Raw genomic sequence first — 72,089 nt, 5'->3', positions numbered from 1 at the left:
ATAAATTTTAAAAAAGCACATATTTTTTATCGAGTTTAAAGAACTTCATTAGACCATGTCAGTTTATTAGATCAAGCCGACAAAGAGGAGCAAAGGCAACGAATATTCACAATGTCTACCAAATGTTTATACTTATTTTCGCTTTTCACAAAGGCCCAAAAGCACAGAGGTACAAGTCTGATAGGAGAGAGAAATAAATGGCCCAAAAAAAAGGTATTTTGAAAAAGTTGCACAGCCTGCTTTTAGCATGCGAAATGGAATCGAAAACATGCAAAAACTAACGCAAACGGAATCCAAATAAACACTCCTGTATACGCATATGTGTTCGGTGTCCATTCATTAGACGCCATTCACTCGGGCGTCACATTTCGACAGCGCCAGAAACCATGACAAGCTCCTGTCGGCGCCTCTGTTGTCACTGTCATTGCATATTTTAAGGCGCACAGGAGCAACAATCCCAACACAAAGCAAAAGGCAAAGTCAACCAAATGTTAGCCACACCATACAATCACTTGCCATATAAACACATACACATGACTTCATTTATATGTTCCTATGGAATAAAACCACATATGGACCAAAAATCTCATTCGCCAAAAAAAAAAAAATCGAAAGTGTGATATGCTTAATCAAATATTTATTCAACAACGAAAAGACTAAAAATAAACAGGTGCAAGTTTTCATATGCGCCACGACAGCAGTTCTTTTCTTTTTAGCATACCCTTTTAAAAAGGTATTTCGGTTATTGCCAACAGCAGACTGAACCCATATGAAGTATGAGCATTTTTTGAAATCAAAAGAAATCAGTTTCATGTCCATTGAGAGACTTAAAAGCTCTAAAGTTGTTTTAGTTGTTACTCAAATTCTTCGTTTTATCAAAAAATAAAACATTTTGAATTGTAAAAATGATGCCTACTAGATAGAAGAGTATCTCTTTTATTCCCAAGCGACCAAAACACTGTTATATTCATTTAAATGAGTTAATGTAATGAATCGAATCACGTCTTACGATTTTCTTGTTATTTTTTTTAAATTATATTTTATTCCATTTCCAAATTATTTACCTTATTTGATGATGCAATATAATTTTTAAATTTATTTTTTGAAAGCGTACTATTTTTATGTAATGTTTATAATAAAAGAATTAAACGGGCAAAACTTTGAATAATTTTTTTCATTTTTCATTTTACTTTACTGTTATTTAAATAACTTCAATTAAACCTATAGCTAAATATAAATGCAACTTAAATGAGGAGCTTATTCTTATTACTGTGAATAATGAAAAGTGTAAGTTTGTCGAAGTGTACGTCAGAAAAGTAGAAAATGTATTTCGCGCACCATGATCATAAAGGAATCGAGTATTGTAGAGTATATAGCTTCGGCTCAGACGAAAATAACATTTTTGCTTCTTTTTTTTAAGCCATTCATGTACTCGTTTTTATTTAAATTGTATTGGCAGACAGCAGGCGCTTACTATTTAATATTTGAGCAGCTGTTTGTTGGCAGAAGACGATAAGCGTAAGCTCCGAACCTCTTCTTCTTTTGCTTCATTTCGGCCAAAAACCAAACTGCGTGAATAAAAACCACATTTGACTTCATTAGACGTGCGCTTAACTGATTGCTAAATAAGCATATATAGTATATTTAAAAATATACTTGTACTGAAACATGTGCGTGTCTATGGGCTAATAACTGTTTTGTTATTGTTTGTCGCTGCCGGCGCATTTAATTTAATAATTTCAATTTCTGTCTCATGAGTTTGTTTTATTATTTGGCTTTTTAGGCTATGCAAATTGAATTTTAGCCTTGGATGTTGAATTTATGCACGCTGGTCTCATAATTATGCATTTATTTAAAATTCAACAACAAATTAAGCATGATTGAATGATGCCCCAAATAATAAAGTTTCATTTTGCTTTTTTGGAGCCCCGGTAGTAAATGATAATTAAAATCATATATTTAGATTAATTTTTGTATGAAATAAGGAGGTAAGCAAATCTTTGAACTTATGTGCTAATGTGAATAATAATATGTAGTTAACAGCTTTATATAATCATTATTTTAAGCCTTAAAGCCGATATATATTTATTACATATGACTATATTTTGTAGAACAGGAATACTTTAAATTTTTGTATACACAAAATTTCTTAACGACGGAAATATTGATAATACTTTTAGCAATTGAAACTGAAACCGAAACAGATGATTTCCTTAGAAAGTCGTAGACTATTCGAGTAAGACAAAAAACCTTTCATATAAGTAATAAACATATTTCGTATTTAAATTAACATTTAATTATAAACGTGATTTCCCTTTTGTTTCTGCATTTACCAATCTGGAACAGTATTCAACTAAATAGTGATACAATTAAATGACGTTTATTTATTCATATGATAATTTTTGAATTGGCGTTATTGATTGTGATTTAATTTATTCTTGAATAGCTATAATGATGATTATATTAATTAGCGATCTGCCTTCAATTTGTATTTGCCTGAGCGGCTGTCTGAGACCTCAGCCGCCGGCCTTCGGACACCTTGTGTGGCTTATCCCATGACCGCGTACGGGCACTTACATGTTCTATCGAGTCAGAGGGGGATGGAAGGAACTCCATGGACTGGTCTTGAACATTCTCGATATTTGGGGTAAGCTCAGCTTTTAGAGTCTCAGGTTGAAAGGCAATGCAATGGGCAGAAGCAACGCCAGTAGCCACAAGATCTGAAAAAGAATTGGGGTAGATTTACAGGCAGAAAGAAAGGCTTCACTCACCTTCTGGTGTACTCTGTGCAGTCTTTGTGAAGTTTCCATGCAACGGAGCCTTGATATCAACAATTGATTGTGAGGTCAGAGAGTTGCTAGCAAGTTTAACTGGAAAATTACCATTGGATGGCAAAGGCTGTGTGGAAGCAAATAAAAATGATTCATCGTTTAACATTTTGTTGTTTCTACAAGAACTCACCTGAATAGTTTGAGGTTTAGAGTTCTCTGTAGAGTCTAAAAGGGTGCCTCTGTTCGCTTTTGATTCCTGACCGCTATTCTCTGCGCTTTTGTGAACATCCCCAGCAGCTCTCTCGCTATGAATGGATAATTTGATCTTCTTGCGCTCCGTACTAGAGAAGAGATGTGGCTGTGAGTGTTCAATGTTTTCAATGTAGCATCGGGCCAATATAATTACCCAATAGTCTCTTTTTGCTTCACTTCAGCACACAGGTTCGTTAACGTCGCTGCAGAGCGATCATCAGCCGATTCATTAATGGAAATAGTGCTTGAAGCAGTGCACTGCATTAGTATTCCAACGCGCTCCGCTAGAGATAATGCCTGCAGGGGCTCGAACTTGTCCACCTGTAAGGTCTTCATTTTGTTGTTAACTGCAAAGAACGCAAGTTAGTGACTACACAGCTAGTTCTAACACAACACTAACCAATATCAGTTATCTTCATATGTTCCCTAATGATCTCCTCTAGTTTGCCTTCGAGAAAATTGTGTATCTTCTGTCCCTGCTTCAAGGCATTGAATTCATCCTTAAGGTACGGCGAAGTCTCTATAAAAATTTCAGCAGCTCTATTGAGCCTCTCCTTTTCAAGATAACCTGAATATAATGAATAGAATATGGTAAGTATTTACTTACGAACATTTGTGCGCTCTTGTAATTGCATTCGCACTCAACTCACCCAACACCATACGCGCCAAATCATTCGGTCGCCTTATGTTATCCATATTCTAAATTGAATAGAAAAAACTGGTCTTATATTTCGCAAAAACTACTTCAATTCGGCGCACACTACGTGTCTAATACAGCTGCCAGGTTAGTAATATAATCGATAGTATTGTCAGATCCAGTGTTTAATAGTCTGTTTCAATTTCGTTTTCGTTTCATTCGTTTTTCAAAATTTTATTGTGGAATATGGGTTTTTGATTAAATTTTTCTCCCACTGTTATTACATATTAGAAACTGTCCGTTCACTCATAAACTTTAAAAACACAATATACTTGTATATTGATATGGTTTTATAACCTGTACTCTTTATTAATAACTAAGACTATAGATACAAACCAATTTATGAGCCAATTTTTGTTAATAAATGAAATGAAATGTAATATAATGGGGAATAGTGTCAATCAAATGAAGTAAATTTTTTTTAAACATTGCCATTTGTTTATAGACTTGTAATAAGTATGCCAATTGTGTCTATCGATTGCCTGAAAGTGTCATCTTTTTCTGGAAATATGTGCCACCTTTAGTTTTCTACAAAGCCACACTGCTGTTTTGAAATATTAACGCAACCAAAGTATCAACGAAATGCTAACTGAATACAAAAAAAGCAAGTTGGCATTAGTTTTGGAGAGCAGTTTTATTTATTATCTATAAGTACAAAAATATCCAAATACAGGTTCCTTTTAATTAAGTGACAAAGAAAAATGTATTTCATTAAATAAATGCGCTTAGACAGATCTAATTTTTTTGTTTTATTAAAAAGCCACTTGCCTTGGCAACTGTGCTGAAATTTATTTATTTATTAATTTATTTATATATTTTTTTGTTTTACCATTTTATAAAGTAAAATATATTTCATTTATGCTGAAAGTGCAAATCTCCAAAGCATACTTTTAAATTTAATAATAATTTCCCAATAATTTCAATATTTATGTTTTAGCTACATATTGATATTTAAATTTTAAAATGATGAGCATACCAAGAGGCTTCTTGATAGATTAATGGGAAGATTGGAGTATTAGTTGAATGTTTTAAAAGCATACCTGATGGGTGAAGTCTCTTTAGTTGTGATCTAAAGATGTATTGTCATATAGAAAACTTATGGCGTGGTTGTTTGGGTGACTTTTCCATGCTGAGCTGTGTTCTTTCGTCTATGATGTAATTATGTCCTTATTGCTCATGCAAATTGTCCTTAGTTCTATATTTTTTAAAATATCTATCCACATCTGACGCTATATATCCTGACTGGCTTGAGTATACTGTTCCTGTATCTTTTTAAGCTTATCGTTAAGTTGTTTGCTTAGCAACAATGTCAGGCTTTCATATGAGTCTTCTGTCAAATGTGTTTGTTAAAAGGACATGTTCAAGGAGAGGAATTTCTAAACAACAATTCGCATTTCCTAGCCATTAATAATATGGCTGCATTAAGAAATGCTATTTTTGCTGAAATGCCACTAATGTTGCAATGCCACTTTTAATCGCTGCCAATAAGTTCATCAGTTTTCAGAGAGTAAACGAATTAGGTTTTTCCTTGGTGAATAGAACTGTTTGGAAATTCCTGGCAACCACATTTGTTTCTTAGATATTGGGATATATAAGAGCTTAAAAAAGCTTTAATTATATGTAAAAAATATGCCTTTCCGACTGTAAACTACTCTTCTTTCTTTTCTTTGCCACTTTGTAACGAAATGGGTGTATTATTCGGTTACAAGAGACTTCAAAATTAAGCAGTTAAATAGAGATAAAATGTGAATCGATCATGTTAAGCTCTCACGCTAAGAGCAGCAATTTGAAATGCCTAAGGGCTTGCGAAAGATTTGGAAAAGCACTTGTCAAAATTGCATCAGTTGTCTATTTCTGGCAACTGTAGTTTGCAACAAATCCTGTAAAAGAAAAATGCACTCACACACACAAACATCGACTCACATTTCTGGTTAACCACACACAAACAACCGCAAAGCACGCACACATTTTAAATCATAAATTTTTATTTGTATGATGATGACTTAAGTTCTACGTGCGTTACACCTGAAGCACAGTTACACACACCTGACTGGCTTACAACACACACACACACACGCACACACACACAGCGACATCACACATAAACTTCATGTTGGCTTTAGTTAAGTGCATGATTATGCTTTTAGTGGCATGTTGAGGTTTTGTCAGTCAGTTGATGTTGGCTTTTCACTTGGTCACTCCCCCCCTGCCTTTCATTTTTGTTACAGCATTCAATACTCGTATGTTTGCATGTGCGTGTGTGTGCGATGGCAGGTGTAGGTGTCTGCGTGCGTTCAGTTGTGCATACGTGCGTTAATGGCACTCTCTTCTCTACTTTCAATATATTTTTTTTTCTTTCCTTCCTTTTATAAACTAAATCAAATAACTAAAGCATGGATGTAGTTGCACCTTTTCATTTTAATTTTGTTTTTTGTTTAAAAAGTTTCCAGCAGAGTTTGTGTTTGCTTTGAAAATATTTGCTCGTTTTGTTAAATTGCGTTCCAGATTTTGTGGCGTTGTGGCGTCAGAGAAGCTTTTAGGCAATGCTTTTTGCATGTCGCCGTGCAGTTTTAATTAGTTGATTTTCCACATACTGCTGCACCATTGGACATTAATGTTTGATTTTGCCTTTTAATGTTCCTTTTGAGCAAGCTGAATGGCATTAAAAGATTATGTATGGAGAGTAGAGAAAGATGTGTGTGAGTTTATTTTTCAAAAGGACTGTAAATCTTTGTAGGTATAATTTGTTTTAAATATCGAAATGATTGCGAGTATATAGTATTGTAGCAATGTCATAATTAGTAATACGAACACCCAGTAATCGATAGTGACTAATAACTTATAGTTAAGCCGTTATCAGTGGTTAACTAGCGACCAATAGCTGAGTAGTAACTAACCAGTAAACAACACCTGATTGTTACGCTGAACCGATAGCTCAGAATTAATTTTAATTTGATGAAATTCAAATTAGAATATTAACTGAACATATAAATAGTCAATCGTGTTTTATTTCACAATATCTTCAACTAAAGACTAAAGAAAACTTGTTTCAAATCTGTAAACATTCCTTCCAATTCTTAAAAGGCTGATAATGTATTGTTAACATTTTAGAATTTAAAAACAATGTTTTAGCCCGTTTAATTTGATTATATTAAAATTGTATGCTTAGGGTATGGAATAATATACCACTGAAGAGCAAAAGAGTAATTAAATAATAAGAAGGAAACATCACCTGATGCTTGATACAGTGCTGCCAGATTATGTGAAGGCTTTTTTGTAATATTTATTCATATATTTATTTCTAATAGTTTAAAACAAATATGCTACTCTTTTTTGTATAATTACATTTTACATAATTGAAATATTTCCTTGTACTTATTGTTCTTTTTTTTTTAGCAAAAATGATAAACGGCAGTAATTAATTAATTTATATATTCGAGCAGTAAAAATTTAGTTTTGTAAGCGTTGTTGATATAAAAAAAAAAACAAAATCGTTAGTCCTGCAGGCAATTGTTGGCCACCTGGCCGCATTCCACATAGTATAATTAATTAGACGCATTTTGTGTGTCCACATCCGCCCACTGCCACATCTCACTGTCACCTGCTGCCACCCATTAATGATCATTGCCCCGCCCCCTGTGCTGTCCTCTCCTCTTAATGCTCGCCATACCCTTCTCAGTGAAAGCCGATAACAAATGACGACAATAAATGCTGCGCCTGCTGGCGGTGGCAACAACAAAAACAAAAGCAAAAACAAAAAATATAAGAAGGAAAGGTTGCTTGCTCGGCCCCTGCAATTAGCATAACTAAAATGCTCAATTAAGCGCCTAAAATGCTGCTGCACAAACATTACTAAGTAGCCGGCACTCAACCGAGCAGCGCTCGCTGCTGCTCTGCTTCTGGTTAATGCAATTTTCACCTTTCCATTTGCCTTTTCCTTTTATTTCTTATACATTTATATACCCTAAGCGAAGGCATTTCAGGTTTGTGGCGATGGATGTCTGCAACTACTTATTGTATAGATGAAACGGTAAGTAAATTAAATGAAATACATACTAAAGAAAAAATTTAATAATATTTTGTTGTGTCTAGGGAGCATAAAAGAGTTGATCTTATTGATTAGAAGAGCAAGTTATGACTTTCTTTTGTTACTTATAAGAAAGAATCTAATGTTAGCTCTTTCTTTTTCCGTCAAAGTATTTGGCATTTTCGAATTTTCTTTCTCTGACAGTCGAAGATAAACTCTTATAATGGATACATGATTTATCAAATATACATTTATAGACGTTAAGACTAAGCTAACCTATAGAATCAAGAAAGAAAACTACACGAAGAATACTTTGCTTAAATTGATTTAGTAGTTCTGCAAGTTAATTTAAACTTTAGAAGTACCTACGAATTGCAATTCTTAGAGAAGATATTTTGGAAATAGAAAATTTCAAGTAAATATATTTTAGAAACCCCCAACTTGTGAAGCAATAAAAATCAGCTTAAAATAGATTTATTGGCAACAATTAACTGTACCAAAAATTGGAATTTTGCAAATAAATGCATATAAAAGACGAAGCAGTTGTAATGCACTGATGAAATTAATTATAAAACAAATAGCATACCCTTCAATTTTCAAAAGTGCGTTTTTTCTTTATTGGGGCAAGAGGGACATCACAGCCAATATTTAAAAAAAAAAAGCAAGCTTCTTTGATTGAAGAGAGACATTGTTTAAGGAAAAGTGAAGAATAACTATTAATCAATAATTGAAATCGACATATGGGGGCAGACTCCCGCGTAATATACAGAACCTTCCTGGCCATTAAGCCGAAATATGCTTTTCCAATAGTACCTACATATGAATGACTACTTCAAGCTAGTAGTTTCGATATGATTTGGGTTTAAGTTGATTTAACGACTTCACCAATTTCGTACAAATTAATTATTAATTATTAAAAATCATTCTCCTGTTACTTCAGGTGGCACAACACACGTGTCTTCGCGTAATTTGCAAAACACAACATATTAAAGGCAAAATAATTACCCCTACTCTAAGGGCTGTGAAAACCACGCATATTCGTTTTTATTACCATCCTTTATCAATTCTATTTGAGCTCAGGAGATTATGCAAATAAAAAAAAAGCAAATAAAATCCGCAACCAGCTTTTATAAATAAAAGTTGCAAATATTTGTTATACAGCTACCAAATAAAATATAATTTGTAAGAGTCGCAGAAAAATCAACCCATTATTATTAATAATAATATGTGGTTTGGGCATCCTTTTGCAGTTATTGCTAAAAAAAAAAAAGAAGTTATAATGCGTACTCCACAGTAATGTCTGTACCTTTTAGCGATTTTTTCTCACTCAGTCGTTGAAAATCCCATTCAGATTTGTTAGTGCTTTCAAGTCCGCATATCTAGTAAATTTTAAATATGTTTAAAAACAGAATTAGGTGTATACTTAAATTGCTCTTAATTACAGAGCAGGACACAAAAATGCTCAAGCTGAAAAACACTGGTTGAGGCTCTTTTTAAATACGACAATAACAATGTAAAGCAATTCATACGACTGCCAAACTATTAGAAATTTTATGAGATAAAAAAGTAGCTGCCTATCAACATCAGCAACAATAGCAATTATATTAAGCAGATAATCGAATATTTTTATCCAAAGTTGAAACACTATTTTGCACTCAAGCTAATTAACTTTTGTACCTTCCCAAATGAGGGTTGTTCCTAATTTGAAATCACGATTGAATGAATTGGAATCAGCGATTGTTTTGTATTTAATGAACCGTAAGTTAAGTTAGGTTAGGTTAGGTGCGTGCCAATGATTGATAACCTTTGTTTAGTAGAAGGGGAAGTCAATTAATTTATTACATTTTATTTGAAAAATATACACATTTTTACAAATAGAAATGATTGCTTTGTTAGAGCATCGCGCCTTCGTTGTGCTGCAGCAATTGAATTATTCGTGTGCTTTTTCTTTTCTATTTACCTGCTGTTGTCTCTTCACACATACTCTCTCGCACGGCGTGCAGCCGAAAAAAGTGGCATTGTCTCGTTGCGTATACGTAATGTTTATTTTTAATTATATTTTTTGCTTTGTCTTCTCTCCCATTTTGAAGACGCGCGTGTGTGTGTGTGTGTGTGTGTGTTTGGAGCTTTTTGCTTTCTGCTGTTGTGCTGTGTGGTGCTTCTGCTATGCATGTTGTGTGCGGTTTCATTGTCTGCGATTTGTGGGTGTAATAAACGTTAATGGCGGTTGACCACCAAAGAGAAGTTGCCGCACTTCGTTTTGGCCACGTTTGTGCAGGGCAGGTTTGTTTTTATTGTTTTGTTTCGTTTGTTTTTTTTTTCTGTGTTTTGCTTTTCTTTGCGCTATTGCTGTTGTTGTTGTTGTTGTCTTCTGCGAGCATTTTCTTTATTAGCGCCGTTTGTTTTTGCGCGGCAGGCATTAAATTTAATTGGGTTTATTTAATTGAAGATTTGTTATCAGCTGTTTAGTGCTTAATTATTTCTTTTTGCACCTCCCGCCATGCCCGCCATGGCCGCCGTGACCCGCCGCTCGCAAAACTTGAAACGAACTTGCTGCTGCTGCTGCTGCTGCTGTTAAGCTGCTGCTCATATTTTTCAATGGCTTGTAGCAAACAATTTTTGGCATTTCAAGCGTAACTTCTTAAGTTCTGGCAAAGCAGCTAAAAGCATTTAACAAATGCCAAACTTTTCTCCAGCGTGTTTTTTTTCTTTGTGTTACTTCTTTATTTTCGCTCACCAAAAAAACTTTCGAAGTTGTCTATGTGTTCGCAGGCAGCACTTACACAAGTAAAGCGGCTTTTAAATATTTGTCTCGAAAAAATAAGCAAAAAATATATATATGAGAAGAGGCAGTCAGAAAAGCCAGAGCAACTACTACTCAAGTAAAAAATAAATGTTCTGCAACTTGGCTTGGCTTTGCACTTAGCGACAAACTGGCTCAGGCGACAACAACGACAACAACAACAACTACATGAACAACGGCGACACATACAATAATGCGCATATTCATAATGCCGATTGTCACCAGCAGCTACATCTCTTCCTGCTGCCCAAAGTTGAGCGAAAGTCGAGGTTTGAAAATTTATTCAAAAGTCTGCAAGTGGCGACCGTCGTGGTCGTCGCTGCCAACTCAAAAACCAACTTCAAAAAGTAGCTCACCAACCAACCAACCAAGCCGCTTTTTGTTGAACGTAAATAAGTAGGGATATTTACTTGTACTTGTTGTTGTAGTTGTAGTTCCTCATCCCCTCCTGCTGTCACAATGTTGCGCATATTTACATACTAGGCTTCATTTAAGTAGCTGTCGCCACTGCCCCACTAAAAGCTCAAAACTCAACGTTATGCAAATTTATTACAATACGAGTGCTAGTGCACGAAAAAAAGTGAAAGTTGCTGTGTCAAAGCAACGCATAATTGAAAAGCAGCAGCTCAAGTAAAAGTTATGAATATTATATGGCGCTATATATTGTATTAGCAGCGTCCCGCACTCGAAGCGTTAATTGTGTGTGCACAAGAGCCACATTTTAATTTCATTTAATTCATGAATTACGGGTTCACTAAACAGTGATTGATGCAGGAAGTGGTAAAAAAATTTTTTTTTAATGCATAATTCTATTTCATCTGTATTGATTATTTAAGTTCATTTATTGCTGATCCTCCCTCAATCAAATAAAACAACATCCTAGCCTGAAACCGAGCCTGCATTGAAGCTTTTTACGCTTCTGTTATAAAAAAATCCGCGTATTTCTCCATTGTTCATTGTCCCGTCCAATCTTCATTCACTCTTCCTTTAGTTAGCCCTCTTTACTTATTTTGCATTTCCCAAAAACAAAATAATCAAGTGAAATTTAATTCCAGCACCTTTATAAGCACAGCCACGATTTTCACACAAAAGCTTGCTGCGTTTATAGAAGAAGAAAAAGAACAAAATGCAGCTCCAGTTTTGGAGTCATAGTCGAGTAATAAAATTGTTTAGCTTATGCCTTTTTTTTAGGACCGATTGGCTTAGATTATAACTAGAAATCTGCATATAAGCTGTGTGTGGCAAGCCTTTTTTATGAAGATTCAGAATAGTGAACAGAATCTAAAAAAGAATGAAAAAAATGACAGGCCAAAAATTATTATTTTAATATTGTAGAAAATAGTACGAGAATATTAAATAATATGTAGTTTCTGTAAACTAAATCTTGATTGTTTTCGATAGAATGATTTATGTTGAACAGTTTCTTTAAGCACATGAAACTAATTGCATAGAAACCCCTCTAAAATCATTTCCAAAAACCACATCGTTGTTATGCGATTAACTAAATTTAACAAAAGTAATTTTGTAATTTTAACTTCTTATTTTTTCTAATTTTTGTTTTTAACCATCAGTATCTTAGATATGGGATTCATGTTGAAGGGAGAATATTATCCACTGTAGGGGGGAAGTGTTCGTTAAGATTACAGTAAAAACCATAGCTGCGGAATTATATTTGTGGCTGAAACTATTACATATTCTTTATGCATTCATTCATATGAAACAGATACAGATAACTAGAATATAATATAGATATGATTATCATTTCTTTATATTAAAATTCGTGCATTAAAAATACGAGTTTTTGTATTGATTCGCAACAATAAGGTTTTAAACAGGAATTAATGCCTTGTATAAGTTCTGTGAAACCGAAATTAAAATTAAAGTATAGCATTAAGTTTGAACTCCTTTGAAAGTAAAATAGGTTTCCTTTTGAAAAGAATTTCAATGGCTGTTTTAGCTGCTTTTGGATTCATTCTTCAGCTTAAATGGAGCACAACAGAAATTAATTAATTTATAGCATAGTCGTTTTACCGTAAGCTCCTTTTGACAAATATGTAAACAAAAATCTGAATTTATTTATTTATTTATTTTATCTTTGTATCTTAGAATTTCTGCATTTATTTATTTATCAATGACAAATGAAAAAGGTTAGCTAAGGCGAGTGAATATGCAGTTTATTTTATATCTTGTATCCCCAAAAGGGTATGCTATTTAGTTTTTTCACTAATTAAAAGAAAAAGAAAGAAAAAAAGAGAGATTACGAAATCTTTTTTAACTAAGAAATTATAATAATAACTATAATATAATTAATTAATTAATTAATTAATATAGAAAAAAATTGACATTTCTTGAGTTAATCAATTTTATTTTTGAAGAAATATTTATTATTGCCAAATTATTTTCCACTATTTTATTATTTTCTCATTTTGTATAACTTACCATTTAAGCCTTGCCAATAAAAAAAAAGGTAGTTCGTTTTGCCTTTTCTTCGCTTTCTTTTATTTTGATTATCTACCGTAAATACTTAACGTACAATTCTCGTTTTCATATACTTATATACAATACATATATTCTTTCACATACACATAGGCATATAATTAGACTTACAGGCTATATGCTTTGTTTTCGCCTCCTGCCTCTACTACGGAAATTTATCTTTTACATTTAGGCATAATATCGTTATGTTTTTTGGTTTTTTTTGTTCTGGTTTTTTTTTATATGGTACATATACACTTCAATATCAATCATATATAATTTGTCATATATATGTGTATGTATGTATATAAATATTCTTTGATGTAAGTATGTCTTATTACATTTACATATAAACTTTGTTTAAGAACTAAATTGAGAAGCTTAGCACAACATTTTTGTTTATTTATCGTTACATGGAAATAAACTTTGATGCCAAGAGAAATTAATTATTTTGTAAATAATGAATCGCGCGCTGAACTCTAGACAATATTGCCATCAAATGCAATGCAATGCGATGCTTCCTCTGCCCATGCCTTTGCTTCTGTTTTCTATCATTTTAAATGCATTTTATTTTATACTTGAGCTAGCTGAAACATTAATATGTGTGTGTGTGTGTGTATAAGTGTGTGTGTTTGTGTGTGTGTGTCTGGGTGAGAGTGTGAATATCTTAGAGATGCATTTGCTGCCGTTGTTTCAGTTTCAGTTTCCGTTTGCATTTTCAATTTGTCTCGAGTTTGCTTTTTGTATTTCCTTTCTGCGCCCCCCTTTGTGTTTGTGAACAAAAGCACAAAAATGTTTTCTTTGCTTCAACAATTGGCAGCCCCGATAGCTGCATCCGTTGCTTCCGTTGCATCGTCCTTCTCCTCCTCCTCCTGCTCCTGCTCCTGCTCCTACTCCCTGAACTGTGGCACATGAGTTGCGTGACAATTAAATCATGTTAATTGCCTGCTGTTGCTGTCGGCCTCCACGCCTGCGCCCGCCCAACGGCCACTGCCCAGCATTCGTGGCGCCCGCATGCTTTGCGTCGCGCTGCTTTTCAGCACTAGACTTATATTTGTTGTTGCTGCTGTTGCTGCTGTTGTTGTAGCCTTTGAAACAGCTTTAGCCAGAGGCCTTTGCAGCCTCGACTGCTTCACTAATTGCCCGGCTAGCGTCCAGCTGAGCAAAGCCAGCAGCGTCCCGAGCAGCGCCACACTTCGCGCCTCTAACGCTCTGCTGTTGCTGCCACAGCCGCTGCCGCTGTGCGCCCCACGCCAGGCGGCGCCGCCATCTTCCGCACCAGCGCCATCATCTTCTTCGCCTGAGGGTACAAAAGGAAAGAACAGGTCTAGCGAGAAATAGAGAGCATACATTGTATGTCATATGAGTTTCTTTGCGTGTGTCTGTATGTGTGTGTGCGAGTATGCATGAGAGCTAATAGTTAACTACTTAGAGATGGGAGATGAATGCTGGGCGTCCCATAGGCTGTGCTTAATTCACTAAAATGTATCACTATTTCTTGAATAACTCACAACTAAATTGAAAAATAATTATATTAAATTTAAGAATAAGAACTTATCATAATAAAGTCTTGATACTTTAAATTCTAGCTTCAATAGCGTTTTTTTAAATGCATGCTAAAAGTAAATCTAAAAAATTTAGAAAGTAATAATTTAAGAAAAAAGGAGTTGCTTTCCTAAAAAGAAATAGGTTTAAAAAAATAATAGAGAGACATGCAAATAAAGCTCTTCCTAGACCCTGCAGCTATAAATAACTAGCAAGCCATTTAATAAATCAAATTAATTATTCTTACGAGGATTAAATAAAAGACACAACTATAAATTAAAACTACCAGAATTTTTTAATGACTCAAAACTATAAATAAAAACTAAGATACTTTTTATACATTTTTGGATAAAAATTTATCAAATGAGGCCGTTAGAGTTTTCTTCTCTACGTTTTGATAAATTCCAGCTTCAATAGGGTTTTTTTAAAGGAATTTTTTGAATGACTTAAAACTATAAATAACAAAAATGACTTTTTTTTTAATTTTTAGATAAAAATTTATCAATTAATGGGGCATAGAGTTTTCTTCTCAACATTTTAATAAATTCTAACTTTCGCTAAAAGCGAAACAGTAATATTTAAATAATTATAATTCAAGCAACAAAAAAGAGCGAGCTATCTTCGTAAATAGAAATGGGTTTAAATAATTATTAGAAACATGCTATTATAAGTCTTCCCAGACGCAGCAGCTATAATTAACTAAGAAGCTATTTAATAAATGAAATTAATTATACCTATGAGGATTAAATAAAAGACACAGAGTTGCAGCTTCTGCCCATATATCTATAAAAAAAATACCTTTTTCAATTTTTTGAAGAGAATTTATCAAAATAATGATGGGACTTAGAGTTTTCGTCTCAGCGTCTTGATGCAACTTTTAAATTCTAGCTGAAATAGTGTTTTTTTAAAAGGCATGCTAAAAGCGAAACAAAAAGGTTTAAAAATTAAATTAAAAAAATTACCTTTTTCAATTTTTTTAATAGGAATTTTTCAAAATAATGATGGAGTTAAGAGTTTTCTTCTCAACGTCTTGATGCAACTTTTAAATTCTAGCTGCAATAGTGTTTTTTAAAACGCATGCTAAAAGCGGAACAAAAACCTTTAAATAATTACAATTCAAGCAAAAAGCAGCCATTTTCATAACAAGAACTAGGCTTAAACAATTAATAGAAACATGCAAATAGAAGTCTTTCCAGACATAGCAGCTATAAATAACAAATAAGCCATCAAATAATTGAAATTAATAATGCTTATAAACCAGAAAGAGTTACACCCTCTGCCCATCTCTAGTTGTGCATGTTTTGTGCGAATAGTGCATAGTTCGAGACTGTTGGTGCAGAGCTAATTGGCAATGTAACTAACCCTGGAGCTGCGTCAGGTAGCTGTTCTTTTTATTGTGAAACTGCTCGTCCTCGTGCAGGGCATACTGGTCGTAGAGCTCGTCGTTGCCCACGCGATTCCCACCATATTTGGCAAACGGATCTGCCTCGAGTATGGTTTTCTCTGTGGTCTTCCAATATACATCATGCAGTTGTGCGCTGCAGCGTAACTAATAGCGCAATAGAAAAAAGAAAGCAAGAGAGAGAAAGTGAACAAAATGTTGAAAACTGGATCGTCCTTCCAAATAGCTTTATAATTATCCTGCGTTCTCTGGCACTTACCTTTAGTTTGCCGTTGTCGAAATGCTGATCGGAAACAACAAAGTGTATGCTCACAATAGAGGTCTCCATGTCTGTGCGGGTATCGCGTAAAATTTTGTGATGACGGACAAGCGAGGGATTCACCTGAAAGGATGGAGAGAAGAGACGAATAAAAGCTATTTGCTTTCTTTTATTTCTTATTCGTTATTTGTTTTCATTTTCTAATGCCATGCGATGGAATTTTTTAAATGAATCATTGGCATACTAGAGACATTCGAAGGACTTGTCACATTATTCCTTCTATTGGCATTGCCACACCACGCCCATACATACATACACACTCACACATACACACATATAGCCATGACCGAGCAACTCACTTGCCATAAAAACGTGTGCCCTGCATACCAAACAAAATTGCATTGCATTCGAACTGGCATCGCAAATACTCGGCGTATCGTTGAATAACAAAAGGCGTTGGCGTCGGTGATGGTGCCGGACAGTCTTAGAGAAAAAGTGAAATGAAATAGCAATGGCATGTGGGTTCTCACCAACACACACACACACACACACACACACTCATACATTCATACACTCATACACAAATGCATTTGAGCCGCAGTGAAAAACTGTCGAAGCGCTCAACAATTCGAGTTGTTTGAAGTTTTCTGTGCAGGTGCGCTCGCATTGGCATTTAAAATAAATGCCATGCCCCCGCACTTTGATTGACTTTATGGCAGAAAATTAATTTGCTTGTGGCATAACCGAGCACGCTGTTCGACTCTCTTGATATTTGGCATTGTTTTAAATACTCTTCAAAAGAAAGCAATGCCTTCAATGCAAGATAAGGCAAGTCAACAAAAATATTGATAAAAAAAATATTTATCTATTTCTAACAAACATTTTAAGACTTAAATATATGACTGATCAATGTTTTGTTATTAAGAAAACAATTTATCTTTGTTTTCACATTTTTAAACAAATAAAATTCAACCTAACAGAAATTAATAATTAATTAAGAATAATACTTAATTATTTAAATAAAATGCGAACGATGCGAAAAGAATTTTTTATATATTTAAAAACTACAATTATAATGGCGTAAAAAAATGTGACTTATAAAATATATGAATTAATTATTATTAATTATTTATTTTCTTAAACGATTTTATGCTGGCTTTCTTTTCTATATTTATGCCTCGTGGATGATGTTTATTTCACAAAAAAAGGACAACAATAATATCTAAATTATTATAAGAGAGTCCGTAATAGAAACAACAAATATTCGGAAAAAGGTATAAAATGCATAATCGATGCGTTTAATATAAATTATATAAATATAAACCCAAACATCAGGATCTGTAATTAATTTAAACTTTGCAATATTCTAAAATAGTAAGCGAAATATTTATTGCTGATCGAAGAGATCGCAATCTATAAAATACATGACTATAGTTTCCATATTTAAAAAGGGGATCCAATATCTATGAAAGATGTTATATTTTTAGCTTACAAGAAGTTAAAATATTCAAAGAATGTTCAGTGAACCACAAGCAAATGCTTTATGATTGAGATAGTGTAGGAAAAAGAAAAGAAAATTAAATAAATTGGTTTTTCTTACTCTGACCTCGAGCCGGCCAAACAATAAAAATAGATAGTGTAGGATGTGAAATGATTTTCCAAATAATACAATTTTTTAATGTATTCAATTTAATCAGCTAAAATGTATTCTTCCGATTGTCCGGGGTCTAAATAGGCCACTCTTTTCTATCTTAATGGTCTCGTTTTGGCAATGTGGATATAACTGTGGAATTATCTGTAAGCATTTGTTAATGCAAATAAAATCGATTTGCAAATAAAAGATATACTGGGGTGCCACAGAAATCTTGTTCTCCCAAATTTCGCCCGATCGATTAAAAACACTAACAAATGCATTTTTCCAAATATAAACCTTATAGTTTTTCTGAACTATCTGCATCAATAATGTGCACTATTTAGGATCTGGATCTAGATTTTTTTTAATATACACATACAATATACAAGTAACTAGAGCAATATAATTGAAGAGCATGCACGCTTCGACTTTCAATCGCGGAGACATCGCTTTTTATCTTCATTTTCCGATCCACTCTACTGCTGATTGTTTGTTGGCTTTGTTCCGTTGCTGTTGCTATTGCTTTTGCTATTGCTGTTGTTGGCTTATTGTTTAAGCGCATTTTGCGGGCACACGCACACACACACATATATATGCATAAGCACACATAAACAAGTTCGCAAGCCTCGCATTTCCAATCAAGCGGCCAACTGGCAACGAGGCAGTCAACCAACCAAGCCACCAACACCAACCAATCCGGGAATCAACCAACAAAACCAAACGAGGCCGTGTGCTTGTGCCTTTTCTGCCGCTCCTTGCTATGCGAATCTGCGGTTATACCTATATACCTACATACATATGTACATACATATGTATATAGTATGTTATATCTACAAACATATGTCTGGCTGTCTGTGCGAGTATGGAGCACTTTGTTTTGCAGCTTGCCGCGCGGTTTATCGTTGCATGAATGTCTGTATGTGTGTATCGCTATTATGCAGCATCAATAAGCATTGTTTGTGATTTGGAAATTTTAGCTATGTGTGCCACGTGTGTGTGTGTGTGCGGGTGTACGTAAACTAATTATTTAGCTGGCTGCTTTTATTATTTAATTCTCCCGTTTCTCGGCCCATGATGGCAGCTTATGCCAAATTAAACATTGAATGGGAATTATGCTTGACGCTCAAGGGATGGAAGAAAGGATCCATTTATATTTTTATGGTTCTCATTTGTTGGTGTTGTTAGACGAATAAATCACGCACAAGGGTGTACATGTGTGTGTGTGTGTGTGTGTGTGTATTGGCTTAATAAAACAGTTAGAAAAGGCTTTTGGGAACGCTCTTAAAACAAACAAATCATGTACGAAGTCGATGTAAACAGCACAAAGGTAATTGTGTGCCCTTTGTTTGGTTTTTCATACTCGTATTTCAAAAGTATTTTTTAAATTCATTTATTCTTGAGCATCAGAACTGGGGAATTATTAATGTTAGGTATGGGATGTAGATGACTAATATTTGTTTGAAGTATTGGAAAAAGGATTTTAACTTGACTTACTTAATTTTTTCAGAGAATTATGTGTTATTACTACTATATTAATGAACATCAATTAAAATATATAAACATAACTTTGGAGTTCGTTTTCTACTGTTCAAACAATTTTATAAGAACAAATTATTTGCCAATGACAATCTTCTAGAATAAAATAATAAATAATAAAATTTTGAATTCGAATTTTAATTAAAAGCGTGTGTTTCAATTATTTGTTGCATGTGCTTAAATAAATGTTTGAATCATTCAAATAAATGTTGGTTTATTTCCTTATTAGTGCTAATATTCAATACATTTTTAAACGAAGATATGCTTATTACTATAGTATTGGATATTTGCAGCCAATCTCTCTGCCGAAATAACTTTTACCAGAACCACCTCTTTAAAGATTTTCTCTAAAGAAACATACTTGAAAAAGCAGAAATTTGTTTAAAGGCAGACATACTTTTGTGTGTCACTGTATTTATAGCCTACAATTGCCACATTCTCCCGAACATTTTCTGCCCATGCTAAAGCGAATAGGTTCGAAACGTTTAGTTCAACAAATGAATGCTGCGAGGTGTCCAGCTTACTGCCTGGCACAGTCGATAAGGCAGTGTAGGGACATCGAAAATTTCCATTGCATACAAATAGGCGCGCATTGAAAATTAGTTGAATAAACCTCAGGCCGGTCGCGGGACGCTGTGTTCAAACAATTTGTGCAGACGTAGCGCCCTTTGGGACTCTTGCAAATTGACATGAGCTGCGTGAGATAGGATTGGGAGTGGGTTCTGGGAATGGGAATGGGGGCGTGGCACATGCAAAATGCAGACACATACTAATTGCAGTGATAGCTGCACTCAACCCTGGTAGCTGTCAAAGTGACTAGTCGACTTTTTATTGTGCGCTCCGTGAAAAATTGTAGTAAATTCCTCTTTTTCAATTATTTCGCGTATAGTGCGTTAAAAAAAAAAAAAAAAAAAAAAAAAAAATCACCCGGAAACCTAGTTTCACCTTGGCTTTTTGGCAATCGTTTAGTATCCTTATTTTCTTGGATTCCAATCAACAATTAATCTGCTGTATGGGGCTGCTCTGCTGACGTATACACGTCATCGAAGCAGAGACAGCCCAGAATTTTTCTTCTTTGCTTGTTTTTGCAAGTCATCTTATCTCACGTAAATGAATGCTGATGAAGACTCGGCCGCTCTCGGAGCAGCTGAGGAAGTAGTCAATAAGCTGCCGAAGTACGTGGAGATGAGAAAAATTTCTGGTAAATCACCTTCGGAGCTGAGAGCAAAAATAACCAAGGACTTGCATATGTCAATGGGAAAACCATACTTAAAGCCGTCAAGCTCAACCAGTAACTGGATTGCCTCAACCACTTGTACATCGACTACAAGTACCCTAACGTTCTCTGTGGTGAACTCTCAATCAATGTATACTACAGTAGCGACATCAAATGGCAGTTTGTGCTCCACACCCGCCGTTGTGAGTACACCGGCTTCAATCACAAACTTAGTTGCAAATCCAACTCTGGACAAATTTTGCTCGTTTCAAATGTCAGTACCCGGTATTAATAGGAAGCGGAAAGGAGCCGTCGAGTCACTAAAATCGGCTCAAAAAAATAAGCCAACTCCTGTCAATACAACCCAGGGACAACGAACTGCGTCCTCCTCTCCGGCAGCGCTTCAAAATAATAGATTTGCAGCCCTTTCGGAAGAAGCTGATTCCATTATGGAAATGGAAGAGCCAGATTCCGAAGATCCATCGAGCCAGCAAAATGAAGCCAGCCAGGGAAGTAGTATTCCTAAGCCTCCTGCTATATGTGTGCCACAAGTTAACAAATTGGATAAGCTGGAGGTGGCGCTCAATTCTGCTGTCTCCCCTGACGATTACGACATACGCACATCGAAATCTGGGATCTCGCGTATTTATACGAAGAATTCGAATGCGTTTCGTGCAATAATCAAATTATTGTCCAATCAAAATTGTCAATTCTGGCACCACCAGTTGAAGGAGAACAAACCCTGCAGATTGGTGCTCAGAGATATTCATCCCAATGTACCCAGGCAATTAATAGAGCGCACCTTTACCGACAAGGGCTTTACAGTTTTGAATATATATTGCCCCAGAAAACCGGACTGGCGTAACATTCAAATTAATGAGGAGGATGGTGAGGACATAAATAATGTCAAAACAAGACAAAATATGTTTTACGTTAACCTCCAGAACGCACCCAACGTTGCTGAGGCACTAAAAATAACTCAAATTGGTAGACACAGGGTTACAATATCAAAGGCCAAACAGAGTAAAGAGCTGGTACAATGCTTCAGATGCCAAGATTTCGGGCACACGAGGAACTATTGCCTTAAAAAGCCGGTTTGCGGTAAATGCTCGGGGGACCATGATACTGGCTCAAAATCATGTAACCTGAATGATAATGGGGAATTTATATGCGCTAATTGCGGCGAAGACCACATGTCGAGCTTCAGAGGCTGCAAGGTAAGAATTGATCTAGCCAAAAAACTTAAGCCAGCTGTGAGGTTGCCGAGAGATGGTCTAGTCATCGGTAGCAATAGGAGTTACCCAAACAACCAAGGCAATAAAGTACAGTTCATCTCAAGCTCTGCTGTTAAGAGTGGCTTCTCTTACGCTGATGCAGCAAGGCCAATTGAAGGAAAGCGTACCATCGCGCCAACAAACCAAAACTCGCCCCGGGCACACATTTCCGCTGAAGATTGGCATCTAAACAATAAATTTAGTATGCTGGAAAAGGCGATTTTTGATCTAAACGCAAGAATGGATCAAATGTATAAGCTCATTCAGGAAAATATGGATTCCAATAGAGCCTTCCGTGACTTGGTACAAAAACTAATATCCAAATGTTAAATCCGCTGTTAAAAATCGGATTATGGAACGCACGGGGCCTGGTCAAAAACAATGATGAACTCAGGCTTTTCCTAAGTTCAAACTTGATCGATATCATGTTAATAACCGAAACGCATATGCGTCCTGGCTTGAACGCATATTTGCCAGGATACGACCAGTACTACGCTAATCATCCCAGTGGCACCGCTAAAAGTGGTTCTGCAGTCATCATTAGATCAAGTATCGCTCATTCACAGAATGAGCCAATTCTAAAAACAAGCGTCCAAGCGGCCAGCGTAACTATACCGACGAATGGTGGAAGCATCAAAGTCTCCTCCCTATATCTTCCTCCCAATGAAGCTTGGTGCAGGGCCGACTTTGATCTATTGCTTGCAACCTTAGGAGATAAGTTTATTGTAGGCGGTGATTTTAATGCAAAACACCAATGGTGGGGTAATTCCAGATCTTGCAGGCGAGGAAGGTGTTTGCAAGAGGCCATAGCTAGTACTACTTGCCAAGTTCTTGCTACTGGAGAGCCAACTTTCTACTCTTACAACACACGGCTTAACCCCTCTGCACTAGACTTCTTTATTGTCAACAGGATTGCCCTAAACAGACTCACCGTTGAAACAAAATATGAGCTCGCATCGGACCACCTTCCAGTAGTAGCGACGCTACATCATGCACCGCAATATAATCCCAAGAGGGAATATATTCTACCACCTGGCTCCCGTATTGATGTTTTTAAAGCCGATCTCGAAAGAAGAATTAACCTGAACGTCGAAATTAACAGCCCAGAGGATATCGAAGACGCGATATCAATCCTCATGAAGAACATTTCACTGGCTGCGTCTTCTGCTGCACCGAAAACTTTACGCTTGCCAACCCAACATAGTCAAGCTAGTCTACCACCAACGGCTGCTGCGCTCTTAAGCCTGAAAAGAAGAGTCAGGAAAGAATATGCAAGAACTGGAGATACTCGCATTCATCAAATCTACAAAAGACTGTCCAATCGACTGCAAAAAGAGCTTGCTAAAATCAGACAAGGCAGAATTGATGACATATTGGAAAGTGCTGGTCCAGATGCATCATTTAATTACTCGCTCTGGAAGCTTACGAGGCGATTCAAGAGGCTGATCATCCCTAAGACTCCAATTAAGGATCCTTCAGGTGGATGGAGCTATTCCAGTCAGCAGAAAGCTGAAATCTTTGCAAACAGCCTAGAGGAAAGATTTAAGCCTTTTGACTTTACAACAGCAGATAGGCGAAGGGTAGTCGAGCTTAGGCTGGAGATGCCATTCCAAATGGCCTTGCCTGCAAGCCCAGTTACACTGCAAGAAGTGGTACAGCAGATAAAAAATCTAAAGGTCAAAAAAGCGCCTGGAGAAGACCTTTTAGACAACAGGACGCTGAAACTGCTCCCCACAAGGGCTCTGCTGTATATTGTTTTGCTCATGAATAACATACTCAGGCTGAGGCACTTTCCAAACTGCTGGAAAATGGCGCTAATTACGATGATTCCAAAGCCAGAGAAACAGCATACTGAAGTAGATGGATATAGGCCGATTAGTCTGCTACCTGCCCTCGGGAAGATGATGGAACGCGTGATTCTGGACCGGATTCTCCAGCTCGAAGCCGTGACGCGCAGAATTCCAAAATGGCAATTTGGATTTCGAAGAAGTCACGGAACACCGGAACAGCTCCACCGTGTGGTCAACTTCGCCCTGGAAGCCATGGAGCAAAAGATGTACTCAGTGGCTGTGTTTATGGATATTAAACAAGCTTTTGATAGAGTGTGGCATGATGGTCTCCTCTGCAAATTGAAAGGCATACTAACTCCTCAATTGTTTCAACTCATCGAAAGCTTTCTAAGGGACAGAAGCTTCAGAGTTGCTGTTGATGGAGTGAAATCCACGAGGCGCTCAATTTGTGCAGGAGTGCCCCAAGGCAGTGTTCTCGGTCCTACCCTGTATACATTATTTACTGCTGATATGCCTGCACCGCAAGAGATCCTTGGAGTAGACGAGAATGACGCACTAATAGCTACTTACGCAGACGACACTGCGGTGCTTACCAGATGCAGAGATATCGATGTAGCTTCGGAAGCCTTACAGCAGTATGTAAGTAGTTTCGAGAAGTGGGCTCTGAATTGGAACATTGGTATCAACGCCAGCAAGTGTGCGAATGTCACATTTACAACAAGGCCGTCGTCATGCGGAGATATCACAATGTTGGGGTCCACGCTCAGTCATACAAATTCGCACAAATATCTTGGTGTAATTCTGGACAGAAGACTCAACTTCAGCAAGCATACAACAATGGTCAAGCGATCGGTCATGGCAAAAGCCGGAAAGATGGCATGGCTGCTTGCACCCTGCAACAAGCTGTCTCTGCACAGTAAGGTGACAGTATACAAGTCCATATTAAGTCCAATATGGAAGTATGCGCTACCAATTTATGGCATTGCCGCTGCATCGAACCTACATAAAATAAGAGTTGCGCAAGCTAAAATACTCAGAAAAATATGCAACGCTCCCTGGTATATGCGCACTAGGGACATCGAAAGAGACTTATGTGTCCCCAAGGTTGGCGATGTCATTCAAATGCACGCAAGCAATTACGAGAAGCGACTCGGCAGTCACCCCAACGCACTAGCGAGGCGGCTCCTGTCCAAACCTAAGAAGAGAAGATTGAAGAAGTGCCATCCAAAGGATCTCCCCACAAGATCCCTTGTATAAAATATATAATATATATCATAAAATATAATTTCATTTCTAATGTAAAACATTGTAAATATTGTATATATGTACATAGATATAAGTGCGTCCTATAGATGCTTACTATAGACAACTTTTGTATTCCCTAACTTTCAACTAGCTTAAGCTGCCATATTGGTAGTAGAAAACTAGTTTAATAAATTGTATATATGTAAAAAAAAAAAAAAAAAAAAAAAAAAAAAAAAAAAGATAGCTGCACAGAGCTGCGTAAAATTATTCAATGAACGTTGCATGTGGGCGGCCGAAGGGGCGTGAATGGACATTGGCTGATCTCTCACATGTTCGTTGGCAATTACAGCGTAGCTTTCAAGTGCGTGCATAAATTCAATGCAGACAACAACAACAACACACACAACCAATGCCGCCGTTTAAAAACAAGAAAATTGCGTTTGCATTATTTTCGGGAATACAAATACACTCGCACACTCGCACACTCACCTCTTCATTATTCACCGTCCATGTGAGATTCGCGGCGGGTCGGGAATGGCGCGATGTACAATTGCCGCGCAATATGTCCCCAATGCGATATCGCTGCCTTATGCCTGTTATGTATGGAGGAGTGTGTGGCGGATCTGTAAAAAGGAGAAAAAACACAGTGTGGATGAGAAAGGGAGCGAATATTAAAAAGCAGGGCTGGGAATAACAGCGACTTCGATGCAGATTAGAACTTGTTCGTTTCATTAAGAATGAGTTTAGTTTCATATATTATTGTATTTTTTAATTTATATTTATTATATCCACAACAAAGCTGTCGATGTAGAAAAGTAAATGCAATAGAGAACTTAAAGCAAATAAAATTGATGAAACAAAAAGCCTCTAAAAATAAGAATAATTTCTAATAATGAATCCAAATCGAATTCCACCAGCTATGCCCCGATTCATAGCACAGAGTAGTCAGAGACTTCATTAGACATAACCAAAATTGTATAGAAATTTTCAAGTAATAAATAATTGGAAATCTACCTAGAAGTAGTACACCTAATTCTGTTTTTACACGGTAGATTGGTTCCAGAAACAACCGTGTAAAAAACCCATGGATTATATGTAAAAATAGGTGATTGGTTCCGCAAATATATGAAATTTTTAATTTTCAAACTTGGTTATATCAAAATCGTGTAAAAAGCGACCGTCTACATAAAACCAGAATTATGTGTATATGTGAAGAAAAATTTTAATCAGCAATTTTTTCAAGTTACTTGTGTCTATATTTTGTCATATTTAATCTGGTTTAATTATTTTTGTTTATATTATAAATGCTTTTTGTACTTAGTAAATAGCCTGCAGCCGTAGCTTTTCATTTTCCCTTATTTTTTATTAGATTTTTTCAGTTTTGAGTTTTTCTATTCTAGTTGATATACGTTCTTGATGAATATTTTAAATTTTAATCCCATGACGAATCTATTTTCCGCTGCTGGCTCGCTCAATACCTAGTAGGTCTGTTTATTAAAGCGGACATCTGACAAGAAAATAAATATTAAAATAATGAAAAAAATATTATAATATTAACTCATCAGTTAAGAAGGTCTAACAATAATCGAACAGGAGTATAAAATTCTCTTTTCACATTCTTGTTCTAACATTTTTTTTTTGCATCTTTAAATAAAAAAATCCCCTAATTATCCGATAGGGTATAAGAGCAGCTGAATCTTTAAAATCTAGAAAAAAGTTCGTTGCTGAGTTAACTTTAAAACAAATAGCTTGTAATTTTTTTGTTCACGCTATTTAAGTTGTGACGAATATTATTTGTCACATTTGAAATACTTCCCATATAATAACAATGTTCGGTCAACAATCAAGCAAAAATAAAACAAACAAATAAAAAAGCGTATTAAATATTAAAATTTTAAAAATCCAACCATCAGTTATTTAAACTTCAAATGTGCAACTACTCGGAATGAGAACCTTCCGATATATACTTCAAGCTTGTTTTATCGATTACAAAAAATGTCCACAACAAGCGATCAGACAATTGTGGAAACTCAGGACTCTATAGGCAATGCACACCTCGACAGGATCTGTGGCATAATCGGGGCAGGATATTGCATTATGATAATTATGCGTGGCCCACCAGGCAGCGGAAAGTCCACACTGGCAGCCCTGCTGCTCAGAGAGGCGCAGCTCCTGGAAAACCACGAATGCAGCGATTTCGTGTGCAGCACCGACGATTTCTTCAACACACCCGACGGCTATCGATTCGATAGCACAAAACTGCCCGCTGCGCATGAGTGGAATCGACAGCGAGTTATTCAGAAAGCCACTGATTGCTGGAGTCCCATCATTGTGGACAACACGAATATTATGATCTGGGAGATGCTGCCCTACGTGCAGATAGCAGTCGATTATGGCTATATTGTGGAGCTGCTGGAACCGGAAACCAGTTGGTGCAGATCGGCGGACAAACTGGCGCAGATGAATATACATCGGGTGTCTGTGCAGACAATAGAGCGAATGCTTTTCCGATACGAGCCAGCAAGCGTGGCAGAATTGTTCGGCGTAAGTTTAAGGCTCGATAGAGCTGCTATGCGAGGCCACCATATTGTTTGCTAGGTCGATCCGCTTTCTTTTTATAGCGCTTTCGCTGCACGTTTCTTTTTTAGTTTATCTAACTCTTGAAGAAAATTCTTGTCTGGTGCGACTGTAGAACTAACAGTTCGTTCTCTTTAAATGTTTTCCTCGGCCCTGAAGCTACTGAAGAATATGAAGTGTTTGCTGCCTTTACCCCAGCTGCGTCGCCATCCCCCCTTATATGGAACCACACCAGATCCACCGTCATCGAAGCTCAATTCCAATGCCCCTAGCTTTGTACCCCACAACAAGGGGGTTCAGTTGTCGAACCCGTACGCCAATACCGAACACAAAATTATTGCAGAGCAGGAGGAGGGCCTAGAACTTAATGCTTCTGTAAGGGTTCCCGAAGTCGAGAACAAAGAACCACACTTGCAGAGTGACGCAGTCGAAGCTGAGAATTATATTGAAGCGAATAACTCTATAGATAGAAACCTGGACCAGACGTTAGTCAGAGAGCTGTGCCACGGTTTGAAATGGGAAAGGGTGCTGCATGAGTTGTGGTCTGCTCCAGATATTTTGTCTTTATTCTGTGTCATCGGTGGATCTGTTTTTATAGCATTTAAAACCTTGAAGTATTTCGCAAAAAAACATTAGCTGTAAGCATTTCAGAAGTAAAAATTATTGTCTAGAATAAAATTTGAAAATTTCAGAATTGTAATTATAGTTTGAAAAGTGTTTACAATTATTTCCAATATTTCTTCCAATGATGTTTGAATTATTCAATATTAGTGCTAATATTGAATTATGAAATGGAATTTGCTAATGCAAATCTGCAAATTTCGTTTATATACATTTTTTAGATCATCTCACATTTATTGTTTTTGTTTTTAAATTTTTTTTTAAATATATCTGCCTTCAAAAAGACATATTCAATGAACAAATAATTGTTGATGTTTTCATCTGCATCTTCTGCCAGACATTAATAGCTTGTAATAGCTTTGTATATCTTTTGATAATACCTATATTAGTATAAGAGCCAACATGGAAAACGAACCAAAGAAATTATACAAGTATACTTATAACATTATTTAGTTGTTTTGTCTTATGCGACAGATTTTTTATTTTTACTACCAGAATATGTCTTTAATAAAATAGCATTATGGGTTCAATTAATAGAAAGTATTTGTTATTATAAGTTATTTCGAAGGATAGTTAGTAGTAGTAGTTCTTGGTCCATCAGTTCATTTTGTTGGGATTTGATTTTTTGTAATCGTATTCCCATATTGTCTTATCCTCTATCCAATAGAAAGATCCTAGCTATGCAACATTAAAATTTGTTTTTCGCAAAAGGAAACTTCTCCTCTATCTCTTGAGAATAATGGACATTTTTCTACAACAATGACTGACTTGGCGCCTAACTGTTTGCCAGCCCTGGTTTTAAATTTTATGGGGAAACGGGTAGAAAGGAGTGCTAGGGAGCTACAGTCTAGCATTTTACAGGCGCTCCTTCTCAATGGGACCGCCTGCATTTGTCAACTACATTTTTGATACACTTTCGCGCCGCGTGGGGCGACTGGGAACTGCATCGATTGTGAGGGCGTCGCGGGCTCTGCAGTTTTATGTAATGGCATGTGACACAAACACACTTACACACTCATACTCACACCCACACCCACACACACACACACATGCTGTCGAATGCGTAGAGTGATCGACGCCTCCATAATTGAAATGTTTTTCAGATTGTTTTTCGTGTTGCATTGTTGAGTGCGTTGTGTATGTGTGTGTGTGAATGAGGGTGTGTGTGTGTGTGTGTGTGTGCATTTTATGTGGCTGTTAAGGATAAACAGAAAACAAAAAACGATTCTCAAATTGGTGTGTTCTGTGATTAAATGTGTTTTTATTCGATAAGTAATGAAATGTTGTTAACTTTTTTTAACTTGCCCATTCATTGCATAGTTAAGCAAACTAATAACAGTTACTTTGAAATAATAAACGGTAGTTTATTAATGCTTTTTAAGAACCGTGTCTTTTTTCAACAAATAAAAGCAGCATTTTTTATACATTACAAGTAAATAATTATAGATGCGATTCCTTGAATTTTTTTCGAAAAGCAGTTCATCATTTCGTGATTAACCTAACACCTATCTCAGCAATTTTAAATATTTATAAATTAATTAATTAATGTATTTATTTCTTTATATATATATTTATTTATTATTACTTTTATTTATTTAATTATTTATTTATTTTCGCTGTACTTGCAGTATTAAAGAGTATTAAATAATTTCAAGTTTTCCGAAAAAAGTTCAACTCATTAAATTCTTTTTAATGCACCTTGATGAAATTTTTTAACCACTTCTTTTGGCAACAAATACAATTTTTCCTCTCTTTATTTTATTGTTTATGGCCTGTAAAAAAAAATAATGCTTAAAATATGCAATACGGATATAGTATATCCTTTGTTTGTGCGCGATGCACTGTAGCAAATATTTCTTATATCTGGAGCTGAGCAGCCATTTGGCGACTTTTTTGTGATACCCCTATTTGCATGCAAACGATACAACTTTTTAACGTTCGCCAGCGCTGAATGAAACAGATTTATTTATTATAAATATGGCGGCATAGTTATGGCTGATATTTATATTGAAAATGCATTTATATGGTCAATAATATTGCAGAGGTTCGCAAGCGCAGACATAAATTTTAATTCGCGCATAAAGCTACGTTTAATGGATTTTTGTTGAAGCTTAAAGGCGTTCTTTTTTTTATTAAAAGAAGATAATTATACGTAAAATAAATGATTGCTTTACGGACATGCGAAATGGTAGTGAGGAGAGAGCGTCTTGTATTTGTTTTTTTGCTTTTAAGCTTTCTATTTTGGTCGCGAAAGTTTCAATTTTTTACTTAAAATCTGTTACTTAAACAAGTTGATAATTGAAAGTTGGAATGTAGTCAAGTATTTCTGACTCCCTTAGCTTAAAATCTAGCAGCACGATATATGCATGAGGAAAAAAAGTTCAGAGAATGTGAGCTTAAGCTTTTCGTGGAAATCTAGCTGCGCTTCTACATATCGACACAATTACCTTTCGTTCCTTACCTTAAGTTCTAAGACTGTTTCTTTCAAAACTGCCCAGAAGTTTGGCTAAGTTCTTCTACTATGTAATTACTACTTAGCAGTATCTTCCATGCTGGGGAGCTTTTTTATATTAGATATCTAACAGCTATAGATGCAGTAACTGCAGCACGAATAAGTAAAAAATTGATTTATTATCAATTTAGCTTTTATTAATTAAAATGTAAGCTTTCTATTCTTCAAAGAAAAGGCATAACTGTTTTTTTTTTCTTATTCTAATATATCTAATAATAATATCTAATAATGTGTAAGACCATTAGTTAATCGCAATGTCTGACTGGTTGAATCACTGCTCCATTTATAAATGAAATGTTTTTATAGCTGTTCTAAATACCGCCATTTTATTGGCTTGAATAGTAAGTAGAAGAAAACCACTTTATTTATTTCTTTGTTATTTTTCGAAGGAAGCTATTTATTCATTTTATTTTGCAATAATTTTCGATAACTAATCATAAAAGCTTATGTAACTTCATAACAAATAGGTCTGTTTACGATAGTTGTAATAATTTAAGCGCATATCTATCCTGTAAACCCATTATATATTTAAGCTCAGTCGACTACAGCCAGAATGTCAAATGCAGCATCGTCAAAAAGTAAGGACACGAAACTGTCTAATTTTGTCATATCATGTGCGTGCGATAAGCAAACAGGAAGCTGAAGTTCAATTGCTCGGGCCAATGCCTGTCAAGAGTCAAAAGCTGCTGCCAGTGTCCATCCAGACTAGACATGACATGGCGCCCGACGTGCTGGCCAAGAAATTGGACGCAGAGACAAACACACAGATACAGACTGAACTTCAAAATAAACTTGAAGTTGGTCGCATGCGGACAAAATACAAACAAATTTGCGGGTAAACTGAGCAGATGAAGATATTTAAGTAGAAATAAAAACCATGCGAAACTTATGGGCAACGTTTCCAGCTTCAGATGGTCAATAAACGGTCGAGTGTGGGAAAAGTTGTGTGTAAGTGGGGGAAGGCATGTACTCCCATATCTGTGAATATTCGAATGGGATGTACGGGTACGGGGCGGGCTGTTTATGGTTGTGCTTGTGTGAAACTCAAATTGGCTGTCATTTAGTCCAAAACTCTGTAAGAGAAGGTCTGTTTGTCTGCCTGCCTGCCTGCCTGCCACGAACAACTTCGGTCAGAGGCTGTGTGTTTTAAGTTTGTTTGTGTTTTTCCAGATCCGATATGTTTGTGTTCCGCAATGCCAATGCACTGCACCAAAGCTGAATCTATAGACGCACAAGCATGCTTTGAGTTTCTTCTGTGCATTTCCCCCGAACAGATATCAACAATATTTCAATGTAATGCCAGTGCTTAGCTTTTGGGTACGTAGTCAACCATTCAAGTATTATGTGCAGTTCCATGTAAATTGAAATGCTAGTTAACTAAAAGCTAAATGACCTTAAATTTGTAAAGAAAGGCTGCACTGGCAGCAGAAATAGATACATAGTTTGGAGCACTGAGCAACCGCTCTGATGGTTTTTGAATTAAAGTCAACAGACGTATCTGAAGAAGCCACATAAAAGAGCTCAAAAGAAGCAGTCGATATTTAAAGCTTTTTCTATGCCTTTTAAAAATCACCAAACTAATAATTACACCAAAATTAATATAGAAAAGAATAACCCCTGAAAAAAAAAACCAAAATAAAGTATTCGATTCATGGCCGTCTACCTTATTTGGATCCCAGGAACACAGAGGGTAATTGTTTAGCTGATGAGCTGACAATACAAGGTACTACTGTGCCTCGGCTTACGCTTAAGAAAGGCAACACTATACTAATGATAAATAGTGCCGGGATAACTTAGTAACTGTCCGGTTCTACTTAAAACCAGACAGCGGTTTTTGGGATGCAACTTCTTTCTAGTTTTCAGCATTAACCGAAGAATATTTACAAATTCTTCCAGGCTCCTGAATGGATCTCTAGTACACTGACAAAAAAAAACCCACGTAAATTAAAATATCTACACGTAGATTTAAATATTTTTACCATTGATTTTTTACCACAGTGTGTTTTAATAGATATAAAGTGTAAGCACTTCAATTTCAAGATTAATACTGAAAGATTACATTTAAAGTCTGATAATATTAAATTTCAAGTGATGATGTGGCCGTGGGTTTGATTTACGCTAGAGGTTTCTTTTTTGTAATTATAAAATATTATTCCCACTTTTTTGTCTAAACTGCTAACAGAATTACTTGTTTTTAATATTATTTTGTAAATAAGTACGCATTTATATATGTTTCTTTATTTTATAGCACCATTTTTATTAGAAAGTAATTTAAGAAACTTTTTGTTATTATAAATATTGACGTTCTAAATGTTAGTTCAAAACTGATATTAATTAAAAGTGAGGAATAGCTGATTGACGACCATATACAAGTATGTTAATAAGTTACACTTTGCTTTTATTACAACCGTCTTGTGAATTATAGTCAATGTTTGTCGCTTTTTTACATTTAAATAAAATTCGATTTAACTATAAAAAAATATTCGAATTTAATATATTTCCAGTATATATAAATCGAGCACAAGAAGCTTCAAATTAAAGTTGCGAAAAATATTTAAATTTAATATGGAATATAGCAAATTTCTCTATCTGTTACATAAAGGGGGCGCATATTAAAATTAAATATGTTCCTTTAATGTTGAGCATAACACACTTTAATAACAAAGATTTGCACTTTGTTTTGAATATTATTCATATTTAAATCAGTAAATGAGTATGTTTTTAGTTAAATTTGCGTTGTTTATATTTGATTTGAATATGAAATAGTAGAACATTAAATTGAATACGAAAATATTCATTTATGCTATGGAACTTTTTTTTGAGTGTATGCGTAGAAACGCAGAATACTAGAGACAGCAAAAGAGGGAACAGTCCAGCACAATGGTTTAAATGATGACTTCTCCATCTACCTACCTTGGTTGAAAACTCTTTTATCCAAATAAATTTGTCACTCTTTGAAATCTTTTTAAATGTTTACATACTTGAGATTGGAGAAGAATGCACTCTTTTAACTATTCTGTGCGTACTAAGCTTTAGTCAGAATATATTGTAGTAGACCGTATCTAAATACTTGCGTTTGGGATAATAAGAAGCAGATAATAAGCTTGGCTAGAGTGTACGATTTCATAGCAATTGAATAGCACTAAACATTTTCAAGTAGCTTTGTATATCTCAATACTTATTGTGGTTGTACTATTTGTATATTTATTGGGAAAAACGAATACTGTTCACAAATTCTAGCGGATTATTCGTATTATTCAATACTTGCTATAATGAAACGAAATTGTATAATCTCTTCCTTAACACAAATGAATTGAACTAAGACTTAAAGTTAAATGGCAGCCAAGTTAATTTCTGGGGCCTGTATTACTCACCGATAACTTCCAATTCGGCTGCCGCTATTAATGTATGAAATGAGGGCGCATCCGCCGATACTTCGCAACTGTATTTACCGGATGTTTGCATTTGTACAGCGTCGAGCACAACTTGGCTCTCGTTTGAAGCGATGCGCTGAAAAAAAAAACACACACACAAGAAAAAGAGTCAGAAAAAAAATGAAGGTACAAAAGGTGAGTACGGGAAATGGCAAGCATATAAATAAAATAATTCCTTTCATTTTTTATTTATTTTAAAATATACGAGTATGCATACTATAGGTCTACTATATAGCATGAAAAATTGCCGAACAAAAGCACAACCAGACAAATTTATTTGTATGCGTGCATGTAGATATTGTTTGCTGGCTCCTCTATCTGATGCATGGTTCAACGTTCTCGAGCTACGCTTGCGGCTTGTATTAAATAATTGAACAAGCGCTCGACGCTGGACATGGCAACACACATACATACATACATGCATGCATACATACTCCTATATAAATTGGTCAACTTTATAGCATGTGGCCGAGGGGGCGGGTTACAGTTCAGTCTGGAATTTCATCATTTTGTTGTTGGCCAAGTGCGCAACTCGTTGGCCATTTCGCATATTTCATAAGCCTCGTTTATGGGCCTCAATATGCTGGTGTGTATATATATCTATATATATATATGTGTGTGAATAGTGTATTTTGGTCCAGCATATGGCCAAATATATTTTGAAAATCGTCGCAGCCTTAAATAATACAAAGCGCATTTCATATGCTTGCCAAATAGCTTTTTAATTTTTATTTATAAGGCGTCTGGTTATATATATATTTTTTTTTTTTTGTTGCTTTTGTTGGCTTTGCTGCCAAATGTAAGCACTATGGCGTATGCGTGATTTAAAAGGCAACTGTTGGACCTTCAAAATGGAAAATATGTCATTATTTGCAAAAGCTATCAAGTACTCGTAACTGTTGTTACTTAACTCTTATTATTGCAGCATTAAGAGCGTAAATATGAATTGAAACAGGCTGTTAAATACCCTGTAATTGCCTCGAAAATCCATACCATAGCTCTGACATTATTATTCATACAACAGACTCAATTTTTAATGCATATACATATATGTATTTATAAATCGAAGTATATTGCCGACTCCTCTCCTCCTCCTCTGTAATTTTCAAAAACTTGCTTAGGCACATAAGCCATGATATTGAAGCCCGATTATCGTAAACTTCAGAGCCAGTCCCTTATCCCGAAGTTGAGGATTTAATTTGTCTTTTCTAACATTCATTATTCTTCATTCCATCGACTAGAGACTCTTTACTTTGCAAAGCAGCTACGGATACTGATATGCCCTGTTTCTGTGTTCCCTTCATTTATAAGAATTTCCAAGGTTCGAGGATATTATATCTCATATGTCCACAAGCACCTCATCGTCCCCAATAACAATTATCCGCGAATTCTGCAACAGCAATATTCCCTTTTCTGTAAAGCACATTTTCTAACTCCATATTTCCTAACTCTCTATCCATTCACCTCTCTCACCTCTCCCTCAAAGGACAACTTTAAAATACTTTCTTAAAATGTCAATTTTAATACATGAATTATAGTTCCATTATAGCTCAATTAATATACTATATATGCATACATTAGTTAATATCTTTAAATCATTAGGTTAGGCTTAAGGTCAAAAGACTATAGTTTAGATTAACTAAGGCTATCTGAAATTTTAATAACCCTTAGTATTTCCCAGTTATCGTTTAAGATTATATCAATAGGCATTGAATGATTGTTAGAAACGCGTGTATATATTTAATCGGAATATCGTATAAATTGCGATTATTTTTTGAAACATGGCTACCAATGGGGTAAATAAACCGTTTGAAGCTTGACAGCCCTTCGTGTTAAGTATTTGTCTAAAAACACTAAAGTATGAACGTTTTCAGAACATTTGTAAAAATGCGGAAGTTAGATCCTTCGCTGGCAACAGCAAAATAAAGCGATATCGTTAAAATTATGTTCAAGAAACCCTCTTCAGACACATTTAAAAAAAAAATAGAAATATTATAGCAATGCAGAGAAAAGAATAAGTAGAAATTCTAACTGGAAGTGGTAATATTTTTCATGCTTAAATACTTTTTTTTCAAACACACAAATGTACAGAGGCACGAATCGCGATTTGACTCCCCCTTTCAAATATAATACACATTATTTTAGCCGACCCTTTCACTTATAAATCTTCAAATGAACATTAAAATACAAGGTAACTATGCAATTCTTTGTTGCCCTTTCAAACAAGCCAATTGAAGGTAAAATAAATGAAACTTTGTTGAACAATTGGTGCATGTTGTTTGGTATTTTCCATCGAAATGCTTCACTAAACCTCAGAACTTCGATCTGTTGGTTGCGGGTAGGGAAAGGGCAGGAATAGGGGACCAGCTTTTGGTCTAGAATCAACACAGCATTTCAATGCGCAATCAAATCAAAACACGGTTTTTAACTTCCGCTTGATGGCTGTTACGCGCCGGAAAAAACACATCACATTTTTTAGTTTCCTTTTTTGTGTTCTAACAACCGTTTCTTTTGTTTTGTCTTATTTTGTTTTTGTGTGCCAATGGCTGGGCTTAGCAGTGGGTGGCAATATTTTTCAATAAATATTGGCATTTTTAACTCGTTTCACTATTTTTTGAAATTATTCGAGCATATAAAGAAATACGGTTGGCATTTTATTTGTTTTGCAGCCATTTGGAAATGTTGCGTATGTGACAATAGCAACAAAAATATTTCAAAATAACGGAACGAGGAAATATATAAAATGTATACACAAATGCAAATATAAAAATGTTTGTTTTCAAATTCCAAACGAATAAAGTTTTATGCATTTTTAGTTTTGGCATACAGTTATATATACATATATACTAGAACATTTTATTTGTGTCTAAAAGAGTTCAGTTTTTTTGTGTACATACATTAAGGGTTGTGGAGAGTAGAGAAATATTCTTAATGAATTCCGAATAGGCTTCTATATACCAGTTTCAGGTAGAACGATAACAGGGAAATTGTTTCTGCTCACAACATATTTTTGGCTGTGAGCGAAATATTGGCATGGAAAGAAAGATGTATTTGTTTTACTACAGAAAAAGTTTCCTACCAATGTGTCGAGCATTGTCTGATTGCCTTTGTCTATAGATTAATAGTGTTTCTTATAGTAGTGTTTCCAGTTTTTCCATGTAAATAAAATATTGCAACCGTTTGATGCACAAAAGGAGGCATATATTCTCCACGTTATAATCGTAGGTGCATTAAGTTTATTTATCAACTTCTTTAAAACTACAAAAAAATTACTACAACCTATTATATTTATGAATAAAACGATCAAATTGAAACTAGATATAAACGCGAACATATCTATGAAATAGAAATATGTAAAGCTTCGACAAATTATTATTATTCGCAAAACTTGCTGAGCTATAACAAACTTATTCGATAGCTAGTGTCTGTAGATAATCGATTGAAGAAGTGATGCTTTCCTTCAGTCTTGGAATCGATTATTACATGCCATAGCTTTCTTAATTTATTCAAACAATAAATACTAAGACTGAAATAATTAGTTGTAGGTAATCAATATAAATAAGAAGGCGTTATAAATACAAAATGATCTGTGATTAACAATCATTATAAATAATTATTATTTACTAAAGACCAATGATGTGTGTTAATTTAATTGAGGGCTACCAGCAAATAAATGAAATACTTAAAAAGTACAACGAAAGTTAAACCCAGACGTGAGCATCTTTTGCGATCGAAAATGAAATAAATAATCGTTAAGTTTATTTAACATATTTAATGATTGTCCACGATGGACGGTTTTAAATAAAAACACTCTGCTGATACAAAAAAAAATAAACCTTGCATCGGTCAGTCGATCATTTACAGATGAAAAATTTTGTAGCACTTTCTGATTTCAAAATCTTAGTAAACAAGGCTAAAGCCTTAGGTTCATTAACAGTTGGTCCAAAAAATTCAATGACTATTAAGCTACAGGTGGAGTTCTCTCTACGGCCTATTCTAGAGTATTTAAGGACATATTCGATATAAATCGCATCAGAATCGAATAAAGACGTCATCGAAATATTTCCTTCTTTTTGCTTTTCGAAGCTTAAAGTGGTAACCCAAGCTTTGTTTAACACTTAAGTAGATTTATATTTATTTAATCTCCAGGAGAACTACCCTTGGTGTTGTTTTCTTGACAAATTGAATTTCCTCTGCACTCTTACCCTGTCTCAGGGATTATTCTTCCCAGTTCTTTGCAGACAAACACGAACTAATGCTCTCGACTTGTTAATAAGGCAGAATTGAACTGGAAACCAAAATTTTAATCGATTAATAGGTACTTTTCTCATCTTAGGTCATTATTTAAATGAAAGAAATAAGCAGTAAAGGCAGTAGCGACGTAAAATAATCCTTTTCTGTTTCTATTTATATTTAATAATAACTCTCCCTGCCTTTCCTAAAAGTTTCTCCTTCTTGAGCTATCTCTGGAATCTGTGATTCCACATGTCCGTGCATAGCTTACCGGACTGGCTAATAAATCTGCTCCCGCCGGCTCGCAAATTCTTTTTTTTTGTCCTCTGACTAACTGGCTGAATGGCAAATGAAATTCTGCTGTCAAGTCAGAGGCGCTTTTTAGAAATTATTTTAATTTGACTTGATTTTTCGTAGTTGGGTTTTTGGGCTAACAAGGCTTTTGTATAAAGTTTCTACTTTTTAATCTATGCCGACAAACTAATATAAATTAAAATATAAATATATTTACTTTATACATAAATAAATACTAAATATTTTAAAGCACTTGACACACAACGACAATGACGAGAACTGTGCTTGAAACAGTACTCCTGGTACTGCAAATGTGATTTGGCGTGAGTGCCTGGGGTTTCGTTTCACACATTTAAAGGACACTCGGAGCAACTGACAGCTAAATTTGAAAACAACACTGCACTACTAGCCGACTAGCCGCAATACAGCAGGGTAAGAGCAACAATTGCTTACACACTATTATTATTATTTTACAACAATAAAAACATGCAAATCCAAAGCTAAAGTAACAAAAATCACATGCTCCCAGTGCTGTGCCAAAGAGGTGCATGCCACGAATCGCACAAATGTGAACCTACATATGTATGTACGTGTGTCTATGTGTGTGTGTGCTACATGCCACAAAAATACTAACAGCAATAGCAGGGGCAGCAACAGCGACAGCTCAAAACACATTTTCATGTGAAATATGGCAAGCTTTTTGAAATTTTTTGGGTGCTTTTTATTCTGAAAGGGGTTTGAAATTGTAATTAGGACTCAGCTATGACGTGCCTGAAGCCAAAGGGGAGTGTTCCCCCCAATCCCCACACTACTTTATTGTTGCCATTGAAATGCAGCAAGGCATGTGCGATAGTGTGTTTGTGTGTGTGTTTTTTTGTAGGGAAATTCGCGCTTGTATTCAAAAGCAACGACGCTTGCTCCCGACACATTGTACTCCCCCCTCTCATATATGCGCTCTCCAAACTAGACTTCTATTTTGTTGTCGACCCCCCTTTCCAGCAAACACACTGTTTGCTCTGAGCTTATACAATTTGGCAAACGAATTTTTTTTCTTATTGCGCTTTTGTGCAATTTATATAAAGTGCTATTATGTGCTGTGACCTTTTGTGGCTGTGTGTGCGAAAATATGGCAGAAAGTGAAATTTTTTCTCGACACTGCATGAGCAAGAAACAGCAAACAACAGATGAAAAATTCGTGACAGATGACAAGGTAGCAGCTAGTACTATAAAGATTTAACGTGTCAACAACTCAACGTAGAAGAGAAAACTTTTCGAACAATATTACTTTTTCGAAACTTGTACAACTTCTTAAAACTTTGTACATGCTTAGTATTGAACCATTTATTAATGTTTTTTTTTTTCAACTACATTACAAGTGCGCTATAAGGCGCACTCTTAAGACTCTAACTCAGCATTTCTCTGTTAAAGTATGTTGCTGACATAGAAAACTGACACATTTTTTCCGATAATAGAAGAAATCTTCAGATTTTGGAAACTTCAGTTGTCCAGCGATAAATTCAAACTCAGATGAAATTAAATTGAGGAAATGTTTTTCGTACCCAAAAACAGAATTTTACTTTGTCAGCAGCATAATTATTCGAATATTTATAATATCAAAATTGTGCTCATATTTTAATTCAAGTTTTCTTTCATTTTAAAACTGCTCGAACAACTACGATATTAATTCCTGACAGATTTTATTTATTTTTATTTGATTTATTTATTTATGTCAACAACAAATATATAAAAATTATAAAGAGCATCTTATAAGCTAGAAAATCCTAAGAAGGAGATATCTAATCAAATGACAATAAAATCTAATTAACGCCTCTAACCCGGTGGGGGAATGTTATTTGCCCTTCGGCTAGCTGCATACATATATAGACAGGCCTGAGTATATTAGAGATTAAAGCTCAGAGTTATTTTTTTCAAAGAGCATATTGCGTTTGGTTCCCAAAGATGGTGTAACCGTTTCCATGTTCAGTTGGGTTAGGCGTTAAAGGCTCCATATAAGCTCTTTTATTTAAGAGTCTGCCCTCGAAAGGTTTGGCAGCAATAGAAGAAATCTCTCAACATTTTAATTCTCCTTTCCATCTCTGCAGTTTCTGCAGAAGTGTTTAGAAGGACGAGTGCCAAGCCTAGCTAGGAAATTGCAATCTTTTTAACTTTTGGAGTTTGGATGTTCAATTGAGGGAAGTAAATTCACGACATTCCAATGCTTTTCTTGTCAGGAAGGATGCCAGCTCCCTCCAAACTGGTATCTTGCTCCTAAAAATTTCACACATCTCTCCTCATCTGGCAAGCAGATTGTTTGTCACAACCAACCGGATGGTTCTTCTTTTCTTAGTCTACTAGAATACCCTTATTTTGAAAATAAATTCTCTTTATTTAATAACCCGCACAGCTCGCAATAAAGCAATGCAGTATTAAGTCTTATTGGTTTATCTATCAGTTTTTAAATGCAATTTGCAGCACCTACCCGCACTTTGACGCCTGGGAAATGAAACACTTTCATTGGGGGAGTCTCTTTGGGCGTATATCTGTAGAATTCGCGCCGACCCTTGTACCACTTCACCGAATACAGATTATCATCCTCAATATCGTAGAAGCACTTCAGTATTGCCTTCTCCCCTTTTCGTGCAGCGTGTGGAACTCGGACGCGTACATCTCGCAACGCTGTCGTGAGTTCTGGAAAACAAAAGAAAAAAAAGTATTATAAATTGGAAAAAATCTGTGTTGAAAAAACACAAACAATCAATGTGCAATTATTTAAATCCGTGGCAGCGCATTAAAAATGTAAATGTGTCAACAGAAATGGCGCCAAGACCTAAACAAATAAAGCCCACGGGCATTTTTCTGAAAACAAAAGCAAAAACAAACACAAAACACTGCGCTTAAATCTCAGCACACCAGTTTTTCTTTTTTTTTATATACATATATTTAATATACAATTTGCATTTATTTTATTATGATTTTTACAGCTTTGTGCATAATTTATAGCCGATTTCGTTGTTGTTTGCTTTTATTATCGCATTTCATTAAATAAATCCAAAAATATTATTTTTTTATTGACTGTCCAATTCCCGTAGGCTGTCACAAAGTTTTTTTATATTTATTTTCAATAAAACGCAGGGACGATGAAGGACAATGAGTTTAGCTGCCCTCCTCCCCCTGTCCCCCTCTTTAACTCTACCTCTGAGAATAGGATTCTTTCTCGTTGGTTTTTTTATTTGACTGACATTTTTACACATGTCGCCGCTTGTTTATTGTCAACGGGTTTTTAGGATGCGATTTTAACTGCTGTTGCTGCATTATAAATCAGCATAAAAACCATCCTCGTGCCACACTTATGCAACACCTGCCTAGCCATTTTTTTTATTGCTTTCTGTAATAAAATATGCATAAATTGCTGCATTTGATTTGTGCCTGATTAAGTGAGATATATTTGAAAAAAAAGGATAAATAAAAATATTTACGCCTGGCAAATGTCATAAAATTGAGGCTGCTTTTAGGCGAGGACTTAACACATTGTGGGATTTATTTAAGCGACAGTTGAGCATTAATTTAAATATTATTTTTGGATTAAAAAGAAATTATAAATAAATAAATATATATTTTGAGTACTTTTGATTCCAAATTTTAAACCAATCGTCACAACCTACACAACAACAATTAGGATGTACTTGGATGTACATTAAACAGCTCACAGCAATATAACTTAATTGTGTTTTGTTAGAAAATTTCCCAGGCATTTGCTATAAAAAGTATCAATAAATATAAAAAAATTTATATGTATAAATAAAATTTAAGAAAGTGCAAACAATAAGAAAGCCATATTTTCGTTCTTGTTCTTATCAGTGGCATTCTCTATCCAATTTGTTAATATACTTATTAGTAGTAGGTTTAAATCTGTATTCTAAGATTTGGATTTCTTCAGGGCAGCTCTATTGCGAATGTCTATATTACCTTGGCTTCAAATCTTTTACTTTAATTAATTTCAGAATTAGATTTGACTTTAAAGGTCGCTTTAATTTAAACATCATTTTGTGCCGTGGACCACATTGTTGTTGTTTCGTAAATAAATTTCAGTTAGGCTTTCAAAAAATCAAATCTTCAGCTAGTGGCTGTACTTATTTTCTGCTTCACAGTTCATGCTATATCTACCTAGTTAGTACACCTTTTAGCTCATATTTCTAGCACTTAGCTAAAATGCTTTGTCACATTTATGCATGTACTTGTATACTCGTACTAAGCCACCACAATGAGTAATTTAAACATTAAGTAAGCAGTCGTTGGCAAAATCTGTTCACAATTGGAACAGAATGCATTAAATTTAATGAAAAACCGCCCGCAATGATGCGCGATATTCTTGCATAGTCGCCGCATGTGTCTCGGTTCTGTTCTCTGTTCCCTGACTGTCAGACATGGGCGGTTCGGAACCGGAAAATATGCCATTAAATGCCAAACACCAGAAGACAAAAAGCGCAGTCAGACAGCAGGCGTTGCACTCATAGTCTCCCCACCCCCCAACCCCACACCCACTCACACTCACACTCATACCCAATCGCTCACTCACTCATGCAGTCAGTCAGTCACTCATTTCTTTAAAGCACACAAAAGGCGCAACAGTCTGTGCGACTTGGGCTCGGGGTTTTTGTGCTTAAATTTCATAATGAAAACAAAGCCAACGACAGCGAAGGCGACAAAAACAACAGCGGCGGCGAACAAATGAGACAACCAACACAGCAGCCAAAGGCAGAGCAGAGCAGAGCACAGCAGAGCAGAGCACAGCAGAGCAAACAACTTGATGTTGGCAACGCTAAAAATGCATGCAATGAATGAATGAGTAGAGTGGCGGCGACGAGCAGAGAGAGGACAGTTTGTGAATAACTGTAAATGCGAGCGAATGAGTCTGCTGCTGAGTAACCCTGTTTATGCAGAGCAAACAAACCAAAACAACAACACAAACAAAAGGAATAAGGCAGGCAGATAAAATGCGGGGGTGGTAGAGCAAGTGAACGAATGAAGGAAAGCATTCGAGTGCAGCCGCAAGAAGCTGACATAAAAATGCATTAAGATGAAAAAATTGTCAACAATTTTTCAGGGGTGACTCTGAAGGCGACGCGACGCCGTCAAGTCTACTTAGTGTGCGCTTGAATAAACAGTCAGTCAGTCAGCTAGTCAGTCAGTTAGTCAGTTGGTGAGCGTCATTGAGTTGGGGTTTCGTTTCTTCTGGGGGTTTCTTTTTTGTTTCGTTGTCTGCCCAGCTGACTTTGGGGGTTTGTTTGCGGCGCCACAAAATGTCAGACGAGGCAACAACAACAACAACAATGACGCCGACGACGACAAAAAGTCAAATCTGATTGAATAATGACTGCACAAAGTCTGCGGCAAACTCCCCCCTCGATCTGACACTAATAGCATTTGAAATGTTTGCGTCTGGGGTCTGGTCGTCTGTTCTAATCTGCACTTTTCCAGCTTCAAATTACACTGCATGTCCAATGCGATTTTCAATTTTTAATGGCCAGCACAAATGCCATCGAAAATTGTGATGAATATGGTGGCGCCAAAGCACCAATAAATTATAAGAGCCATGAGTGATAACATCGAAGTAAATATTTTGCATATCATGCAGATAGGAATTGAGAATTTAAGGAAACGTTCTTGGATTGTGGATAATTGATCGACAGTATAGCTGTCATAGAAAGTGTTATGTTTGAAATTGTTAAAGTTATCTCAAATCGGTTGCAATCGTCATGCATTTTGGCAAACTTTTATGTTGGTATTGTTAAAATAAATTGAATGAAGCAACAAAGACTAGCAGACAATTCCCTGGAGATATTTTTTTTTATACCTACTACTAAAATTTTCATTTTTGCTCTCACAGAGATTTCTCCAGATATATGATTATGTTGCTTCAAATTCCATATATTTTGATAATGTTCATAAGATGAAGCTTGTTGCAATCGATGTCGACTCAGTTGATTGGCAAATAAGAGCTACAGTTTACTGAGCTTCGTAAAAGTTAATTATAGAAATATATTTTATATTAGAAGAGTTCACTATTATTCCGGTTCATTTCCTGCTATTAGTTCTTTTAGGCAATCCATCAGTCAACTATAATTAATTTGCTAAACGTGCTGCACCGACTTCAGTAATGCAAGACCTTTTATATATTTTCTTTTATTTTTTCGAAAACTGAAATCAGGGAGTGTTTCTCAAACCCGTTTATTTTTTTTTTTTTCTGATAATCTTCAAAGCAGTCATCCAAGTTCCTTTATTCCTCACTCTGTTTATAAATGATCTCTTTTCCATCTTTAAGGATTCGCGCCAGCAACAATCCCTTCATAAACTTAGTCAAGACCTTTCGTTGCCACATTACTAACGGAAGTTTATTTTAAATATTCCAACTTTGCTCTTCATTAATTGATTATTTCTGATGCAGACTTATTCTTCCTTTTATATTGCTAGATCATGCTTTGCACGATCGTCTTCTATATCAGTTAGTTTTGATTCTCTTTTGCTCTTAAGAAAACTCTCTATCCTCCCAAATCCCAGACCACACATAGTTTACTTGACTAAGTCCGAGACTTTTTGCTGTCTTGTTAGGTTAATTAATTTATAATTAATTCAAATTATTCTGTCACTAATTTTGCTATGTTTTTTGTTTTTTTTTTATTATTAATAAGTCCACATTTTTCTTGTTCATAAATTGTAAGATTATTTTTATCACTGTTTGGTGACATAAATAATTAAAATAAATAAATAATTTTTAAATATAAAATGTTAAATGCTGCTTAAAATAATTTGATTATATTGCACTCGCTTCAGGAATATGCGTGGCTTCTCTGTATTTAGAATCCAGAGATAAATAATGTTCACACCTGCATTTCACTTTGAAAATAATTTACTTAGTAGTTGCGAATTAATGTTAGAATCGAAATAAGAGCGACCAGTGCAGTGACTTTTAGCAGCTTCTACAATTTCTATACCACATTTGGGCTGATTAAGTTTTATATTTTTTTCAAACTAAGAGCTATATAAACTTTCCATCACCTTGCATCACTTGCTTTTTATGTTGCACTCTGCACTACTGGCTGTTGGCAATATTTTAATTTAAGTTGCCCAAAATATGCAAGACTCGAGCAGCACTCAACTGCACCTGTTCAGCACACGCTTCCATCTCGCCCCTCAGCCATCCACTTAGTAGAACAACTCATCATTTGAGTTGAAAAACTTGCACAGCTAATAGAAAATTTAAATGTTGTGCAGACAACGACGTCTTGCCCCTACTGCCACCTCTTTTGCTCCTCAACCTGCTCGTTCTACTACTATATTTTTTCTTTAGCAAGGCAGAAGTGAAACTTAACGTTACGTAACATTCCAAGTTCATAAAGTTGGCCAGTCAAAGTTTAAGTTTAAGCAAGCGAGACGACAGGGTTCAAAAAGTTATACTTTTAGGTATATGTCGTGTAAACTGTGTGGTCTGGTCAGTCAGGCAAATGTTTCGCAAAAGAGTTCATGTGGAACAAAATTATGTGGCATTTGGGGGCATGCCACATTAGTCCTCGGGCCCCATTGAGGTTTTGAGCAAGTTTCCTAGCAAAGAGGCATCTTTGGCATTTCAAGTTTCAATTAGCTGTGGCGGGTTTCGAATTTTTGCTCAAATATTGTTTAAAAAAATAGTCATAGTATGTCAAAAGTACGGCCAATTGCTGAAGAATTTAAATGCAGCACTAGTGTGTGGGTGTTTAGCTGCATTTAAAATTTGTGGTTAGTTCAACAACTTTTCGTGCTTGAGTTGCGCTTTCACTCTATAATTTCTATTCAACTATAATTCTTTTTTTTCGTACAATTGCGATTTTCCGTCCTTTTCTGTCAATAAAAAAATACTATTTTTTAGCAACAAATATTTAAGCAATAATTTCAATTTATCAACTATAATTCATTATTTTTTTACAAACATCAGCTGGTATTTTCAATCCATTTTCTTTCAATAAAAAAATACTTATTCTTGGCAACGAACATTTAAGCAATAATTTCAATTATTCGGCTAAAATTCATTATTTTTCATACAAACATCAGTTGCGATTTTCAATCCATTTTCTTTCAATAAAAGAATACTTATTCTTGGCAACAACTATTTAAGCAATAATTTCAACTATAATTCCTTATTTTTCATACAAACATCATTTGGAATGTTCAATCCATTTTCTTTCAATAAAAAAATACTTATTTTTGGCAACAAATATTTAAGCAATAATCTCAACTATTCAATTATAATTCCTTATTTTTCATACAAACATCATTTGGAATTTTCAATCCATTTTCTTTCAATAAAAAAATACTTATTCTTGGCAACAAATATTTAAGCAATAATCTCAACTATTCAACTATAATTCCTTATTTTTCATACAGACATCATTTGGAATGTTCAATCCATTTTCTTTCAATAAAAAAATACCTATTCTTGGCAACAAATATTTAGGCAATAATTCAACTATTCAACTATAATTCCTTATTTTTCATACAAACATCATTTGGAATTTTCAATCCATTTTCTTTCAATAAAAGAATACTTATTCTTGGCAACAACTATTTAAGCAATAGTTTCGTTATCCGTGCTCCTATAATTATCAGAAAAAATATGGTATATATACAAAGCCGATATATAGTATACATATATAAATCGGCAACAAAGAGCAACAAATGGATGTCCAAAGCAGCGATAGGCACGCGCCTCTGCCGCACTCCCTCACGGCCCTGTTCTTGTTGTTAAGAGGCGTTCTCGCTGCAAATCCCATCAAATAACTGTAATTGCAAAGTTTTTACAACTAGCTGCACACAGGACACGATATGAGAGTACGCCTCCAACAACAACAACAGCAACAGCAACAATGCACATGCCGTACGGGTACGAGTGGAGAGCCAAGCCATTTGTCTGGAACTCCCAATGGCCAGCACAGGAGGTGGTGCTAGCCCATTGGCGGTGGTTGGCGGTGGCTCGTGGCTTGGACGGCAACGTGTGCAATAAATATGAATAACGAGCACAACGTGAGTGGCACACAAAGTAAAGACAGGCACCAGCACCAGGACATGCCGACCGACAAGCCCACTCAGATACAATGCTTGTAACCCGTTGCCAGTCGCCGGAGAAATGAGAGCCTAGGGCCGGCCTTACTCCGACCGATCCAGAGCCTGTCAACGACACTAAGGCCGAGGCCGAGGCGAGACGTGGCCCAGTGGTGACAAATATTTGTTTAGCACTGCACTCGAAAAAAAGTTTAGCAATTAAGATTGTAATTCAAAAAGCACTTGATTGGTAAAAGGTTTAAATCCTTGGAATGTTGCACTTGAGCTAATTGAAGAGTATATGTTGTTGGCTGTTTTATTTTAAACTTTTGAAGTCTGAATTAATTAAAGTTATTAAGTTATTATTATTATTCTATCTTATATTTCACATTAATCCTTACATATTATATTTCATTATTGATAAAATAAATTAACTTTATTGTACTATGTCTTAAAAATTAAACAAGTCCCATTATTTTAATCATGTAGAGAGCTCGAACAAAACACTGAATGTCCAATACCTTTATTAGACTTTTAGACATTTTCTCGCAGTGTAGGTGGACTTTCTTTTATGCTGCCACGACAAATATGCCAAGACAAGTGGGCGGAGGCTACCCCAATATGTGAGTTGGACAGATTTTAGTGTCAGCCATCAAGCGCTGGGAATGTCTAAAAGACATTTACGATTCTGTGATTTACCCGCGCTGGGAAATGTTGGGTAGAACAGATTACACATTGCTTTGGAAAACTATATTTAAAATTAACTCATTGTGGAAAGCACTTAAAATGATTAGGGAAGGAGTATATCCTTCTTACTTAATAAAAACAAATCAAGAGTGTATCTGGGGCTGCATTTCGTTTCCTAGAACAAAATTATATATAAAATATTGGTCTTTGAAGCCTTATTTAGTAATTGTTTAAAAATGTTGAAATCTTCGTTACAATGAGAAAAAATCAGAAAAAAAATACATTTTATAGTAAATGGGAAAAGAATTCAGTGATCTGGAAAATGTTTGTTGTCAAGTTGCTCTTAAAGCTTATATAGCTTGTTCAACTAAATTCTTGATGCTAGTAATGCATAAACAATTTATGATCACCCATAAAGAATTTAATTTATAAATCGTAAGCCTAAAGCAAAATAGAATCTAATATTTATTTATTATTTTATTTTTCTTTTATTAGAGCTAAAACTAAACTAAAATGAAACGAAAGAAAGGATTTAATTTTCAATAAATTGTCTAAAGTGTCGGTCTTAAACCACATTCCAATTTGAAAAGCTTAAACAGTTTTTAGAACTAAGAATAAAAAATCTATATGGTGCTGTATCTTTCTTAATTTTCTTTGATTTTTTGATCGCAGATGGCACAAATATGCTTTGGTTTTTTATTCTTTCACTTGTTTTTAGAAAGTTTTTCTTTTCTCAATTTTTAGAGTGTCCAGACATTAATTTTGTATCAAATAAAATACTTCATTATTTATTCATTTATTAAAATACTACACAGCTTTAAATACTATAAATCGATAAATATTTAACATAATTAAATTTCATATCAATATAATTATCTATACTAATATTATAAAGAGGAAAGATTTGATTGTTTGTTTATTTGAATTGAAAAGGCTCCGAAAATACTGGACCCCGATTTAAATGATTCGTTTGCGGGTGGGAAGCTACAATATCCCCGGTTAACATAGGCTATATTATATATAAAGATGCTTACTAAAACGCCAATAATATATATATTATTCTTTGCTTGAATATACTATAGCTTTGTTCTTTAGCTTCACCAAATTTTTTGTTATAAATAGAGAAAAAGAGAGGAAATGAAATTTGCATTTTTCTCGCGCTATTTCGTTCACTCGCCTGTATTATTCCAATAGTTAATGCCTAGTTCCGGCTTTCTATTACTTTAATTAAGCCATTTTCTGTAGTGATTTATGAAATAAAGGAACGTACTTGAATGAGGGCAGTAAATCAAATCTAGCTATCAACTAATCTTTATATACTTTAACTGGCAACGCAAATAGAAACATACATACATATACCAGTCAGTCCTATGTGCTAATCTGCTGCAGTGCTTGTAATAGCCTTGACACAAAATTCAATTTATTAACAAATGTCTACAAATTGCTGTTCGCATTCGCCGCTAAACTGGCCAGCGCTGAACATTCAACGCTCAACAATCGCACGCTCATTTACACACAGAAAACAAAAAAGACAAGGCCAAAGCGAGGCGAGGCGAGTTGAGTCGAGTCGAGTCGAGTCGACCCATTTATTTAAAACTAAATAAGACAAGGACCGATGCTAAATCCGCCAACTAAGCTCATAAAACCCCACGAACAAGTGGCAAGCGTGTAAAGCAACGTGGGAAACTTGGAAACTTGAGTAAAAAGCAAGCGAAATAAATGCTGCGAGTATGAGAAAGTGCAGGGGATCAAACGACTATAAGCGAGACATACAAAGCGAATAAGAGGGAGAAAATAAGTGAGCAATGCTTCGAGTGGCTCTATATATATACAGATACGTATATATATATATATATATATACATCTGAGTATATCTGTGTGTGTGTGTGTCTATTGGTTTGTGTGTGTGAAGCGTTCTAATCTAGCTCTGCAAAATTTCACAAGAATTTGTTGCAATGAGCTTTTTATTATCCATTTTCGCCTCTTGCTTTGTACACTTGCTCTCTCACACACACACACACACGCACACACACAGAGACAGACATTGTGTAACATGTGGCATGCACAAACAAACAAACACACACACGTGCATAGTGAGCGCGCGCCTTTGTGTATGCAACGCTTTTTTGGTTTTGCACGCTTTTGCATTCCACAGAAAATTGCAATGCCAGCTTGTTTGCAATGCCACGCTTGCAACTGTAACTCTGCACATGTGGGTGGATGTGTGTGCGTGTGTGTGTGTGTGTGTGTGTGTGTGTATAGGTAACAGCCTTTTACAGGTGAACATTTATATAGTATATATAGTATATATGGCCGACTTCTGTGCCATTTACAGCCACCATTGCTGGCAGGTGCTGCCACCCAGACCAGGCAGACGCCAAATTATTTGCGGATTTGTTAAATTTTCGGTGTGCCGTTTTCTTTTCTTTTCTTTTTTTTCCTTTGCGCCTGCACTACACAAATAAAATATAAATTCAACAATTTGTCGTGCACTGAGGCAGGCTTCCAGGAAAGTAGAGAGTGGCCGCAGTGTCTGTTAAATGGTCGTTTATGTTTGTTTCTTTTGTTGTTGCTGTTGGTTTTTTTTTGTGCCGAGGGTAACGCGTAGACACTGCCCCCAGGTGTTGACTTGTTTATCTTACAAGTGTTGACTTGTTGCCCTGTGAATAACTTAAGCTTAACGCAGACATTAACGTAATTGTTGCTCTGGGTGTCAAGCACTGGCATAAAAGTTTGAATTACTTTCTAGAGCAGATATTTCTAAGATAAAGAAGGCTCTTTATAGTATTGTTACTTAAGAGGAATGATGATGAATGTAGTTAAGTTTAGAAAGCTCTTAAAAATATTGCCAATCCATTAGAAGAAACTATGTTTTTGAGTTTCTAGTGCGATTCTTTCTAAGATAAAGAAGCCTCTTTATAGTATTGTTACTTGAGATGAATGATATTTTATTTAATAGAATACGATGTTCATATCATAGTTGTACTGAAGTTTAGAAAGGTATAAAAATATTGTCCATACATGAAACACAAAATGATCTACAGGAGAAGCCATGTTTTTGAGTTTCTAGTGCCATTCTTTCTAAGATAAAGAAGTCTCTTTATAGTATTGTTACTTGAGATGAATGATATTTTATTTAATAGAATATGATGTTCATATCATAGTTGTACTGAAGTTTAGAAAGGTATAAAAATATTGTCCATACATGAAACAAAAAATTATCTACAGGAGAAGCCATGTTTTTGCGTTTCTAGTGCCATTCTTTCTAATATAAAAAAGGCTCTCTATTATTATCTGTATTGTTATTTCAGATGAATGATATTTTATGTAATAGAATACGATGTTCATATCATAGCTGTATTGAAGTTTAGAAAGGTCTTAAAAATATTTATTAAGAACACTTAGAAGCATATTTTAGACCTAAGTCTGATTTCCAGTTCGAAGCAATAACCGCGAAATTTTACCACAAAAGGCTATACACACTCAACAACAGGACCTTAAGACTAATAAGAGACTCAAATTATTGCTTTTGGAAAATTAAACTTGGTCGCAAATTGACGTTATGTGCAATATAACTAAAGCATAACAATAAACTTTTAAAAGTAATTTCCATTTATTAGTCTTCAATTTCTATCACATTATTTCAAATGAACTTTTAATCCATTAATTGCAGCTATTATTTTAAGTAACTGACTTGCTAATATCACGAGAATGCAATGCACTTTAAAAGCCATAGTCCACTTATCTAATTAAGCTAATGCAAGTTAAGAAACGCACGCAGGCTGGCTGAGTGTTGAGCCTCTGAAAAAGAGACTTAAAGTCAAGCCAAATCAAGCGGTATAAGTAAACCCATAATGAAGACAACAAACAGAGAGCAACAACAACAACAACAACAACAACAACAAAAGCAGCAGCTACAAACAAGAGAAGAAGCACTCACAAAAGGCTAAGTTAAATTTATAGGCATGGAGCCAGGAATTGCAACTTCCGGCAGTGACAACACACACACACACACACACACACACACACACACACACACACACACACACACACACACACATTAAAACATACATACGCCCACACGCTACATACGACGAAACTTATATGTCTTGGCTACTTCAATTCCCAGCCAGCGGAACTTTGCAACTCGAGGACAACCAAGACGAGAAGATAAAATATAAATGGCCCAACAGGGCAGGGCTCGCGGGGGCCGAGTTGTGGCTGAGCGTGCGGGTGGAAGTGCCACTGATAGCCGTCACATGTTGAAGATTTACTTATTAATGCCAGCCAAGAGCCTTGTCTGCCCGTCTGCCAGTCTGCCAGTCCTATGTTTTGTTTTGTTTCGCTAAGGTTTGCTTAGGCTTGCTTAGCTTTACTTTTGTGGGGTTGCTTGGGCGCCGTTGTCCTGCTTTTTTGTCTTCCTGTTGACTTTCGACACCCTTCTCTCGCGCTGTCCCACACAATTTGAGGGGGAGGGGAGGGGAGGCTGTTGCTCGCTTTTAGTGACTTTGACAGTTTTATACGATTTATGTCATGGCAAATTAAAAAATACGCGTGCCGCTTCAGGACTTGGTGTTGGTTTCGCAGCAGGGGGATGGGGAGGAAAATATTGTTATGGGAATGGAGAAGAAACATAAACAAGGCAATGGATGTCAACAAACTCATCTCCCGAGGGGCACTTACTACATCCATTCTTTTAAGGAAACGAACATTGATTTATTTTGTAGTTTATTGATTACTAACTCGAAATAAATACTTTAATTTTAAGTGTTCATATTAGGCACAAAAAAAAATAATAATAAATTGAAATGCATAATTAATTGTGAAATAAATTAGAACAAGATTGGATTAATTATTGTTAGTACCTTAAGAAAATAAGCGGAGATACAATTTAATTCTTCTTATAAATATTTCCAATGTTTTGAGTCTTGGTTTTCATTTGCTTTAAACTTAAAGTTCACTCCATAAGCTTAGCATTTCATTAATTTTTTGTTAAGGTTGTAGGAAGCATGTGGAATGGAATAATGGAGAGGGAATTTTCGTAAAGCAATGTTTGAGTTCGACACTTATTCCTTTCACCAAAACTGATTAATGTTAAAGAAATTATTAAACAGTAACCATGCAGTTCCAACTCTTCACATACCCGTATTTTGTTTTTGTGTAAAATTTGAATTTAAATTTAAAATTTGAAAAACCAATCCAAGAAGCCCACAGGTCAAACGATAATTAGAAGATTATTATTTTAGATTATATTTCCAATAATTGCTTGTGACTAAAATAAAAATAAATTAGTTATATAGGGTATAGGCTTTGCAGAAACCTAGTTCCTTCATTCATTATGCATTCATACAATATCTCAAGCAGAAATATAAACTATGTGCCGCAACTGCTAGTATTCATAAATTTTCACTAATCTTTGCTGCGCCACTTGGTGCCAATCTACCGATTGCAAAAGACTGCAGACAAACAAATCACAGCCATTAGCATTAGGCCTGCAATAAACCAATGCCAAAAAATCAATAAATGTTATGTTATATATATATATGTGTGTGTATGTGTATGTCTCGACTAAAATTAACACATTTTGCTTTAATTTGCAATTTCAATTCATTTGGCTGAAATGCATAACAGCCCTCCAAGTTCCCAGCGGCACTGATTTCGAGACAATAAAGCAAATAGAGTGCATGCCGAACATTAATATATTAAATGAAGGCCGCCACCACAAACAAAATACAACCACCCAGCAACTTGTTAACCCGACTTGTTAATGGCCCAACAATTGTCAGTCGTACCCACCACCGAGTGATCCGAATATCTCGAATTCTGCTCGAGCACACTTGGAAAAAACGTTTTGAAGTTGGAAGGTTCTAAAATAAATTCTTTAGGAAATTGGAATTACAAAGCTACAATTTATAATTTATAATTATAATTTAGTTTGTAAAAATTTAAATACGAAATAAAGCTAGAGCTATAAGTTTTTTGAATTGATTTTAGTTTGTCGACAATTATAGCGACAAGTAGAAAGATATTGCAAAAAGCGGACAAACTTTGTTGAGTTCGGCAATAGTCGTGTCTGATTTCAATATTTTCTAATCTAAGCCAAGTTTAAAACTATAAAAAGAATAAATAAATCTTGGAACAAGTTCTTAATTTTCTATCCCCACACGCATTTCCAAATCCGATTTATATAATGACCACTCTTAACCGATTTTGCTGTAAGTTATGAGAGCTATATAGATTAGAGCTGGTAACACATTTATAGATCTCTTTCGATAATTTTTTATTTTTATAATTTAAGCAAAAAGCTAATTTGTATATATTTTGGATACATTTTATATTCTTTTGATTTGGTTAAAAAAGGCAGATACCTTAGAATAAGATCAGGTATCCTGAGACATCTATTAAAAATTTATGTAGGATGGTTGAGACCCTATTGTAGTGTAAGCAGGGCACTTTATAGTGTATTCAATACTTTATTTGTGTAATTAGTATGAGGTTAGGTTATTTATTTATTAATTACTTACTTAATTTATGTATTCATTTATTTATTTATTTACCTATTTATTTCCTTATTGATGTATTTATTTATTTTTTTATTTATTTATTTATTTATTTATTAATTAATTTATGTATGCATTTATTTATTTATTTATTTATTTACTTATTTATTTATTTATCTATTTATTTACTTATTTATTTATTTATTTATTGATTAATTAATTTATGTAAGCGTTTATTTATTTATTTATTTATTTATTTACTTATTTATTTATTTATTTATCTATCTATTTATTTATTTATTTATTTACTTATTTATTTATTTATTTATCTATCTATTTATTTATTCATTCATTTATTTATTTACTTATTTATTATTTTCTAGTGTGACAAGAACAAGTCTTTTAAATGAATGCACTTGTCGCAAATTTAAAAATGTTCTTTAATGAAATCTGAAATGATTTGATTAACCTACTTCATATATTTTATACAATTTGGAGTTTAATTTAATGGATGATGATTTAACATTTGTTTACTTCTTCATCTCATTTCCTCAACAACTCAGATCCAACACTTGATCTACATATATTTAAAATTTACGCTCAAATTAAAACCATACATCAAGCTATTTCCTCAAGCTATTGCCCGAAATCCTTAAAATAGAATGCAATTAAATTCTCTAAACTGTCTGTTCTCGCTTTATTTCTTGAAGTGTAGCTCTACCCTCGCCCCTGGCGCACTCAGACCTTCGCGTGCCAACGTCAAAATTGCCATTTGGCAATCAAAACGCATTGCCAATCAATTGATTTACACAAAATCTTCATGTTTGATTTGCAAATAGCTGTCATCGGGTTATCATAATGTCAGTTGGTGTAGACCCAAATATCGACTGTCTGTCTCTCTGTCTGTTTGTCCATCTGTCTATCTGTCTATTCACTGCCTGGGGCTTCCATGTGTTTCTGTCGTTGGCTCGGCTTAGACCGACGTTGCTTTTAGTTGGAAATAGTGTGTTTGGTTAATATTTTCACAATAAATTTAATTTGTATTGTATTTTCGTTAAAGCTCTGACATTAAAATGATTATTTATCATATTTTTCTTCTCCATTTTCAACATTTTTTATAGGCTTACTCAATCAAAACGAAACAGTTTTATACAAAAATTAAAATTGTGTTGGCTTTGAACTGTAAATCCACTGTACGAGCTATATCAAAAGTTTTATTTATTTATATTGGCGCTTTTTCTTTAGATAAAAGTTGATGAAAAGTTGTAGGTTAAAAATGCTAAATAGTTTGCGTTGCAAATATATTGCGAAACATTGCTGTGCAATAAATTTATTTATTTGCTAATGTGATTTTCAAATTTATTGAATAGTTGCAGAATTCGCAGGAAACTACTTTGGTAATAAAAAATATTTTCGAATTTTTAATCAATTATTTATTGTAATTAGACTTTCTCTTTATGATAATAGAAGGAATAATAAGAAAGTAATTTCAGGTTTCAAACTATCCTTTTCTTAACTATCCTATTGTTAGCTCTTCTATCCTTCGCTATGCTGTCCTTAGTTATCCTGTCCTTAGCTATCCTTAGGATGCTATTTGTAACACCCATTAGCGCTTAAGATTCAAAGAAAAGGGCTTTATAGGATAAGAAGGAGTCGTTGCAGTCCCCTAACGTATATCGATTCTTTATAGCGGAATGAGTCGATTAAAGAATGTCCTAGGATCTATCCATCCGTATATCTATAATGGCACATATTTTTTAGAGCTGCGGCTGTGCGGTCAGCGATTCCTTTTTCTTTTATGTATATATTTTATTTTAATTTCCTTTTAGTTTCATTTAAATAGCTGGCTATTTATTAGTCAAAGTTTTCTTTCACTCAGAGGTTTTTTATTTAAAAAGCTTATTTTTAAATGTTTACACACTTGTGAGTATATATTGTCTGTGAATCGGGGCATACTCGCCGCTTAGAAAATACAATTCCCCAATCGAGTCAGAGGCGTTCACTAGACATACTTGTTATTTGATTAGAATTTAGCTATTTATGCTTATTAAGGCTTCATTACAGTGTTTTTCTATATTTAAGCAGATAGATTGTGTTTGTCGACATAAAATCAAATAAAATTAATGTGAACTAGAGCCAGCAGCTAGTCTTATTTCGACACAGTTGATTCCCCCTTCTCCCTATGAGTTGCCTATTCCAGTGAAGAGCCCGTGGATGTATCATCCTCAAGAATATGATTCCTTCCATAATTCTGCAATAAACCCTTGTAATAAAAATAAAGTGTTGGCTTACAAAAATTTCAATTTTATGTCTCGCATTTAAATCAATAAATGCAGAAATGTTCTTACTTGCCCTTTAGTATTTAAAATTCTGTTTACTTTATTTGTTACATAAGGGTAGTAATTTGATAGAAACAATAACATAAGAGGCTCATATTGTTTCTTTAACACGCATATACACATATTTTTTATTATTTTCTTATTTTTTATTGATGTGTGCTTATGTGTGTTTGGTATTTTGCCAAATATTTGAGCGTGCTCTTATCGTTCTGTTGTTCAGTCGAGCTGCATATATAAATATACTTCGCATCTTTGCTCTTTGCTTTTTTGCATATTAGTTTTCCTTTGTGCCTTTTATATCAATATTTTATAGTGTTTTTCTCGTTTCATGCAAGTGTATTTGCCTTACTTTTCTATTATAAAGCAAAATCTTTTTGTTAGGCTATATACTGGTCGGCAAATATGTTTCCATATACTCGCATGCGTGCGAATATTGCTGTGCAAAAGAAATATTGAGCTTCAATGGGTTTTGTTTTCTTTCATCTCTCTCTCTCTCTCTCTCTCTCTCTTTCTCTGTGTGTGTTTGTGTTTGTACATTAAATAAATACAACTAGATTAAATCGAATTCAATTTCTCGTACATACTATTTGCAATTTGCCTTTAATTGAAGGCAGATCTTTTACTCGTCTATTTGCTTGCAATTTGTGTTTAATTTGCTACACAAAGTAGTACGAATATTGTTTTGTCCAAGATTGAAAATTATTGTTTGCAGCGTGCAGCATGCGAGCTTTTTCATTTGTATTCAAATCATATTTATAAATGCCTGATAAAGATACTGTTATTAGAAGGGATATATTTTTGTTGTCTACAAAGGAAATAAAAGCGTGCAACTCTAATATACTTGACAATAAATAGAACGAACAATTTTAGAGAAACTAGGCATTTCGGTAATTTTTTGCACATATACTGGCCTATAATTTGTTATAATTTTAAAAGATAAAAACCGTGTTATAATTTATTATAGTTTTACATAATTTTCTCAAATTATTTGTGTTACATTTGAGACCATCAACCAACCTTACTGCCAAAGCTCTCAACCGCTAATATATGTTGTTAATTATTATAAATTTTTGTTGGTTACGAAGTCGTAACAATAGGGATAAATTTTTGCTTTCAATTATTCGCACATTTTGAAGAAAGACTAAGAATAAATAAGTTTGGTTTATTTTCAAATTTATCTTTACTTTCCTGTTATCGACACAAACCAACCATGAATAATTTACATTACTTATCATTGATAAATCACTTTTGCAGATACATATATGTATATAAGGACATTGGCCTCATAATTGTATCTAAGTTGGCGTAATAATAATAAAATAATTGGTAAGTTGCAAATGAATTTTATTAAAAGATCTTCTCTGCTATTCATTTAACAATTGAAATAAATAAAACCAGGTTGAAATTATTTTTAAATATTTATTAAATTTTCATTAGTTATTATTAATCGCAATAAAATTAATTTAATTATTGACTTCAGTGCCTTCCATTAAAACCATCCATGTAGGTAAAACTTCTCTATTCAGCTGTAAACCTTTTCTAATAAATGAATGGGACTAACAAGATTTAATTAGCTACTATATTTTGTAAAAGAATTGCTTTTTTGTATAAAATAAACTTATATAATATAAAATTTATGGTCTAAAGTGATTTGCTTGAGAAATGAATCACATAACTTAAGGGAGAGTTTCTACTATATATAGAGCAGGTAGTATGTTGGAAAAAAGAAAAAAACATTATTAATCAGGCCCCAAAACAGTCGTTTATAAAATTTGAAACTTCTTAAGCAGTAAGATATTGATTTAGCATTTTTATTCAAAAAGGGTTTCTTTACGAGTCCAGCATATTTATTTATTTAAAATTAATTAATTAAATCAACAAATAGTGCTGTTGATACATATACAAAACTATGATTTATATTATAATATGTATTATAAAATAAAATAAAGATATTTAGTTATACAACGTTGTTGTGAGTAAACCGCCAATGCCTATTGTTGAGTGTTAAATACAAAAATAAGATGTTCTTCTTGTTGTGGTTGTTAATAATTATTTTTCTGTTAGTTGTAACAAAATAAAATTGTGTGATTTTAATAATTTTAACTGTTTTGCCCCAAATAGAAAGTGATTTAATCTTTCTTAGAAAAACAATTTAAAGCTTAATTTATTACATTTATTTTGATTTATCAGAGTACAAGAAAACAATTTACCAATTTTATGTTAAATTGAAAGAAAACCGAAATATACTTACAAGTATGTATATATTTTTGTATATTTCATGAGGTGTAATAATAATAATCTTAATAAAAAATAATCCACTTTAAATTTAAATGCAGCTGCAATTCGCGATAAACTCGAGCTACTGCTTTCATTTAAAATTTTAGAAATTTTAAGCAAATCAATACAAGATGTTGCTCTCTATTGAGATTAAGCAACCAGTATTGTTTCGTTCATGGTTTTTTCCTTTTGCATGTACTTTTTTGCAATATGAGGAAACAGCTGCATTGCGTATGAGTACGTACTTGAATTTATCAAACATCAGACAATTTAATATTGGTTAACCCACTATAACAGCCACACACCCATACACATAAATATATGTATGTACAGCCCATACGACAATTACCGTTGAGGCATACCAAGCCGCAAAACAATAGTTTCCTGTTTCCTGAGTGCTAAAGTTTTCATATGTTGTTCTTTTTTTTCTGGGTGTGGTTGAGGGGGGTCAAAACATTCCAAAACACAAGTACACACACACACACATAGACATTTTTATACACTTCCCACTCATTCATGCACACGTACTTAATGCGCCAAAACGACTCGTATTATAGCCGTTGTATTTTCTATTATAACCTCGCATGCTTACGATATTATACCCCAAAGCGACATCGACAGCCACATCGCACGCCAGCCGGACAGGAGGACGGACCGGGACGGGACGGGCTTGGCAGGCTGGCATCGCAGGCCAGGCCAGGCCAGGCTAACAGGCAGACAGGCAAGGAAAATGTTTTTAATGCAATTTTCACCTTGCCTCGTCGTTGTCCGTCCACTCGTTGGACACAGCCAATTCTCTCCGACCCCCACCCCCCTCCCGCTCTCCCCGACAACTGCTTGACGTAATTACTAAATACTTTTGGCGCTTACGCTGTCCGACGTCCGTTCGAAGTCGTCGACACGTCGCATCGACTGACCGACCGTTCCAATTCTGCTGCCAGTTCGTTCTTTTGTCTCTGCCTTTTCTTTGGGCCGGACTCCATTTTTCCCTTTCTGTGTATGTATTTGTGTGTGTGTGTGTGTTGTGCTTACTTATTTTCTTATCGTCTCGGATTTGTGGCCGCAAAATGTTCGTGCGCTTTTGTTGGAATTTCTGCTATTTGGCCAGCCGTGGCTTTCATTTTTCTTATTTGTCTGCCTTGGCAATTTTTCCTCTCTTCTTATTCATTTTTTCTATGCTCCGCTATGCTATGCTTGTGTTTTTTTCCCTCTGCTCTAATTTGGTTGGAATTCCTTAGAACAAGCGTGTGCCATGTTTATTTTTAATTAATTTTCCTTAAGCAGTCTTAGCCAGCGGCAAGGCAGCTAAAGCCAGCCGACAGACCAACAACAACTACAACAATAAAGACAACAAGAATGCAGCTCAATTCTTGCTCTTGTTAATTTTTACAATTTTCTACTTAATTTCCTCACGGTCGTTCGTTTGCGCTTTATTTTTTTGAGGTCGCCCATAAATGTAAACGGCGCCTTTTTCTTCGCAGAAAAAAATGAATGAATGATGGTTCGGTTGCATAGAAAGGCCAGAGAGAATAGTTGAGATTTTTTAAGCTGCAATATATAAGCAATTATTTATTCATGTAATCAAGGAACTGTACTTTAGAAGAATTGTTGTAGCATCCTTCATTGGCCCGTGAAAAGGAAAGTGGACATAAAAATGTTGTTTCCCGACTGTACAAATGTTCTTCAAAGAGTTGTTTGCATTGCGAAATGTTACAAATAACATTTATCTTTTTGCAACTAAGTATATAATATAGTTTTTCATAAACAAACAAAGTCGCTGCACAGAAGGAATTTGTGTTGTAATTAGTTAATTTCTTTACTAATTAGCTGTTCATTCCAACACAAATTATTACAAAAATAACGTTAAAAAATATTCAAAATACCTGAAGAGAAATTGTAATGAAAAAGAAGAAGAGCTTTGGGAAGTTGAACATCCACCATTTTTTTCGTGTTAAAGAAAAAATGTTTTTAAAATTATTAAATATTAATTTATCAGTGATAAATTAATTTGAATAAAATTAAAGTAAATAAATTAAAAAGCATACTGCATAGGGAGACAAAACATAGTGAATTGCATTTTAGAAATATTTTCCATAAATTAATTAGTCAATTGACTTAAAGATTCTAAAAATCGTTAATTGATTGAAAGGTACAAAGCATACTAAGTCGCATAAACTTATAAACATATAAATAAATTTAAATTAAATAAAACTTAAGATTCGACAGGTCATTACAACATATCCGAGTTCAATGAACCAATAGATGTATGTAAAGTATAAATAATTAAAAATAAATAAATAAATATAAATAATTAAAACCTATTAAATTATCCACAGGATGTGGAAGAAGAAGAAAAGGCACACACGCACCATTTCTAATGAATGGACATTGACTCGCGTTTGGTTCTGAAGTCATCTGAACTATTTGATAACTAAAATGAAATTGTTATTGTGTTTGGCGAAAATTAAATACTTTTAGAAAATATCTACACCAACCTCACTCCCACCCTCTGCAGCTTCTCATATTAATTTAATTTCTTTAGCAGCAGCAGCATCTGACGACAATGATACAAAACAATTCCCCAAACATTTCATTCCATTCAGCAACATTAACAAATTAGTTAAAGTAATTGAAAGTTTTGCGGCCGTTCGTTCATGCAGACAGACGGCTGATGGAGGACAGAGGATGCTGTTCTCGAAGGACTTTTTGAATTGCCAATTGGAAAATGGCAAACTTTTTGTGTTTTCTGTGTTGCGTTGCGTTGCGAGTATTTGCTGCAATCGGTAGCACGAATGGAATTATAAGAACAAATTCTCTTTGTGACACAAATCGTTGAGCTGCTCCCCACCCTCACACACAGTAATATTTTGAATTGTTTGGCCGCTTTGGGGAATTGGGGGATAATTCCATTTTGTTGGCAGACAAACGATGTGGGTATTATTCGTGCCACAGATAAATTCATTAAGCTAGAGTGTGTGTGCAGAAAACAATTTCATTTCTTTAAAATGCCACCACACTCTGACAGCCAGATAAAATCCAGGTGACACAAGGCCGCCCAATTAGATTAATTTTCAGCCAATAAAGTTCAGTTAATTAAGTGCTTGCCGAATGCTCCTGCTCTGCTCCTTTATCAATTTCCAAAAACCAAATTAATCATTTATACGCTCATTATGCCTTAAACGCTGCTAATTTCAACTTAATTTCAACCGTCGCCGTCAACCTTCTTTCCGTCTGTCTGTCCGTCTGTCTGTCCACAATTGACAAGGACGGGCGTGGAAAGTGTCCACACTGTCTCGTCAGCTGTTGGAGCGGAGCGGGGGGACCAAGTCTGGTGCGGAGACCAACTTGCTAAGCGGCATCAGGTTTTTCTCTGCGGCCTCACTGTGGCGTGTGGCTCGGCGGACATTCGAGATGGTAAGATGGCTTCAATGGTGCTTGAGATTTGTGCCATTAACAGCAGGCAGCGGAAGCAGCAAGTAACTGAGTAAGGCCACTAATGGGTTAACGTGAGTTGGAGAGCGGGAATTAAATGATTAGCAGCTGTGGCGAGGGCAAAAAAAGGCAATTGTTGCTTGAGCTGAGGTTTTAGGAATATTTTTAAATGACATTGATTACTGATATTCCAGGAAAAAATGATTGAAAGTAGATTTAAAAATAGCCCTCGATTTAGTGCCATGTGTTTAGTTTGTAAATAAAGAATGGGGAAACAGAATAACGAATTGCTTTCTTCCATTTTCGACGGCTGCACATCCATTTTCAGATTACAGTAATTGTTAGGTAAATTCAATTTTATTTCTTTTGTATCTTTTACGACTTTCCTTCATTCTTTTTACAAAGTTCAGCTTTTAGCTTTAAAGTGTGTACAATTCTAAACTTCTGAACTTTTTGCTTAATCATTTTGTATATTTCTAAATAAAAAATATAATTTCAACTCCCATAACTTAATATTTATGCAATTGCCAATTATAAAGCAACATCTCCATTGCGATTAGATAAAGCAGTCAATATTCCAGATTATAAGACATAATATTTTGAAAATAAATTACTAAACAATAAGAAACTAAACCTAATCCATCTCATCCTAATAAAATTCTAATTAAATTAGGGCTAATAATTATTAATTATAACAAATATAAAAACTAATAAAAAATAAATTAGCAAACCTAATCCATCTCATCCTAAAAAAATTCTAATTAAATTAGGACTACTAATTAATAATATTATTGATATAACAAATATTAAAACTAATATAATATAATCATATTATTGTGTAATCCAACACCTCCCCACTAGCCTTCCCACAACTCGACATACTCTTCCATTATACCACGAAGCTAATTATATTTTCGTAAAAAAAAACAGTAAATTCTTCTACTACAACAATTTATTGAACTGAGAGATTTTTATGCATTTTGCATTTTTAGAAAGTAATGTTTTTAGTTCTTTTACTGTAACAGATAACTTAATTTCCTGTTTTAAATGAAAAACTATATTTGATGCAACTTTTAAAGCTCTCTTAATAGGAAACAACCCTTTAAATTCTGTTCTGAAGCCAAACAGACGCCCCACAAAATTAAATGCAATTCATAAACACAAGTTGAGCGAAAGGAAAGAGTTTTTTATTGCATACCAAACGGCCTTTTCTGTATTTGCGTGCATACACACATTATATCTGTACAATCAGACAGCAAAAAATGCCGTTACTTCAGTCACTCCTCCTGCAGGTGCAGCCCCGAAGCAATAAAAAGAACTTAATGAAAGTGTTTTGCATGCATTTTGTGTTATTAAAAATTTACGAGAGACTGCAACAAGGCGGCTAAGTGGCAACATGAACAGTAAACCAAGCCTAATATTAACTGCAGGAACAAGAAAGGCTTTCATTGTTTTTCTACTAACTAGGTATTTCCTCAATTTCAGATGCCTTTTTAGGCAAGACAAGGGAGGAAAGTAATATTGCATAGCATTTGGGAAACTTAAAACAACAACTGCTATACAAATAACGCTTTTCTATAATCTATTTTTCTATTTCTATAATCTAATATATATAACAAAATGAAAAAATAATAAATTGGCTTACCTAATACCCAACCTAATAAGTTATTTTCTAAAGAGCCAATTCATTAATATTCTTGTCCCTGATGGAACTCTTTTCATAGATAACCTAATCAGTTATTCTCTAACAAACCAATTTATTAATTTACTTGTCTCATCGACTGATGTTGCTCTCTTCACAGATATTTAAGGGTATCTTCCATGCGCATCGACTGTTATTTGTGCATCTCTTTTCATCGGAAAATTGTTGAGTCTCCATTAAGTCGTCGTGCATGTAAAGTGGCAAGCCTGTTGGCAGGTCTATTCGCCCACCACAATAATCAAAACTATTGATTAAATTTATTGAAACTTCGAGTGTGTGCGGGAAATATTTGTTGGTATTTGTTGAACAAACTTGCACAACGGAAAAGTGAAAATGCTGCACATTTCTCGATTTCGTTGCACTCCGATTTGACCTTAAATAATGTTACAAAATAATAAAGTTGTCAACACTCACGTATTGGGTCACACAGTTCGATTGTGGCCACTTCATGAGCTCTCTATTGTATTATTAGGGACAGGGATGGGGTCAAAAAATATATAAGGAAGCAGCAAATATATTGCTTCAATACTAAAACACTTTTCAATTTCTGAGTGCACTTAAATTAAAAGTTTTTCAACTTGTTTTCTCATCAAATTGGGTTTGTTTTCAATGAAACCTGAAATAGCTGTCTACTTGAATTTCTATAATTCTTTGGAGAAAATATCTCGGCAGGGGAAACATCGGGTTGGCAAAGCCTTTTCGCAAATACAAAATAGCTGTTGGGATTTTAAATAATTACTGGAAAAGTGCTGAGCCGGTTTACTTTCCAGCCCTGTAATACGCCTTTTTGCAGTGTTTTCCTTCCTTTTTCCTCTTCTCTATGTCTGCTACCTATTTCTATACGCTTTCTTATCCCAACCACAGACGCACAAATCAATGAATAAAACTTCACACAAAACTCAATTTTCAACAACTTTTCCGCATTCTAAACACATTTTTCCTGCCTTAGCCAGCCACGTGGCAAACGTGGTCGGCAACAACAGCAAAAACAACAACAAAAACCAGCCAAAAGTGTGGCAGGCGAGCTGTGGCGACACAATGTGTTGAGTTAAATTGAGGTTGCTTGCCTGAAATTAAGGGTAAGACGTCATGATAAAAACTTTGGCACATATATGTACGTTTTTTTTCGTTTTTCGTTTTTATTCGGTGTGTGCGAGTTACTTGAACTTGACGCATGTTTGTTTGCAAACAAGCCTGCTGAGGCCAACACCACGCCCCAATTGACGCCCATTCCCCAGTCCCCTACACAGCGCTCAGTGACAGCTGCACAGCTGGAGGCAGTGAGTCCGCTCATTAAAATGCGCCGCGTTAAGTCGTTGCCATCAACAAAAGTTAAAACCAAGCGGGAAACAAACCTGACCTGCACACACACCCACACAAACACACCCACACACACACACACAAATCAGGCATGTAGCCTTGGCGAAACTCCCACGAGCACAGTCTAACCCAACTACAGTGAACAGTAATTTGGGAGTTACAAATTTTACTCTTCTAACAAAAATCATAACGAATATTCACTCTCTTAATTGTTTAAAGACTGCTATATTTTGTGAACATTATTTATTTCTTTCAACGTATAAATATTTCGTAATTCATTTATTATTTATTTTCCATTTAATGCAATTGTTGTTAAGTTCTGTTTCTTTTTTTTTTCAATTCAATATTTCAATATTTCTAAAATGTTGCAAGCCAGTGGCCACTCTAACCTAATGGCAAGTCAATTGTCCCTCTCTCGCCCCGTTCTCTTCCTAAGCTAACAAAAATTTCTCTCTCAAATAAGAATGCAAGCCTGTGAGCGCGCTCTATCATTACTACAAGTATATAGCAAACCAATTGTAACGGTAAATCTCTCACTTAAAAATGCAAGCAGCGAGCAGCGAGAGCGAGCCTTATGCATACGATCGAGTAAACTGAACGGCAGAGCACACATTATTCATTTCTGTTGCCCCCAAGGGCGTACGCAGCTTTTCCCAAAGGGGGGCCAAAAAAATAAAAATTTTGATTAGTTAATGCACGATGCGTCAAAATAATAATTTACCCATACAATATCAAAGAAACTTTAATAAATTCAACTCAGTTCCATTTTAAGCGAAATGGTGCGCCATAATAACGATTGTGTGGTCGACTTCCGATTGCTGAATGTTTTTCTAAAGATTTCTTTCAAAAACTGTCAAGCCAACACACATTTTAACCCTTTAATTTATTTTAATATATATTCAATTTAATATATAACTTACAATAACTTACAATAAAATTTAAACTGCCAATATTTCTACTGAGAATCCGCAAATAAAAGCAATGTTTTATTTATCCCCAGCCCGTTTTTGAACAGTTTTGATTTATGATAAAGTTTTAATTATTTTTCGAGTAACAGTCTAAAATTGTCTGGTGTTAATGCATTGCAAATGATGTAATTTTCTCGTAGCACACTAGCAAAAATGCACTTTATTCACTTATTTTTAATAATCAATCAACTTTAGAGTCGAATAAATTTGACATCTGTTCGTTTTAAAGATGTTCTACTTATTATGGTTGGCAAGCATCTTGAATGGCAGCCAAACAAATCTTATTTAATTTGGCTTTGGCACTTACTCGCAGTTTTCGCTGCCGCGACTGCTCCTTCTCCTGCGCCTGCTTCAGCTCCTTCTTCATCTTTAAACTACTCTACGCTATCCTTGAAGGCACAGCTGTTGCTTCGAAAATTTCAAGTGCATTTGAATGGCTTTGTCGACACTTCGTTCCTGTTTGCCAAAGTGTTAAATGTCATGAAGGGGCTGCGCTCTTTGCTCGTTGGGGGGTTGGCGAAATGGTGGGGGGTATCGAGGGAGGAGGGGTAGATGGTATGTAGTGTTAAAACGCAGCTGTGTCGCGCGCATTTGAATTTATGGAATTTTTACATATTTATTATTTATATTGTATGTAAGTTGCATGACGCGCTGCCTGCCAATAAAACTGACAAGACACGCTTCCGCCCTCGACATCCTCATTGTCGGATGTGCGCCCTGCGATTTCCGCTTTTTATTAGCCGTTGGAAAGTTTTCCTCGCGCTCTTGTTCAATATTTTATGGGCGGCTGCACATTTCATTTATTTATTCGATGCTATTCATATCCAGAATGCAATCAAAATATGCGCAACCCAAACTGAAAACATATTATGCTCAGATGCATTTATAGCTCGGCGACTTTTACCCAAACATACCCATACATAATTTTTTTTTTTTTTTTTTGATATAATCTCGTTGTTGGATCATAAAAATGCAGCTCGCAAAAAGTAAATTGCATTCACACTAATATTATGCCACTTTTTTATATCCAATAACCGAACGGTAAAAGGGTATACTAGTTTATTAGTTTAGCAGACAAGTTCATATTTTTGTGAACAGTAGGACACGGAAAGTCGATATTGCCATGCCCGTCAAAAACTTGGTATGCAGAGGCCCTAGACATATGCATTTAAAGCTTGCTCTTCTGATGCACGTTTAATATTTTTAAATTATTCTCTAAATATAATTTAATTTAATTTCTTTGTGGCTATTATTTTTATAAGAGTAGCATTTACAGGGTATTTAAAAGTCGGCTCGATCCTTTCATTCGTGTAATAAATGTAATTTTTTATTTTGCTGAATTAACATGCAATCCCCTTTGCTACGATATTTGCTACGCCCCATATGCATGGCAGGCGCGAGAGCTGATTTACAGTTAAGATATTTCATTCTTTGCTTTCCTTTTGCATTCTCAAAGAGAGGATTCTGTTGGCAGCTGCAGCGCGAGGCTTAGTTTCGTGCCATTTAATGAACGCGTCGCGTCGCCGGTCTTTGTAATTGACGAAAAATAATAGAAAACGTTTAGTTTATGCTTGAAATATTGGTAAAATTATATAAAAATATATAAATACATATAGTTTTGTGTAAAAAGTGCATAATATGTGTTAAATAATGTGCAGCTGCCGAGCAATTTATGCGCTTTGTAAAAATGTGTGTATGTATGTAAGCGTGTGCCAAATTTTTTTGTTTTGTTTTTTTAAGTGATTGTTAATGTAATTTTAATAATAAAAGGTTTCCAATTTTAATATCGATATCAAAGCTAATACGTTTTTATGTGTCTAAATGTAAGTATTCACTGCTTTTTATTTGTAATTTTAAATTGCGCAGTAAAATTAATCGTGTGTATGTATGTGTGTGTGCATGTATGTACGTAAAACTGTTGGCGCATGTTTTCTCTTTTTTTCGCATCGCAACAGTTGGGCGCGATATAAGCAGACAAGGCGACGCCAAAACAAAACAGAAAGAGGAACAAAATAAGAAAGCAGAAAACTGAGTTTACGATTTCCTTTGCCGTTTGTTTTGTAGCTTGCTTTCATGTATGACAGACTTCCTAACACTTGTGAGCCGAGTCGGTTGTATGAAAAAGTTGGACTGTGCGTGATCGAACGCCCCAACTTGTTGCAGAGCAGAAAGAGAGCGCAGTAAGATTAATTGGCGCGAGCAAAAGAGCGTAAGATTTCTCTGCAACACTGCTAAGATAAAGTAGTACGCACAATTATAAAAAATAATTTTTTTCGTTTTCATTTGTTCAATTGCATTGCAATTTAAGTAAATAATCAGTAGCTGAATTATTTAAGAGCTGCTGTTGCTTGTGGTGGAAAATATATCCGTCTCTGGCGAAAGTTCGCTCTCCACTCGACCAAAGTACGGTTTAAGCTCAACTCCAGCCACATCTTTAATAAAAACTTGCAAAAACAGAGCGCCTATCTGCATATCTCCTCATTTTTATTCATGTTTTTAATGCGCCTAGTACAATTTTAATTACACTGGCAACTACGGCCACCGCAATTATTATTTGAACACAAAACAATGTTGGCGTCAAACTTTGAAATTGAATTTTGCACGCGACAAAATTTCCATTTAATTTTAAGTGTTTTCAATTATTGCTATTATGCATTTTATATTGTTTGCCGTGCGGTGTGTGGGGACAGGCATGTGCATATGCAAATATTTAGTGCGAAAACAAAACAATATCACCAACAATGTGACTCATTTCAATGCACTTTTGCAACATCAATAAATAATTGTGTGGGGCAGTATTATGCAAAAGTTTTCATGTTCGAATTCACCATGAAAATGTCATTATGCGGCCACTTTTTTCGCCAATGCAAAGAAATGGAAATTTACTTTAATAACCCGAGCTAATATTAAATATTCACAATGGAAATAAATGAAATAATATTTACAGCCAACTCAATATACTTATTATTGCAAATATTTGTAATATATGATTACCAATTGCATTAAAATTGCATGCGGATACAAAATAAAGCGCCTTAAAACTAATCCTTTTATGAAAATTGTTAATAAATCTTAACAAAAGAGGGCGAGTGAAAGCCAAATTTTCATTAAATGCCGGCGAAAATGCATACACATGTTTTTCTCGACGCCATATTCTTGTTATTGTTGAGTTTTATTTGCATATTTATGTGTGTGCGTGTGCGTGTGCATGTGTGTGTATGTGTAGGCCGCTTTGTTATTATGCGCAATCGTTTGTCACGTAAATATTAATAATAATTATTAACTACTATTTGCCAACGGTGTACAACAAGAACAACATCCTGTCGCAAATAGACAACGGCACGCACACACAAACACACACACACACACACACACATATTCATGAACTCGATGTTCAGCTCGGCACCTACATGATAATTAGTTTGTCTGCATGCATGTGTAGGCCCCTTTTTATTTTCACAATAACATGCGGCTAGTGCTTAAATGTGTAATAAATTATTAGCAACTTTCACGCGAACAAAAGAAGCGAATAGAAAATCATCAGGCCTGACCCAGATGGGGAAGGGCGTAGTGAAGGACGGGTGCATGCAACACAACTATTAATAGGCTAGGTACCTACAAACATTTGAGAATGAGTCTAGGGAGTCACTATTTCCCTTTTTTTCCTACTAACAACAAGTCCTAGACAACTAGCAACAGAAGAACGACGGTCAGCAGAGAGACTTTGCATTCGACAGCCATTTCGAGCAACAAGACGGGGAGTCTTAATGTATTGATTTCATCAAGGAGCTGAGCTCGACTCCAAATCTTAAAAGATTAAGGTACATTAGGATACAATTCATTTTCCTGGCAAGGCTTTTCTTATGTTAAAAAATAGTTTTCTTTACTTCGTTTTCTGTAAAATAATTTATATTTCGCCATTCTTTTTAATAAAAGCGAGAAATATGTATTCCTCTAAACTCCCTCTGATCCATTTGCATCTATTTTTATTATTATTAGTCTTTAAATTATATGTTTGTTAAAAGAAACACTGTTCTATTTCAAAAAACTCAAATGCATTTGAATTTAGAATAGAAGAAGCATTTAAGATGAACCCTAAAATTATGTTTCTATTTGCAAAGTTCGAACAAAAGTAAAAGCATCTACGCATCTACTTGACACTGAAGACCATCTATAGTTTAATATTAAAATATAATTATTTAATAGTTATTTTTCAAGCATTTCTACAATTTTCAAGCATACCTTTAACAATTACTTTTAATTGCAGTAAGTGACAACATTTTAAAAACTTAATCAAATAATAATTCTATTCTACTATATATACTCTATTAAAATCGGCGTCGATGATGAAGGTCGAATAATGTAGGGAAAATTAATGAATTGCTTTTTAGTTCGAACGTAAAGACGTCAAGGGCATCTGCTTAACATCTTCAGAAGGCCGTTTATCATTTATATTCAAAAACAAATGTGTCACAACAAATTGGATCATTCCATTTGTAGTTTCCATAAATTATCTAAAGCTGCATTAACGCTTCTCTCAGTTCAATTGTATCTGGGAACAAGTCCAATCGAACTGAAGCCATCAACACTGAGCCATAAAATGCGCTTGCAATGAATTTAAATTCTTCACTATCGTAAATCGCGTTCCTAAAGTTTTTATTCCACTTGTTTTAAAATGGCAAATGTGTGAGACTGGACTTGTTTGTGTCTTGGTCTGGCTAGGTGTGCGTGTGTGTGTGTGTGTGTGCGTGTTGGCGAAAATCTCATTTTATTTACCAGCGCACATAAATTTCAAAACCGCACTCACGCTCCCACGCAGACATATACCGAGCACATAAATATTTGAGCATCTAGGAAGTAACACCTTCTGATTTATTCAATAAATCAGACAGGCTACGATGGCAGTAGCAACGCGGCCCCCTCCCCCCATCTTAAGTGTGTGCCACTGATTTAAATTTTATCTACGTCGTGACCATATAACTTCAATATGGCTGTTTATACATACATACTTGTATATGTATGTATATGCCGAGCCATTGCCGTTGTCTGTCACAGAGACTGGCGACACATGTCAGTGAAGCGAAGGCTCGACTCGACTCCTTCGCGCGATTCAAATGGAAAATATGTCACTTAAATGCATTTAACCAACTGTACCTGTGTCGTGTGGGTGTGTGTGTGTGTGAGTGTGTGTATTTG

The 72,089-nt window shown here is 34.9% G+C and overlaps 3 protein-coding genes across 3 annotated transcripts; 1 reads left to right on the top strand and 2 right to left on the bottom strand.

Annotated features, from left to right (window-relative positions):
- Nucleotides 1-2,364: 2,364 nt before the first annotated feature.
- On the bottom strand, nt 2,365-3,767 carry LOC115626149. The gene is made up of 6 exons (XM_030521413.1): nt 3,674-3,767; nt 3,424-3,591; nt 3,178-3,370; nt 2,962-3,112; nt 2,772-2,898; nt 2,365-2,720 (listed from the first exon to the last, which is right to left on the bottom strand). Exons 1-6 carry the CDS (start codon nt 3,717-3,719, stop codon nt 2,482-2,484), a joined length of 924 nt encoding a protein of 307 aa, XP_030377273.1. The 5' UTR covers nt 3,720-3,767; the 3' UTR covers nt 2,365-2,481.
- Nucleotides 3,768-13,957: 10,190 nt separating this feature from the next.
- Nucleotides 13,958-41,284, bottom strand: LOC115626017 (the record flags this gene model as incomplete). The annotated part of the gene is made up of 6 exons (XM_030521265.1): nt 13,958-14,352; nt 15,933-16,119; nt 16,232-16,354; nt 25,415-25,548; nt 34,010-34,145; nt 41,076-41,284. Coding segments are annotated over 6 exons (1,184 nt in total), but the record flags the coding sequence as incomplete, so codon positions are not given.
- LOC115625951 lies at nt 26,806-28,207 on the top strand. The gene is made up of 2 exons (XM_030521190.1): nt 26,806-27,469; nt 27,662-28,207. The coding sequence occupies exons 1-2, from the start codon at nt 26,921-26,923 to the stop codon at nt 28,136-28,138; spliced, it is 1,026 nt and encodes a 341-aa protein (XP_030377050.1). The 5' UTR covers nt 26,806-26,920; the 3' UTR covers nt 28,139-28,207.
- Nucleotides 41,285-72,089: the final 30,805 nt, after the last annotated feature.

Source organism: Scaptodrosophila lebanonensis, unplaced genomic scaffold, assembly GCF_003285725.1.
Source record: "Scaptodrosophila lebanonensis strain 11010-0011.00,11010-0021.00 unplaced genomic scaffold, SlebRS2 tig00000080-arrow-pilon, whole genome shotgun sequence".
Taxonomy (NCBI): Eukaryota; Metazoa; Arthropoda; class Insecta; order Diptera; family Drosophilidae; genus Scaptodrosophila; species Scaptodrosophila lebanonensis.
The sequence above is the reverse complement of the archived record's forward strand: the minus strand, read 5'-3'. Positions and strand labels throughout refer to the sequence as shown.

Bases quoted from the DNA above. Each gene is read 5' to 3' on its own strand.
- LOC115626149 (XM_030521413.1), bottom strand. From the start codon at position 3,719: ATGGATAACATAAGGCGACCGAATGATTTGGCGCGTATGGTGTTGG. The intron at 3,113-3,177 runs GTAATTATATTG...TCTCTTCTCTAG, and splicing joins AAGCAAAAAGAGACTATTGG to TACGGAGCGCAAGAAGATCA. The intron at 2,899-2,961 runs GTGAGTTCTTGT...GCTTCCACACAG, and splicing joins CTAAACCTCAAACTATTCAG to CCTTTGCCATCCAATGGTAA.
- LOC115625951 (XM_030521190.1), top strand. From the start codon at position 26,921: ATGTCCACAACAAGCGATCAGACAATTGTGGAAACTCAGGACTCTATA. The intron at 27,470-27,661 runs GTAAGTTTAAGG...TCGGCCCTGAAG, and splicing joins GCGTGGCAGAATTGTTCGGC to CTACTGAAGAATATGAAGTG.